The sequence below is a fragment of the Fundulus heteroclitus genome, chromosome 3, assembly GCF_011125445.2.
Source record: "Fundulus heteroclitus isolate FHET01 chromosome 3, MU-UCD_Fhet_4.1, whole genome shotgun sequence".
NCBI classification, from domain to species: Eukaryota; Metazoa; Chordata; class Actinopteri; order Cyprinodontiformes; family Fundulidae; genus Fundulus; species Fundulus heteroclitus.
In genome coordinates, this window is record NC_046363.1 from 34123915 (window position 1) to 34184862 (window position 60948).

At 40.0% G+C, this 60948-nt stretch overlaps 2 protein-coding genes and 1 long non-coding RNA gene across 5 annotated transcripts; 1 reads left to right on the forward strand and 2 right to left on the reverse strand.

The window, feature by feature from the left end:
• Window positions 1-21899: 21899 nt before the first annotated feature.
• Window positions 21900-37952, reverse strand: stk40 (serine/threonine kinase 40). Its single transcript, XM_012878744.3, has 11 exons — window positions 37707-37952; window positions 33648-33774; window positions 33054-33139; window positions 32576-32719; window positions 30876-31100; window positions 30560-30612; window positions 26559-26674; window positions 24302-24446; window positions 23842-23961; window positions 23562-23646; window positions 21900-23212 (listed from the first exon to the last, which is right to left on the reverse strand). Exons 2-11 carry the CDS (start codon window positions 33763-33765, stop codon window positions 22994-22996), a joined length of 1311 nt encoding a protein of 436 aa, XP_012734198.1. The 5' UTR covers window positions 33766-33774; window positions 37707-37952; the 3' UTR covers window positions 21900-22993.
• On the forward strand, window positions 36878-41854 carry LOC118562649. 2 transcript variants are annotated; one of them, XR_004930720.1, is made up of 3 exons: window positions 36878-37007; window positions 41058-41368; window positions 41465-41854. It is a non-coding gene; the product is annotated as an uncharacterized LOC118562649 (long non-coding RNA). The 2 variants fall into 2 exon arrangements; XR_004930719.1 differs by lacking the exon at window positions 36878-37007 and having other exon boundaries at window positions 41036-41368.
• A 718-nt stretch (window positions 41855-42572) lies between these two features.
• oscp1b (organic solute carrier partner 1b) lies at window positions 42573-59812 on the reverse strand. Of its 2 annotated transcripts, XM_036135262.1 has the most exons (11): window positions 59602-59812; window positions 59192-59233; window positions 54992-55146; window positions 53348-53515; window positions 51937-52017; window positions 51729-51832; window positions 51293-51421; window positions 50550-50619; window positions 50207-50346; window positions 50061-50124; window positions 42573-44697 (listed from the first exon to the last, which is right to left on the reverse strand). In XM_036135262.1, exons 1-11 carry the CDS (start codon window positions 59711-59713, stop codon window positions 44578-44580), a joined length of 1185 nt encoding a protein of 394 aa, XP_035991155.1. In that variant the 5' UTR covers window positions 59714-59812; the 3' UTR covers window positions 42573-44577. The 2 variants fall into 2 exon arrangements, with proteins under 2 accessions (XP_035991155.1, XP_012734199.2); XM_012878745.3 differs by lacking the exon at window positions 59192-59233.
• Window positions 59813-60948: the final 1136 nt, after the last annotated feature.

Below are 60948 nucleotides of genomic sequence, written 5' to 3' on the forward strand. Positions count from 1 at the left end.
AGCAAAAGCTCAGTCAGAGAAAGTCCCTGATGAACCCAGTGGCACAGACTCTGGGCCTTGATAAGATGGCGCCCAGCCAGAGGAGGTCAAGGAGAAGGTCAAATATCTAAGAGTAAGCCTAGTCCATAACTGGGTAACATTTTAAAGGCCAAATATCGTCACGTTCTACAGCCAGAAAATGTAAAATTATTGTGAGTATGAGATGTAAATAAATCACAATTGCTTCATTGTCTTTTAAAGCACACTTTTATGACACAAAAAAAGCTTTTTTGTTTCCCACCCTCAACACCAGATATGCGTTTCCATCCATGTATGATGATGTATGGGGACATAGCGGCACCATCTGGAACTCAGGCACTCTCTGGCTATAAACAGGAAAAAGTGGATTGTTTTCTTGATAAATAAGACATCTCTAATGGATGCGTGGCCTCAAAAAAGGAGAAGGTTTAGGTATAAATATCTAAGCAGGAAACCTGGGTGAGCTCTTTGGAAGTAAACTGGTAAAGAGAACCCATCGAAATCAGTCTCTCATTCAAAACACTTTTTTTTTGCCCCAGAATTTTTAACAATTTGCAGGAAAAACGATCCTGAAGTAAAAGGAAGAATGTCAAGGATGGTAAGTTGTTTTTTTTTCACAATAATTGCAGATGAATTACTCAAAAAAGTAAACCTGATCTGCTCCTGCTGGTATGAAGTAGCTGCTGTGCTTGCTTTATGCCGCAGGCCGGCTCTGCAAGAAGGAGATCTGTCAACAAGTCAGACAGATAATACAACATTTTAGTAACAGATTACGTTTCTGGAGATTCTGTGGACATTTCTGATGAGTGGGTGATCAGGTTTATGTTAGATATTTTGGGATTTTTAAATCCTTTAAACCTGAAGCTACATCTTTTCCTCTTAAAGTGACAAAATTCACAAGTTGAGGGTCCTCATGCCAGCGTCAACAATCAGAACTGCTAAGATTTCTGCAGCCCAAAGGTCTCTCTCACTACTGTTTAAGTCAGCACAGAGTAGATGTTCAGGACAGTAGAGACCATGCATGTTGCTGTACGAAGCTTCTGGTAATTTTTTTCTGCGCCCCCCATGTTCATCAAGCCCCTACCAGCCTATTCAAAAGGGGGGGGGAGGGAGAGTCATCAGCTTGCCCTCCGTGGGGCAATTCCTCACCAGCTGCTTCGAAATTGCCGCTTCCTGAGGAGCATGGAGTTTACCATCTGTAGTCACCACAGAAAGAGTTTCCACACAGTAATGTGGGCAACCTTTTTCAACCTGTGAAAGCGCTACCATATGCTGCAAAGCTCACCTCCCATGGGCCCAACTGCAATGGCACACAGAGCTGGAAACCAATCTGGACGAGCAGCTGAAGCTTCAAAGTACCTGCTGCTGCTTGCCAGAGATCCAAACGGTACACATCTAGGCATCCTTCAAGGAGAAGGTTGTCCTGATCTTTCCTCTTTCACAGACAGGCGAGATTCAGAAGTGTCTTTCTGCCTGATTTTCAGCTGCTGGATTGTCATGATAGAGAGCAAAGGCACAGAAATGGTGGTATGATTCCTAATATGTAACAGAACACTCATTTTGGTTTTTATCGTGAATTGCAAGTCTGAACTGGTTGTCACAAGTCCACTCAGTTTTATTTTATTTTTTTTACAATACAGCCCTCCAGTGCCCTTTAACATGAATGTTTAATTCTATGCCTTTTAAAACAATATTTAATTAAAGTGATTTTTTTCCAGTCATTTGCTCAATGCACTCAATCACCCTTGTTAATGAAAGGAAAACAAAGTCACAACATGTTCTAAAATAGTTAATTAATGCACAAAGCGATCAAATTAAAATCCAGCACAAAAAGGCCATAAGGTCAGCGTGTTCCCAGAGCTGAAACAACTCCTTCATGTCTAAATTCAGTTGACACAGGAAGAGATATTATCAGAGCAATATTCAAGCCCCTTTAAGTGTTCTTTATCCATGTTGTTTCAGCACTTCGCATAGAACACTCTGCATCTCCCTCGTAGAAACTTTTGAATGTGTTTTTCAAATGTGTTCAATTTCTCTGGGGAAGTGATACCCTGTCAGGACTTTTCAGCCTTTAAAAGAACCATGCAAACAGAGGAAACTGTTTTTTTTTTTTTTTTTTTTTTTACAGAGGCATAAAAAAGCAGGTCCTTAATATGTTTGACTAAACAGAAATGGATTACACATAAAGTACATATGTGCACAAACCCATTCTGTTCTGTGGAAATATTGCATACAGTAACTTGCAAAGGCAATCATACCCTCTAGACTCAAGCTCTACAACTCCAAGCTTTTCCACATTTCGTCCCATTGCAACCAGAACTTTCTACTGGAGTTTATATGAAAGACCAGCACAAAGTAATGCGTTTGCAGCAATTTCAGATGCATCTCTTGCCGTATGTCTCTACCAAAATTGCAAATTTAAAGACTGAAACTGATACGATTCCTCTTAAGCTCGTACCTCCATCTACAGCAGCTACTTTGCAGATGGTTTTAGCGCCAGCTGTCCTCCTTTTCAGTGGGCAAAGCTGTACATCTTTGTGAGCACCATCCTCTGTCTTGACCAAATTTAATCAAAGCCATGCGTTTGAGAGGGCGCAGTGACATTTTGCATTAGTGTTGCTCGTAGTTTTCTTGGAAAAAGAGGGGAAGGAAAGTTGAGAGTAATAAATTCAGGAGACGACTTTACTCCCCTAGAGGCTCCTTTTGGGAGCAGAGCTCTTACCAATGTTTCACCCTGCTGTGAAGTAAAAACATATATCGATTGCACGTTACACTTATTATGTTGGTTACTAGACTTAAAAATACTTCTGTTAGTTTATACGTCACCGAATGGCTTAGCACCAAAATACTTTAAAGACCTGTTGTCACCCTCCAGACCACTCAGATCTTCTGGTTCTGGTCTACTCTGCACACCCAGAACCAGAACCAAACATGGAGAAGCAGCATTTGGTTACCATGCTCCACAAATCTGGAGCAAACTTTCAGAAAACTGCAAATCAGCAAAAACACTGAGTTCCTTTAAATCAAGACTGAAAACCCACCTGTTTAGTGTTGCTTTCAGCCATAATAAGAGAAACACTGACCAACATATCTGACATGAACAATTTAATGTTTGTTACTGGTCTCACAACCTGTGACTGTTTCAATGTGTTTATGATGTTTTTATGTTTTCATGATGTAAAGAAATGTGTTATACAAATAAACTTGACTTGCCTTTACTTACTAACCTGAGCAGCCAGCCAGTGAATATTCCTGGTTCTGTTTAAATGAAATCACATAGAATTACACACACTGGGCCTTTAGGCTCATCAGTGCATATCAAGCCTCCTCCCTCTGCTTCGCTCTTGGGAAACGTATTTGTACCAAAAATATCTGGCCGTCTCGATACGCACTTGCACCGAACAAATACAGCATTGTTTTGTACCTGAACATGTGCAGAATGTTTATGTGTGGTATTAAGTGTGCAATACAACATTGTGCAGCGTAACTTTAAAATGGTATCTTGCCCAAGGAGACAACGGTCAGTTGGAGCAGGCGATTGATCCGGCCGGACAAACTCCTGCTACCTTTACAGAAACATAAAGCTACATATAATAACACCACAGACATGGTTGTTTAAAAATCAAAACAACTCCAAAAGGATTCAAACATATTTTATTTTTAAAATATGGGTACAATCATATTTTTTAAAATGTTTAAATTTCAACATTGATCCATTTTCAAGTGGCTATGTTTTTGTAAAATGTATCCCTCCAGGCACTGGCTATGCCTGCTTAGACTATTTTTTTATGCATTGATAAAAATGCAAGCACATTGTTGGTCAGTTCTATACTTTACACATTTTTAGGCTTTAGAACATACAATCTAATTAATTTCAGGAATTGAAAATAACTATCTGTTAACTGCTGATGGAAATATGTATTTTTCTTGATTAAAGCACACCAAACATATGCTAAACTGACTTTAAAACGCAAATACATGCCAAACCGTGATTTTTTGTGTACCATTACATTCCTAGTTACAGTTCTTCCTTTAACTCTTTCCAGTCTTGAATGCAAATGTACAATGCCTTTGCAATTGTATCCATACCCCTCAAACTTATTCACATTTTGTCACATCATAACAACAAACATCCATCAGTTATTTTTGATGTGACAGATTAAGATGTCTTTAGCAACATTTCCCATCAAGAGACAGAAATGTATGGCCATTCTTCTATGAAAAAAAGCTCAAGCTAAGCCAAACTATAGAGAAACACTGTGAGCAGCAATGTTCAAGTCTTGCCACAGATGTTCAAATGGATTAAGGTCTATACTTTGACTGGGTTATTCTGACAAATCATATAATCTTGATCCAAACCATTCTATTGCAGCTCTACCTGCATAGTTACGGTTGTTGTCCTGATGGAGGGTGTACCGAAACCCCAATCTTAAGTCTTATGCAGCTTCTTGTGCAACTTAATTTATACTATTGGCTCTCACCAGACTACACCAAACAAAGCATCCCACAGCATGATGCTGTCACCACAATCTTTCTGAGTATTATTGGTGTGTTTAGGGTAATGTGTAGAGTTAGTTCTCCTCTAAACAAAGGTTTTTGCATATAGGCCAAAACATTCACGTTGGCCTCATATGACCCAAACACCTTCTTACACATGTTTGGTGTGTGACCTAAATGGCTTGTGGAAAAATGCAAAAAGGAGTTATGTACTGGATCAATAAAGGCCCTGTTTAATAGCTACAGCTTCTCCAAAGTTACCATCATTCCTTGGAAAGCTTCTCTGAATGAGGCTCTACCTTGACCAGCCTGTCGGTATGGTTGGATAGACATCGCTTTGTTGGTTTGCAGTAGTGGCATGTTCTTTCCATTTCTGCATGCAATGCTCAGTTCTTGTTGATCTATTTTAGATCCTTCCCCTGCTTTAAACCTCTCCACCACCTTATCCCTGACTGGCCTGCTGTGTTTATTTTATCTTCATGGTGCCGTTGAATCGCTAATGTTCTCTAACAAACCTCTAAGGCCTTCACAAAAAAACTGGATTATATGGTGATTAAATTACACATGTGGACTCTATTTAATAGTTGACTTCTAAAAGCAATTGGTTTTACTGGATTTAATACAGGGGTATCAGAGAAAAGTAGTCTGAATACATCATTTTTTACCTGTGAGTAAAATAAAAACCTTAAGTAATTTGTTTATCTATTACAAAGAATCCCAATAAACTGCATTAAATTTTGTGGTTGGAATTTTATTTAGGTCTAAAAAGTATAAAGGACATGGAATGTTTTGCAAAACCCTGGAGATCAGAGACAGAGCACTGTCAGCACATATATCGTAAGCTATTTGAAGTTTTAATGGACATTTAAAACCATGTCCATGTTTATCTCTCACCAGCCATACTTTTAGAAAAACAGCAGCTATATGAGCAAAAAATAATGACCCCACAATAACTCCATCCAGTTAGCCAAAATTATACACCTGGAATTAAAGTGTGCTGACGACAAACCCGATGAGAGTTAGCTTGTGTCTCTCATGTCCTACTGGAAGTGCTTACACAGAAATCCACAAGAGCAACGCTGGCCCGCAGCCATCATGGAACAGATCCCAACCCAAACCCCATAAAGAATTTACATCTGGTACAGGATGAGGCCGGGATTTGGCTCAGACATGTCCTCCTCTATGGGTGCCTGGCACCACTCTGGGAAACTTGGTTTGGTTTTAGTCAGTGGCACCCCACCCATGCCTCATTGGGGCTGAAGACACGACCGCAAGAATTACACCCTACATGAATGTTTGTCACCCAGTGTCTGCTGTAAGAACCACCGTGAACCAACTTTACCCCAACAGAGCCAGAATAGACCTGGGGAGCCAGTCAAGCATTCATCTGGGAAGCCTGTAATGATACCTTTGAGCAATATTTGGCTTTTTGTGGTGACAGTGATGCCTCAGACTGAAACAGAACGAGTAGGTCGAACAAGAATGTATCCTTCTGATGTAGGTGGATTGTTGTTCTGTTTTCTAGCCTTCTGTTTTTTTTTTTTTTTTAAGAATCAGAATCTTGTTAAGGTAAGGCAAGTTTATTTGTACGGCACATTTCAGTAACAAGAAAATTCAAAGTGCTGTACATGAACAGAACATAAGAAAATAAAACATACAAAACAAAATATATTGTATTGGAATAGTAGCAGTGTGTCAAGGTTGGCTGGACTACAAACTTAATGCGATGAAGTTTAAGTGAACTTGAATTGAACATTAACATTTAAAGGCAACTCTAGACAAAGGTTTTTAACCTTGATTTAAAGGAACTCGGGGTTCTGCACTTCTGCAGTCCTGCGGGAGTTTGGTCCAGATAAGTGGAGCATGAAAACTAAATGTTGCTTCTCCATGTTTGGTTCTGGTTCTGGGGATGTGGAGTAGACTTGAGCCAGAGGTCCTGGTTAGTCTGGATGGTTAATACACTGACAGCAAGTCTTTTGGTGCTAAACCATTCAGTGATTTATAGACTAACTGAAGTATTTTAAAGTCTATTTTCTGAGATACAATTCAATTCAATTCAATTTTATTTATATAGCGCCAAATCATGAACATGTCATCTCAAGGCACTTTACAAAGTCAAGTTCAATCATATTATACAGATTGGGTCAGATTATACAGATTGGTCAAAAATGTCCTATTTAAGGAAACCAGTTGATTGCATCAAAGTCCCGACAAGCAGCAGTCACTCCTGGGGAACCGTAGAGCCACAGGGAGAGTCATCTGCATTGTACATGGCTTTGCTGCAATCCCTCATACTGAGCAAGCATGAAGCGACAGTGGGAAGAAAAACCACCCATTAACGGGAAGGAAAAACCTCCGGCAGAACCGGGCTCAGTATGAACGGTCATCTGCCTCGACCGACTGGGGTTACAGAAGACAGAACAGAGACACAACAAGACAGACAAACAAGCACAGAAGCACACATTGATCTAGTAATCTGTTCTACATTAGATGGTAGTAGCGGGTGAGCCGTCTTCTCTGGATGATGTCACAGTTAACAGAACGCCAGACCAGGTGTACCTACTATGAAGAAAAAGAGAGAGAGCAAAAAGTTAAAAACTGAAATGACGACAGTCATTTCAATGTAATACAATGCAAAACTGGAGAACAGTAGACTGAAGAACAGTAGAAATCAGTAGAGTGAGAAAATTAGACCCTGATGTCCTCCAGCAGCCTAGGCCTATCACAGCACAACTATAGAGATAGCTCAGGGTATGAGCCACTCTAACTATAAGCTTTGTCAAAAAGGAAAGTTTTAACATTAGTCTTAAAAATAGATAGGGTGTCTGCCTCACGGACCAAAACTGGGAGTTGGTTCCACAGGAGAGGAGCCTGATAGCTAAAGGATCTGCCTCCCATTCTACTTTTAGAGACTCTAGGAACCACCAGCAGACCTGCAGTCTGAGAGCGAAGTGCTCTATTAGGAACATACGGGGTAATCAGAGCTCTGATATATGATGGAGCTTGATTATTAAGGGCTTTATACGTTAGAAGGAGAATTTTAAATTCTATTCTTGATACAGGGAGCCAGTGTAAGGACTTTAGAATTGGGGTGATGTGCTCTACTTTCTAAGTCTTAGTGAGGACGCGAGCAACAGTGGAGGCCAACCCTGATGATTCTGTTTGCAGATTTAATGCATTGTAATTTGGATCTTTCCTGTTTAATGGATGAGCCGAACCACACAGTGATGGATGTTCACAAAATGGACTGAAGAAGACATGCAGCTCCTGCAGAAGGCTGTACTTCTTGAGTTCCCACATTGAAATAAAGTCTCTTTTGGGCCTTCTTCTGAACGGTCTCTTAATACAGAGGTATCAGAGTACAGTAGGCTGAATACATTTTTTTTTTTTACTTGTCAAAATAATGAAAACCTTAAGTAATTTGTTGATCTATTACAAATAATCTCAATAAACTGTATTAAAGTTTGTGGTTGGAATTTTATTTAGTACTAAATAGTATAAGGGACGTGGATAGTTTTGCTGGATAGTGTCTATGCCCATCTCAGGTCCTGAGAAAGGGGGGTTTCTGTGAACCTGAGGTGATCCATAGTAAACACCGTGTTGTTGAGGATGGTGAGGGGAGGCAGTGTGGAGGTTTTTCCCCAGAAGGACGCAATCATTTCCACTGTTTTGAGCGAATTCAGGTCCAAATGGTTTTGATCACAACAGGATTCCTGTCTGTATGTAGGCTTGTCACCATCCTGAATCAGACCAACAACAGTGGTGTCATCTCCAAACTTCAGGAGTTTGATGGGTCCGCAGAGAAGCAGTCATTTGTGTACAGACGGAAGAGGAGTGGGGGGAGAACACTCCCCTGGAGGCCGCCGGTGCTGATGGTTCTTGTGTGGGAGAAGACGCTCCCCAGTCTCACCTGAGGTTGCCTGACTGTCAGGAAGCTGGAGATCCACTGACAGTCTGAGGTTGACACTGTGAGCCGGGGGAGATTCTGGTGGAGGATGTCTGGGTTGATGTTGCTGAAGTCCCTGGGTGATTGAGGCATTTTGTGAGGAATTTTTAGATATAAGTCCATTGCTTTGTCACATTAGCTCCAAAAGCCTCATTTGGTTTTTCCACATCTTAAAATAAATTATGACATTTTCTGTCACACTGGAGTAATTTGATATCAGTATTAAACAACCTAAGTACAGACTGGCTTTGCCGCTGACCTTGCAAACTAATACAGTGCCTTACAAGATTCCTAATACCCACTGAAAAAGTTTACAGTTTGTCACCACCAAAAATGTGAATGTTCTTCTGTAGGTTTTCACATAATTGTAGCCATGACTATTTGTTTAGGGTTGTTGGCTTCCTGGAAGGTGAACATGTATCTACACCTCAGTCTCAAGTGTTTTGTGCCCCCTAACATGTTTTCTGCCGGGACTGCCTTATATTCAGCCTTATATTCATTTCTACATTATTCGCTAAACTTTACACAGCTACCATCCATTTTTTCATGACTTGGACATTTAAACGAAGAATGGCATCCCAACGTTTTTCGGTTTAAACGTTTTGGGATTGCTTAAGATTGATGTATTGATTTTAACCCAGCAACAACCATTTTGGCTTAGAGCCACAGTCATAAGTGTGTTAAGTAGTTTTCAGAAGGATACACGTTTCTCTCTTCACTTCATGCTTTCAATTGATTTCTCCTTTAACTTTAGCTTTCTATTTTCTGCTCCATTAACTTCAGTTATTTCATCTTTCAGTTATTTAATCTTTCAGAAGACATGGTCTCCTGGACACGTTTCAGCTGAAACAAAGTGGGAGACAAATGTACCCTCCATGTCTGAACTCATCCCCGTCATCCCGTACTTTGATGTGAGTCTCGGTGATAAACTTCCAGAGATTAAACCAGGCTCTGAAGCTTGACTCTTTGATTGAAGAAAATATTTACAACACGCACAAAGAGAAAGAGACATGTATTAACCACCCACGCCACAGCTCCCTTTTGAAAGGGCAGGGGGAGGAAATCCAGGGGCTGTTTGTCACCACAAGATACGAGTGGGAGTGAGTGGGAGGAAGAGGGGGAGGATATGAAAGGCAGAATTTCTTTAGTATTTAGGTAAATCTGGTGTCTTTACAGGAATAACTCTGAACATACAGCCTTGTGGTTTCTTAAGACAGGGCTGTAAGGCAGAGCTTCCTGTAAATGATTTAGCTGGCAGACACCCACAGAACTCATCCCTTGCGTAGTATATGTAATCAGGAAAGTTTAATTTTGGAAACTTCTCTGTACTGGGGTCAAAAGCTGCCTTGTTTCAGGAAATGGTTCACAAGAGAACCATCAGCTGATTTGCTTGAAGCTAAAAGTCTTGAATCTTGTTTTTTTTTTTTTTATTTTTTTTTTTTAGGAGTAGGAGCTCTTGGGGGTAAGTATGCAGAAATATCAGATCCAGAAACAGTAAAGCTTTTATTCCACACAAGGAGTGTACGTTTGTGTATAAACTTAAGTTTTGCAAAAAAAAACACATGCAAAAAACATTTAATATCTCACTGTGTAACATGTCTGGTTCTCAGAAGGGTCATGTCACGAAACCAAGCATCAAAGTCGTGGAGAGAAAAAATTAGGCCTGTGGATCTAATATTGACAGAGATCCTGCAGATGTTCAGTACCGGTTGGACTAAAAAGGAACAGCTGCAAATGTTCTAAGCATGCTTAGCAGCTCTTTTCCAAAACACACACTCCCTCTATCCCCAGTTGGTCACTTTGGGATTGTTTAATGCTTCGGTCACACTTTTGCTGCATGTGATGTTCAGCTGTTGGAATATTAAATTATCACATGGAGTTCAATGTATGCAACAAAAGCTGATTTGAACAGAAAACATTTGACAAAACCCAGCATTTCAGGTGCACAGACAGAAATAATATTTAAAAAGCTTCTTGTGCAACTTAATTTAAATAGTTGCCTCAACATGGTTTTATTTTATGGTAACTCAATTCACTACAATGCATAATTCAGTTCAGTGTATGTAGCTACACATAGTATGAAGGTAATTTTGAATCAAAACTATTTGTGCATTGTAAGTGTGCATTTGAAGTTGCAAAGAGAGTTACATTATAAGTTTTGTAATTGTATAATTTAAAAAAAATTCACAAGTACATTTTTTTACACCTGTTCAAATTTTACAGTTTTGCTCAAAATGGTCCAGAACGTATGTTGCAAAATTATTTGTGCATTGTAACTTTGGATCTTTGTAATTATAGAGTTTTTTCTATCTTTCACAATTACAAAAAAAGTTACACCTCTTCATATTCTAAAGTACAAGTACACAAACTGTGTTCTCCATGTTGCCCATCAAAAAATCTCTTACATTCTCAGTTTTGCTCCAAATGGTCCAGAACTATTTTTGCAAAACTATTTGTGCATTGTAACTTGTTGGTGTTTTGTAATTGTAAATTGTTTTATCTGTCACAATTACAACAAAAGTACAAATACACAAAATGTGTTCTGTGAGTTGCACATCAAAAATGCACAAATAGTGCCTTATAGGTAACCATTGAAGTTTTTGCACGGTTTGTCACATTACAACCATACACTTACAGGTTTTTATTGGGATTCTTTTGTGATGGACTGACAGAATGTGGTGCATAATTGTGAAGTGAAAGAATAATTATGCAGGGTTTTCTAAAATGTTAGATAACAAAAGTCTGAAAAGTTAGGTGTGTCATTCTATGTGGTGTGTAATTCTATCCTTTACTGATATATCTCTAAAAGATTCAGTGCAAACAACCGCCTTCAGAAGTCACCTATTTAGTAAAAAGAGTTAACCAGTGTATACATTAATCTCAGTGTAAATTCAGTTTTCTGCAAATGCTTTAGAGAGTTGTCAGAGAACATCAGCAAACAAATAGACACGAAGACCAAGGAACACAACAGCCATGTCAAAGATAAAGTTTAGGAGAAATGTAAAGTATAATACCTTAGATTGAACTTAATTGTATTGAACTGGTATTTGCATATGAAGTAGACCTGTTTGGTAAGACATTCCTGGCGAAGTCAAACTATATAAACCAAGAGACAATAATTTAATTATTGTCTAGCAATCTTCAAAATGACAACTTACAAATGTGAAGTTCTCAGTTCATAGTGAACATATCAGCAAAAACTGTAAACTATGAATCGGGGACTGACCCACAAAATGTTAATAAGATAACCCCCCTTTTAGTAATTAAAACAACTGCACAGAGTGACTTGTATGGAAACTATTTGACCTTTCACAGCATGCTTCTCTTCACCAGTGTGCTTACAGCACCGAGGCACTGAATTAATTAGCAGACAAGTTCCAGCTGCTGATTTAAGCAACAATAAATTCATTTTAAGTAAAGAACAGGCTCTAAACCTCCACCTCATTTTTGCCTTCTGTAAATCCAATCTCAACAGTGTCAATAAAAACTCTAAAACTGTGGAGTAAATAGTGCAATGAACTTTTATAGTTGGGTTAAGGATCTGGATGGATCTGAGGCGTTGCACATGGGCTGCTGCGTCTGTTCAGTTTTACGGGCTGTTTAAGGGTCTCATTCAAGGACTGAAAATGTCTATTTTAGGGCAAAATGTAGACAATCAAGAACATTTAGTTGGCCATTTTGAAGAAAGAAAGCAGAAAACTCTCCATAGAAACTACATTAGCTGCTTGCCAGGCACACACACAGGCACACACACACACACAGTGTTCAAGAGTTTAAATGATGCCAGGTAAAGATGGTTCCAGTAGGAAACAGTCGGGCGTCACACACACTCATATTCAAAACGCACACACGCCTCCTTGTTTACCTTGAGGTGGGTTCATCTCACAGTGGGTCGGGGGGGGGGGGGGGGAGACAAGGGCTTCTATTGACGGTGTAGCTCCCCGTTCCCCGTGGGGCCAGATGTTCGGGGTTAGCGGGCGGTTTGAAAATGACACGCTCACTGTTGCGCCATGTTGGATTTCCCACTTGGCTCCAGATGGATGAGCTTAGCGGCTGAAGGCTGGGAGAAGGAGAGAAGGGAATTCAGTAGGATTTCAGTTTGTCTACAACCTGTAATGAAATAGCACGATTGGAAAAAAAACTCTACATTTCTACACTATTCGCTGGCCTGGCGTGTCTCACAGCCATCTTACTGAGATATATAGCAAGAGCTGTATTTCTCAACACCAAATAAAGCCATGTGCCGGCAAGAAAAGCACCGGTCTTCTGGGCCTTTCTGCAGCACGTCAAACATGAACACGCTAAAGACTGGGAAAGAATGCATTCATGTCTCACAATGTCATCTGGAACAGGATACAAAGCAGAAGTGCCATGTTCAGAGAGTAGGGCCGGATGACAGAGAGAAACCGGGAGGCTGTGAACAATCTTCTAGCTTCTAGCAGTCGCCCAGTCCTGGGTTCGTTTTTGATGATGAAAAACTATACCTAAAAATCACACACTGATCGCTGTATGCTTACAATAAGTATGTTTTAAACTTGGCAATGTAGAATAATTTGTTTTTTTTACTGTATATCAGAGGTTTTCCGAACTTTTCGGGTCATTGGCTGAAAATGTCAAAAAGTCAAAAGCACTCTAGGGCTAAAAATTAATAAAAAAAAATATTTAACCGAACAATTGTGATGTTTTTTAACCTGCTTTACAAAATATGGTCATATTTCGACTATCTGTACTTAGCCAAATTTAATAAATAAATTCCAATCAGATATCAATGTTCCAAAGTCCACAATTAAGTAAAAGCTTTTGGAGAACTATAATCCTATATACTATGAAATTAAAGAGAATGTGTAGCTATAAAAATACAAATGTTTTTTGTTGACATATATATATATATATATATATATATATATATATATATATATATATATATATATATTATTGAATTATAATATTCAATTGTAAGAGTTTAAATTGTCTGTAAGAATTTTGCCCTAATTAAAAATAAAAAGTTTCCATCTGCACCAGCCTCCTGCGCTTGTTGGCCAAATCTTTTTTTTAAATGCAGCTGTGTAATGCAAAATCAGCACAGGGGCTGCACATGGCTCCCGGGCTGCACTTTGGACACACCAGCTGTAGATGGACGCTAATGTTGTCTGACAGGTAACAGGAAACAAATAAATGCAAAGAAAAAAGGAAATAGACTCTCCTGAACAAAACAGGAACTAAGACTTAGAAACCCCAGCAACAACCATGTACTTTGATGGATCAGAAACTTAAGTACCTGACACAAACACAAAGTCCAACATGTCATGACGAGGGCAGCTGAGAAAACAATTCATGAAATTCATGAAAAGTGAGAACGTGTTTCCAAAAAAAGGCCTCTAGCCTGAATTTGCTTTGATTAAAAGTTTGATTTTTATTTATCCAGTAAGGAAGGCAAAGTCAGAAGAAACATTGCCTGAGATCAGTAGCTCCAAAACAAACAGGCACCCTACCCAGGAACGTCTGGCCATGGGCCCAGGCAGCTTGTACTTCACCATAGAGATGAATGGCTGCTTGTGATAAATATTTAATTTGAAATGCAGAAATTCTGGAAGCGTTCAGCTTGAATTAATCGCTGGTCTGGTTCTGACCATCAGTGTCCCTCAGATGTCATTGCATGGGTCAATGCGCTGCAGTTTGGTTTATTAACATAGTCTCAATTCACAACAAATTTTGTTTTAATGCGACTGTTTTATGTTAAAATGTCACTTAAATCCAACCATACGGACAGATTCAAGGTCAAATACATTGGCTGGCACAACAGGACAAAGAGCCTGCTATATATTGATATATTGATTGGCGTGTGATTATTGAAGCTTTACTTTTCTCTACATAATCCGCTGTGAGCATTTAGCTACGCTACAGTACAGAACCTGTGCAAACGTTCCTCCAAGGACACCGTCTGTCATGCTGCTCTGTAAGTCCATAGAGTCTACGTGTTTCCAGCCTCTAAAAAGTTACACATTGTGCATGAAGGGAAGTTAAGATAAAACTATACAGTGAAAGTGAAGCTGCTGTCAAACACTCCCTCCTTCATTTGACTCAGACATCAGAAAAATAAATTATCACAGTTGAAGCGAAGAGGTTAAGCTAAGCAACACCATTTATGGATTCAATGTGATCTGCAGACTCTTTGTACGGTCAGACAAAATACAAAAGGGAAAAAAAACACTGTATAAAGGCATTTTTTTTTACATAATAATACTTTATACTTCCAAGGGGTCTGGCTGTTTACTCCCTCCGCTAGCTATCTGTTGTTGTTCACTAATTTTTTTCCTGCATAGAGGATCTTTGTAGAAAACAGGTTATTGTCGTCTTTTTTGTGTTCTCAATAAGCAGCTACACCTCCATTCAACATATTTACTTTAAAAGTGTTCGAGGGACATGTATTGGATCCTCGACTCCTGTTTTTAACAGAGGTACTGCTACAAACAGTTTTCAGTTTCCAAAAAGATTTTGTTTTTTCCATTTACTATAATTTTGAAAAACAATAAAAAATCTGACTATGATGATTTATCATAGTTTTCATATTTAGGCAGCAGAACCTATGGAGCTTATGGGACCTTTAGTACATCACAAATCCATTTGGTTCCATAATTTAATTTTCTAAGGTTTGTTTCAAAGCAGGGAAGCTACAGTGATTCAAGCCCTGACACATGGACTCTAAGAGGTCTGTCGTCTCATCCCTGCATGCCATATCATCATCGCCCGTCAAGCTGACACTTCACAGCGGGCCAAAACAGTCCTCTGGCGTTCCGGTCCTTGACAGCCTGTCACCATGTCAGACAATGGTCCATGGCAGGGAAATGACAAGCTTTGATGTCAAAAATTAGCACAGACACTTAAAACTTACAGATGAAAACATCGTATGTTAAAACGCCTAGAGCGCCTTTCCCAGGTTAGCTATGTTCGCTGGAATAAAAACAAAGATGAGGTATGTTACCCAGTCCAGATCCACCAAACTGAAGAGATATTTACTACATATTTGACGACAATACCATACCCAAGTGTGCTAACCATCAATACTTTTAACGTGGTTTCAGTTCAGCCTATTCGCTTTTACATTGTTGTCTAGTTCTTGATGTTGGTTTTCTTAGAGAAACAAAACTGCAGATTTTGTTTCTTTTTGCAATGACACTGACACTTCCCTAGAAATTATTTTGTTGGTTTTTTTTTTAAAAAACTGGGGTTATCTGGAGAGGTTATCAGCGGCCAGTATGTTAATAAAATGCATTGACCCATCAGAGTCAAACCGCACTAGGGGATTTCACAGGGTTTTCCAGTTATTCTTTCTTCTCTCTAAAACTCCCTGAGATCACTTCCTGTAGTATCCAACCAAAGACATGAGTTGCAAGTGTCGTTTGGGCAGCAACTCGGTTTGTTTAGCCATTTAGGCATGGTGAAATTTACTTTAAGTACATCAAAATGGGGAAGAGATTTGAGCGACTTCGAGCTTTGTTGTTGGGTCCAGACAACCTGTTTGATCCACAGGGATCTCAGCTCACAATCATCTCTCTGATTTAGATAGAGAAAATATCCAGAAAGCGGCAGTTGTGCGGATGAACACACGTTGATCGTGTCAGAGTAGAAAAGCCCCCCCCTGCCGCCTGTCCATCCTACCAAGATGGCCCACTGACCCCGGAACCTTGAGGGAGTGGTTCAACTTCAATGACTGAGGACTATGGCCTCAGACTTAAAAGAGCAAACTCCCATCGCAGCATTTTCACGTTCACTGGAAGACAACTCCAGTCACTGAAGGCCATGACTTGAAGACAACAACCCAACCACATCATGTGCAAAAAGCAAAGCGCAGGAAAACAGCTTTTATCTCTGTTAGACTGAGCTCAGCTTTTAATCCTCGGGCGTAAGACGTGCGCGTTGCCACACCAAAGCTTCTTACTGCCAGCACCAGCTTTTAGCTTAATTAAAGTTTCTCCTTGTGATGTCGTTTGGGCTGTTTTGTGGTCTTTTATATCTTTATCTTGTTAAAGGCTCTTTTACTAGGACAGATTAGGTCTGATTCATAGCTTTAAACAGAGTAAACACGGGAATAGGAAAATGTGGAAGCGTCCAGTGGTTTCTGTTTTTCGGGTTACTATTTTGGCATAAATTCATTTTCAGATCCCCTGTTTTATCGCTGGCTTGGAGACTGGGGAGAGATGTAGAATAATTAGAGAACTTTTGCAGATGTTCTCCCTCTGCTCCTCCTGTGGGGGCCTCAGTCTGTATTAGGGGCCCCTCTGGTAGTTCTGATGACTCGCCAACAAAAATGAACTTAGCTGAGAGTGTCCTATGCAAACTGCAATGCTGCTAATCTCATCTGCTCCCCTCCAGACTCTTGGGGGTACTGACTGGAAAAAAAAAAAAAAAAAAAAATGCTTGGTTAGTGATCTGCCTCAACAAGTTAGATGCTGTTTTGCATTTAGGATCATGTTCCTCAGCGGTTTGACCTTTTTGTTTTTTGGAAAACGGCTTCCCCCTAGCTTCCCTCTCAAGTGCTGCATGTCATGCAGCTTTTTGCCAACGTTGAAAACGCTGTTGGGTTTAATAGTAATAGCAGTGAGATCCTACAAAGACAGTAAAAATAGTACAGAAATGCATTATCAGCATTTTATTACATGTGGCCTCCCCGCTGTGGTCGTCTCAGACGTCGATACCTTAAATGTAACATAAATTTTGGTCTAGAGTGTCTCGCCAGGAGACGCCATAAACCCTCAGCTGGAAACACATTCACACTCAACAGCCATAAAGCACCCACTGAAAAATTGAGGCAGCTGTGTGCTGCTTGAATCTCTCATTTCCAATCCGCACTTTAAGAACCGCTACCGGTGAATTACTTACAGCAAGCTGTGACAATGCTGCCATATAGGGTACGCACAGCTGGAAATAAGGGATTTCTGTTTATCCATGTCCAACTGAATAAGTCGCGCTCTGTCCTTGTGAAACTGAATATGTAATGCTCTCTGAGGTAATTACGCCAGAACATTGCAAATGTCTGACGTCGTCCTAAATGAACACTTGTCTTAGACAGCAGTGAAGTCGGGAAGGACTCAAAAGGCCAGCTGGTTGTGATTTATGGGCCCAAAGTCTCTTAAGAACGTTGACCTCGAAAGTCTCTGGACTTCCCCCCCTTCAGTCCCCAAGTGCGACGTGGTTGGCTGGGTGACCGAGTCAAAGCAGGATAGGGTGGGAAGACTCAGGGCTGTGAGAACATCAGAAATTGACTTAAACTTCTGAAACCCAGGTCCAAGAAAAAAGAAACTGTACACTTTACAAACGTTACTGTTTATCACCAGCTGATGGCAAACTAGTATTAATGTTAGGCTATTTGACTACTTGCAAGAGACATTTCAAAATGTATATTTAATGTCTTCCAGTTACTCTACTTAAGTATAAATGTGTCACACTTTTATTTTGGTATTTAAAGTGTGCCGTAAATCAAGAAATCCACAACAAAAGTACTTAAATCTAAAATGTACCTGCAGTATTATAATTGATACACAAACTTCCATTGCATGATTTCACATTGTTATATTTTTTCATTGTATAAATATATTCTGTTGTATAAATCTATTAAATACATTTTAATTCTTTGTGACCAATGAAATGACTGTGACTGACAAACTCTTCTTGGAAGGTGTGCCATCTTGAACCTAGACTGCAGGACTTATATAAAAGTGCAAAGTCTCAAAGTTGTGTATCAAACTAATCGTTTGTATGTTTTCAAGTACATATATACCTAAAAACAGCTAATTTGCTTTTTTTTTTTTAACTCACCCAAAACTTTGATTATAATACCTGATCCTGGTATCAATGGCTGAAGGACTGAGTGACAGATTCAAAAACAGTGCACTCTGAAGAAGAAAAAAAAAGATACCCAACTTATATTACTAGGCTTTCTCATTGAAGCTTGTTTTACCTGTTCTAAATTCCTACAGAAAAAAAATATCATGCATATAAAACTCTTTGGCTGTTGCAAATGTATAGTGTGCCCGTTGCCTCTCCCTGCAGGGAAGGATCAGTAGAAAACCCCCAAAGGGAACTATTGAGATGTTAAGAGTCAGCAGAGGGTTTCCTGTTTAAGCAGCTCTGTTTCATTCTGACCCATAGCTGGACTCGCAGAAGAGGGAAGCTGTAGATATGCACAAAGGATCATTCATCCTGTGCTCCATGCACATTTTGAACCTACCAAATGCACCCGTTGATGTTTTTCACTAAAAGCAGCTCATTTTTAAGTTGTATAGACTCCATCTGGTGGAAATCTATGGAACAAAAACTACAATATCACACCGTCTTTAAATAGAGTCAATAGTTAAAGAAAACAAAACTCACACTGCTACCTTCAGTCATGTTTTCAAGCTAACTGCGCCACCTAGTGGTAGTGAATCAAACTTCAATGACAGGACAAAGTTGAACGTTTCCATATCAAAGTTTATTGCTGACATGCATGTAGAGATCTGATGAAGTAGAAAAATATGTTTTTTTTTATACAAATGTGTTTATCTGTACAATTAATCAGTTTTCTGTTTTTAGATGCCCATATCCAACCAAGCAGCTCACCACGCATCGTGACTCCATGTCTCACATCCCGCACTGAATTTACCGTTGGATCGGTCAGTAAATTTCTATATTACGTACTGACAGTTTAAACAAATACATTTGTACTACTCGCCCAGCTGGGGGAAGATAATCTGACTAAGTTTTTGCTAGATTTACTTTGACTGTTCTGAGTTATATTAAAGTATGTTGTTATACAGAGTCTTTCCAGATCAGGGTACGATCTAACACTCACTGGGGAGAGTAATTAACAATTCCTGATCTGCATTTGTTTCTCAAGGTGGATTGCTTCAGTTCAGACTATTCTTACAGGTGGCCCCCGAAATCTTAGCATTCAGTGGTGGCAATGGAGTTTTTGAAGAACACCCTTTTCGGATGAACAACCTAGACTACTACAATACTGCTGTATACCCACAGAATTCACATTGAGATGGGAGAAAGCCAGGGGCTCCCTGTACATTTCGTTTTAGCCTCTGGATGTGATGTTAGACGGCCAACATGGCCCAAAGAACGCGCCGATCGCCGTGTGCTGAAGCAGAGCTGGTAAGTCACTGGGTGGAGCATTTGTACATAAAAAGGATGACCGTCACGGTCACCATGGTATTATTTACATACTGACCAGAGTGCAGCTTGGCGTGGGGATTTAAGGGTTAATGGCAATAAAAATTTTACACTACAAAAACCCCCTCCCGTAAATCAAGATGTGAAAATCCATTTATTATCATCATCATCACCATCATAATTTCTTTAAAAAATAGAACTATGCAAAAGTCAGTCTTAGTATTAGTGTAGCTTAAGGTGACCACAAGAAAACAATTGAGTAATCCATAGAGGAAAAGATCCTTAGAGGGAAGGAAATGCTACTCTTTCACAAATGTGTCTGGGGGGTGGGGGGGGGGGGGGGGGGGATTGCTGAAGTGGAACCACTGTTTAAAGCTGAGAGATCAAACAACTGTGGGGCCTCGTTTCAAGGAAAGTTTTTGACTGTCTACAATCATTGTCTGTGGTACAAGCACCAGTGGTTGGGTTTTTTGGGGGGGGGGGGGGGGGTTTAACACAAGTGAATAAATAAATCAACATGAAACTACAAGGAAAAATAGAGCAGTTAAAGGTGTTTGGAGAAACAAAATCTATGTTCATGCAGTCTGAATATAAATAGGGACAAAAGTATCGAAAGCCATAAAGCAGGTACCAATATGCAAAGGCAAGATGCACAGAACAGATGCCTAACAGTCACTGGTTAGTAGCATTGCCATGGTTTACAAAATAGCTCCGTAAAAAAAAAAAAAAAAAAAACAGAAGAATGTATCAAGCCAACCCAGAAACTGCACTTGTAAAAACTGTGAGTTTGTATTTTCATTTACCTACAGAATATTACAGTAATATTTATTTATCCGCCTCTGGCTGGGCTCAGGGGAGCCCACAGGGTGAGATAAGACGAGCATGTACAAGGTGGGTTTTGGGAGACGGAGAACAGACACAGCGCCTTGCGGAGGTATTAGAAGCCCAGAACGTTTACACATTTCGCCAGGTATCATATCGAGATTATATCAATTTACTAAAAAGGGATTATGTGCGATGGACCAACACAAACCGGTGCATAACTGAAGAAGGAGAAAATCGACACATCGGTCAGAAATCTCTCAAAAGAGCGGCATGTAGTTTTTTTTAGCTCCTTGCACTTTGATACGTCCAAATAAACTTGTCTTTAGAAGACACCTAATTTGAAAAGAGAGTCAACCTGGGTTCAATTTGATCTCAGTGCAAATACGGCGCATTACATTGTTTGAAGATGAAGGAGCACACGTCACCATGAAGACCATTGAGCACTGCAGATAGGCCAAGCATAAAGTTCTAGCAACGTTTAAAGCAGCGTACGCAGTGTAGAAGTACAAACTGTGAAAGATTGGCTGGCAATATTAATGAAAGAAAGCCAAACCAATTCTCTTTGTAGTTTTCTACAAGCAATGTGGGGGACACAGCAAACTGGGGAGAGGAGGTGCTCTGATCAAAGGGGACTAAAATGGAGCTTTATGGCATCTTTACACTATTTCCTACAGAGAGACATGGTGGAGGCAGCATCATACGGCAGGAGTTCCCCCCTTTTTTTTCAACTGATATAGCTTTTAGTCTGTAGACGTGGTAAGTTTCTCTAATAGCTTCAATATGCGGATTTATACGATATCAATCAGGGAGCTGAATGCAAATCCTTGCCACACTTTTCAGATTTTAACATAATGAAAAATAAAACCACATATCCTTTCCCTTTAACGTCATAATTTTGCACCGCTTTGTGTTGGTCCATCAAATAAAATCCAAATAAGTACATTGAAGTCTGTTGCAGTTATGTAAAAAAACCCAAAACAACAACAACAAAAAAGACGTTAAATGGGCATCAATACGTCTGAAAGGCAATGTATTTGGTCTTTTTCCAACCTTAAAGCGTTCACGTCATTCTCAAAAAACAAAAAAAACAAAAACATTCAGTCAAGCCCCACCGCAGCAGAGCCTGCTCTGTGTTTCACAGTGTCTGCCGCAGAGGAAGGCCAGATTAACACAACACAAAGATGACTGGGAGGGTAGCTTAAAGGGTCAGAGTTTCAGCTTCATACACGCTTGTTTTGTCTGGCCCCAACCCGCATCCACACAGCATGCACACTTCAGGACACTGCAGGTTCATCAACGGGAAGAAATGACGGTCCACATTCACACTGAGAAAAAAACAAACCAAAAAAAAAAAAAAAAAAAAAACACTTGTCCCATGGTTGGTATGGATAAGAAGACATGGGGAAGCTACCTGGAAGTCATACAATTCTAAATGAGTCTGAAAGTACCGGTTTCCTTGGCTAAGAAGAAATTTAAGACAGGATTTGTTTTGGCAATGGAAACGTGACCGTGCCCGAGCGTCGTCGTAGCGGCACTAAGGAAGAGTAACCATCGTCAGTATAACTTGGCCTCATTTAGTTCTTGGCATGTGGACTCCCAGGTACCTCACGATAGCTGCCGAGGTGCTAAAAAGAGATCTCCACAGGGATGAGCGAGAAGCAGGAGAGACAACGCAGAGCGCAGATTTTCAACGTGAGCTTTGATATTTCAAATCTTTCTTCAATGAAACTACTGAGATAAAAATGCTACTTATTCAGCTAAATCATACAAAGCTTATTCAGATTTTTAGAACCCGCCTAAACGGTTTCAAAGCAGTTTCACTCCAACTGAAAAACGTTAATGCTTTATGTCACTGGTGGGTCGAGACTCGGTTGTTTGCGATCCCCTCGTCTCGGAGCTGTGAGCGCGGCTTGGAAACAGACAGACAGAGACAGAGAGGTAGATTGATTTGAAGTCGGCGGTACGGATAGGACGACACAGGAAACAAAGACAAGAGCGAGAGACGGGGGAAGGTGGCATGGAGGTATATGTGAATGACATCTGTGATTAGGTGATCGGACTAACCACTGTGGGGGAGAGGGCGGCTGCTACATGATTCTGGACCTGTATTGCTCAGGGAAGCCAGAATGGATGGGGAAGTTTTAGAGGCGCGAGGAAGAGAAGCATGGGGTTAATAGTTTCTTCAACACTGCAGGCAGAACCTCATCAGCACTGTGACGGACCACGCTGACGGGTTTGTTGCACAGTGACTGTGGGCCACGAGTAGGCAAAGAACCTTTGAGTCGGGAGTTTTGTCCAGGCTTTTCCGTGTTTCAGAGAGGATCCAGACTGGGGAGGTGAAGCTCTGAGGTGGGAATCTTTTCGGGGTACCTGGCGTTGCGTCGGCTCCACTTAGCTTACTAAAACCCAAACGTGCGTCTGTCCGCTTTGCCAGCTCAGACAGGTCCCTCCTGTGTGCCAGTTCAGTTTTGGGTGCTTTTTCGCCCAGGTCCTCTCTGGTCTCCGTGGGTGCGTTTAGTTTCCAGGGAGGCTGGAGAGGGCGCTTGAGGGTTATTTCCGGAGAAATCGTTGGGCCAGGGCAGTGGCGTCGAATGGACTGACGGGTTGGGCGTCGTGACCCAGACGCCTGACAGGCGGGATGTTGCCAAATTGCCGCTTGGTGAGAAAGCTCTTGGCTTCGTGAATAGTGTTCTTCTCTTCAGCCAGCAGCAGCTGCTGGCGCATGTAGTTCTCAAATTCATACTGTGAAGACTCTTCGATCGCCTTGGCCTGGATCAGAAGAAAAAATAAATAAAAAATCATCTTGATGTGCTGCGGTAAAATAAGTCTAAAGATGCAAAATTAACATTTGTGTATTTTTCTTTAAGACAAGCAGCTGCCATTAAGCAAGGAGTAAAGCACTGGAATTCACTCCCCTTTAACTTTTTTTTTTACACTTGTCACACCACAACCAAAAAGTTACACATAGAGTCACACAAAATATAACAAAGTTTGTGGTTGTTAAGTGTAAAAAAAAATAAATAAAAAATACGTCAGGGGGGCTGAATACTTTTGCAACTCAGTGTGCTTTTAAGCACAGGTCAGGACAAAGCAAACTGCTTTTCTTTTTAAATCTTACCTCCTGCAGATGTTCTTGGTTATTGACCTGATCGTCAATATCCGGAACCACCTGTAGGGGGCCACTCATCGATGAAACAGACTGCCTGTTATCAAGTAAACCCAAAAAAAACAACATGATCACCAAACAGTGAAAACAACATGATCACCAAACAGTGACAAGAGTTTCCAGTTATGAAAGTGAGAGTATTTTATGGTTACGGGCCATGGTGCATACTAAGGTCCGACACATCATGAGTTAGTTTTTCATTCTTCAGACGACCAACAGGTGGAGCATTTACCATGAAGCAATAATGGCACTGAGTGACTCCAGCACTTCTCCTGCAGCCAGCCTCTGCTGAGGGTCCAGCACCAGCAGCTTTCGAATGAGGCACACCGTGTTCTCAGACACACGACCGTCTCTGCGAGGAGGTGGGAAGAGCAAGCGGAAGGTTATTTTAGCAAAAAATGTGAAATATTTGCAACGTACCAGCAAAAATCATTTATAAAACGCTTAAGTGCTGCACAGAAGGCAAACATTAATTCTCAGCAATGCAAAAACTCAGAATCAGCATGCAAAAACTTCCAAAACGACGCTAGAAATACACAAATCATAATTTTATATGTATGGGAACTGCTCTGACGTCCATTTAACAGTTTATCCTTGACATCTTTGTGTTGTTTTTTAAAGCTGTGAACGAATAGATACAGAATTAATTGGCTGCTGTGTTGCCGGAGCGCTGCTTCGGGATTAACACTCACTCTGGAATAGAGTACTCTGCAGCCTTGATTTTGCGGAAGAGTTCTTGAGGTATGCTGTCATAGAAAGGGAACTGGCCATACAGCATGGTGAACAGGACGACACCGAGGGCCCACATGTCGCTGGGCTTACCGCGGTACGGGCGACCTGGAAGCACAAGGTAGAGGGCCGTCACAGTTTTTGTAACAACAGACAGACGTGTATACACAAAAACGCTCCGTCAGCACGCACGACGCTGATGGTGATATTATTCCACTGCAGCGACAGATGATTTCCTGTTTAAAAAAAAAATAACTAAACAAAAACATTTAATGAATTCAAGCCCCATCAAGTCGTTCGGTTTTAATCATTAACAGAACTGGCAAACACAAACTAAATGACTCAGCGTTTATGGCGCTTCATTGAAATGTGCAACTTTTTAAAAAAAAAACAGCTGCGCATGTAGGACGAATGAACCGGAGCATCAGAGGCTGCGCTTTACCATAGGCTGTGTTGCTCCAGCCAGAGAGGCGGCAGCAACAGCAGTCGGCAATTATATTCAAGCTTGTGTCACCCGTACACAGGAGGGGGGGATGGGAGTAGTTTCCCTCTGGTGAGTCATCGGCAGATGAGTCACTGGAGCTGTTTAATTGTGCGCCTGTCACGTTATGCTGATAGGCGCGCGGCGGCTTCATCTGCAGCTTTCAACCGCCGGGCACGCTGGGAGACGCAAAGATTTGAAAAATCGTTCTACGTCCAGGACAACATCCAGGATGCTGATCGGAAAGTAACACATGCAAACCGACGCGACTCTTGTTTTTCCCGCAGGAGAGCGTGTGGCCGAGCGCCGATGTTGCAGTTAATGAGAAGTGGGAAGCAGAGCTGGGCTTTTCCGGATGTTTTTTTTTTTTTTCGCTGTACGAAGACAGCTTACGTGGGAAAATTCAGCATTACCATGAACACAGAGAAAGCAAACAAAAAACAAACACTGGCTATTGCAGCTCCCTGATTGCAACACAACTTCCTTGTAGTTGCTTAATAATCAGAAAAATCAAACAGCCTTTTAATATTACTCAATTCTATGACAGAAATCCCAGGATTGTGTCTAGAATCACAACAGTAAAGTTTAACTACAACGTTTGCTGGAAAATGATCACAAATAGGTAAACACATTACAATCATACTTTGATTCACTTCTAACGGTAGTGAATAAATGGCGTAACAGATCGTCACACTTTACAGCCGAATAAGCAACATGTCAATTTCAAACTTCCAACCTCATGTTCTGTTTTTATGACTTAGAGTAAATAGCTTATTTGGGATTTATTATCAGTTGTACTTTTGGTGCTCAAGTGATAAAACAGAGCTGAAGCTGGGCTATCTGACATCAGGACAAACATTGATCAGCTAAAATCTATTGGCTACTAAGAACAGCATGAACTGTATTACCCTAGATTAAGTACAGTTTCTAACAAATCACAGTCTGATAAGTAATATCTTTATTTCTCACACAGAAACAGGAATATTAGTGATGATTTGTCAAGTTCAGGAACATTAGGTCCAGTTTAAAAAGGCAGAAATAAAAAGGATCTTGAGGCCAGAAAAGGATGAGCTTTTAATATCAGTTTGTTTTAATCTTTTAGCAATTTTGCAATTAGCATTTAATAGCAATTCAGTTGTTCTATCTGTAGATAATGGGGGGAAAAAAGATCTTAAGTCTGGAATCTCTGAAACTTTTGCAATAGTTTTCATTTATCCACACTTAACCGAACTTGCACTGCAAAAACAGAACTAGAAATAAGTAAAATGTTCTTAAAACTTGTGCATTTTTCCTTGATTTGAGCAGGAAAATAAGACTATTTGCCAATGGAATAAGATTTTTGCACTTAAAATAGGAACAACTCACCTCCATCATCTTATTTCAAGTGCAGGATGTCTAATTATCTTATTTTAAGGGTCAAAATACTCATTCCATTGGCAGATAATCTTATTTACCTACTCAAATCAGGCATAAATACACTAACTTTAAGAACATTTTACTTACTTTTAGATCCATTTTTGCAGTGTGGAAATTATTCACATCCAAATTAGAAACTTTTCTTGCTTTTTTTAGGAACCCTAAAACACGTTGAGTCACAGGACAAACAGGTCGGACCTCTGGGTAACTTAGCAGAAGGTATCCACGGCCTCTTTCAGCGACCAAGCAGCTTTTAGCTCTTTACGGGACTAGACGCTAACTTAATTTAGGAAGAATGTGCTGGGGACATATTTTTCACTCACCACTTAAAACATCGGGGCTAATGTATGCTGGGCTGCCTCTCTGGTCTTTCAGCAGGTCATCCTCGCTCACCAGGTGCTTTCCCAGGCAGAAGTTAGTGATGGTGATGCGGTGCGTCCTGGTAAAAAGAAAAAATAAAGTTCAACAACCGTTTTAAAAATGTTTAGCTAACTGAAGCTCAGGATATTTCTAGCTTTGCTGACTCATCGTAAGAACAGTGAAGAAACAAAGGCTACAATCCACACTGTGAATTAACTTTTTAATTTACTTAGAACAACAGCGCAAACTTTCCACGTTTCCATAAATTAGGATTCTTTATGGTTTTCATAAGCTTTAATGCAGTGTGTAAAGTAGATCCACTGTTTCCAAAGTCAGCGCCCACCTTCCCACACTTTAATAAACGATCCAGGCAATATAGTGACTTTATTATGGTGAGACCGATCGCTATTATGAAATTGGCGTCTGCTGAAATGTGTCACTAGGAAATGGATCAAAGTAAATTTAGTTTGCTTATGATAGAGTGAAACCTGACTGTCCTGAAGCTCAGGCCTTTTCTGCGGAGGAGAAAAAAAAAAAATAATAAGTTGCACTTTGACAAACATATGAGTCAACCTGTGGCTTATGTTGATTGCTGCAATGACTAAGCCTGCACAGTGATGTGTTGGAAACTGATTTTATATAAGCTGCACAAGATTTGAAATGTATATGCAAACATGCAACATGACACGCGCCCACAATCATTCCCATGCTGAAGTGGCACGCACCAAAATGCTCTAAAATGACACGCGCGCACAAAAAAAAAAAAAAAAAAGCTGCCGCCGTCTACAGCCTGGGTACTCTCCGTATCATGCTTTTCACCCACATCCGCTTTCTAAAAAGCCTGAGGTCAACAGCTTCCCCTTTTCTCTCTCACTTTCACGCCCTGGTCCGTGGCACATATTCGCCGCCCCAGTTAAAGCGTCTGGAGCCGATTGCTGATGAACACGCATTTTTCCGCCAAACACTCCCAATATCAGCGTCCCTGTGGACGATTGACTCTGCGTGGCGTTCCAGGAGACTCAGCCCCTTCAGAATGTCTCTGGAGTCAAAGCTTCCGACAGCAAATTGGCTTTGTCAATTACCCGAGGAGAAAGCGATGCTTCAAGGACTCGACATGAAAGCCTCCTTTATGGACGAGTCTCTTCTTTTGTCTGGGAGCATCACGACCCGGGCTTCTATTCTTGCACCGGAGATTGGATAAATGAGATTGCGTGTTCGCCTTGTGAGGCGAGGGTCCCCCAGGGACAGTGGATAAACCACGCAGTCTCCGCTTCCTGGTCACATGACTCCCAGTCAGGAAACCAGAGCCCTAAACAGCCCTGATGACTTCTCCTTTCCGCCCCGCAATAAAAATACATGTGATGAGAAGTGAGGTTAATCGCAGGGCAGGTCCTACAGCAAACGTCAGTTCTCAGAACTGGCAAGGACATTCTGTTAGAAGGGTTTTAACAATACTCTGGCTTTAGCTGAGTAATATTCAGGCATCATAGGTAATATATTACTTTCATGAATCATTCCACCGTAAATGATTTAACTTAAATTGTATTAACAAAACTAATTATCGAACCATATTATAGAACCAAACAACCAATGGTTACATCTTATATATAGGAAGTCATTAAAACTCAAAAATACACAACCAGTGGCTGTGCAGATTGATTTATCACATCCTGCTTTCACAACAGCTGGCTCTGGGAGAGGAAGTTGCATCATTTCTTGCACAAACTGCTGATCTTTTTGATGCATTTGGTGCATTTCCCAGAACATTGACAAACAACAGGGGAGGAGAGAGGGGTTTGATTCAGAATGACTCTAGGTGGTTAATGTTTTCCCACACTCAGCCCATTCACACACACACCTCTGCAAGGAAAGTCAAGCATATTGGTGAGATATATATATAGAGAGAGAGAAGAAGAAAACAGAGAAAAGGGGTGGCTGTGTAAAAAAAAAAAAGCAAATTATAAAGAAAAGAAATTATGACAGTGTGTGCACATGTGAGTGTGTGTGTGTGTGTCTTGCACTGCGTTGTGAGTCAGCTCTGAGCTATTGAGCCTTTGGCATGTCTCTCTTTTGTCTCCAGCCGGGACGGAGTGTTCCTCGCATTTACTCAGCTCCCCACCACCTTCATCTCCAGGCCTAAACACTGTTTCGTCACAATACCGCTCTCACTAATGCTGCTGCTGCAGGTAGGGGTTGTGACTAAAAAAATATGACACATGGAAAAAAAAACTTCATAAGTGTTACCATGATTGCTCCGCCTTGCTGGAGATGTGAGGTTACTGTATTTTGGGAGAGAAGGCGGCCCTATAATCCATGCACAATAGCTTACACCAATTTGTGTACAGATGATGCTTCTTTGAAACCAAACTCCACTCTATATATGTTATAGCAAAATTAATAAAAATACTTATGATCAACAATTAATGGCACATCTGACAAAATGAGTCCTGTTGGATGAATCTAAGCGTAGTAGTTGACAAGAAATGGATGGTTTGAACCTTGATCGACCGGTTGGAAACTCAGTTTCAACCTCTGTTTGTTCAGAGTACGTCTCCTACTAAGTGCTAGCAGCTGGCACAGACTGTACTCATCGGTGTAGATGTTGTAACTGAGTAAAGAACACCAAAGTTAGCTATGTTCGCAGCATCAGCATGGTGTTAAAATGAAGCTGGGGGGGGGGGGGGAAGCTAAAAAGAAACCATCTTTGATATGTCTGCAGTCCATTCGGGCGTAGAGAGAGCAAACACATCAGCAGCAGAATATCCTGGAATATTCACACTAAAATATCCGTTTTTACAATGCTAGCCACACTACTCGGCAGTATAAGTTGTTAGCGCACTTTTAAAACGTCAACCCAGTTATTTTAAAACTTTAGAACTTTACCGCAGCATGTAGTTGCCTCTGCTCTTAATAATTACTCCAAGTATGAAGGCTACAAAAAACATCATTTTTAGATCTTTATATATTGCAGTTCCTAAAGAACTTTGGAATCAGCTAAAATTGAAAAAACAACTTATTATTAATAAATGACAGCAGAAGTCTGACACCTGCACAAGGAATTTAAACAGAGCAGTTAGGAAACCTCAACTAAAGCTAGTCCTCTGGTATCCTGCATGCGGAGGAACTGATGCACCAACACAACAGAAAAGCTTAGTTGCAGAGGCCTCTTGTGTAGGCTACAGTGTAGGTTGAGAATGCATTCTACAAAGAGGGAAAAATCAAGCTAAAGTGAGCGTAGGAACAAAGTGAGTGCGTGTCAGCTTTAGTCATTCACTTGTACCCAAGCAACTGCCTCAATACTTTGGGTAAATCTGCAAGATCATTCACTTCTTGTTAAAGTCAAGTCAAGAGAAATTAATGCAAATTCTAATTTTATTTCAAAACTATTTTAAGCATTTATCAACAGCAGCAACCTTTCAACAGAAAACCTTACAGTAAGGAAGAGTTCTCACCATCTGAATCCCCTTTCATATCCCCTACACATGAGTTGGCTGGAGAGTTTACAGATGAGTAGTTTTCCATCCTGCATGTCTCAAAGCAGCACTTTGACCTGAGGTGCACTCAACAGGGTCTTCTGTGCATTACTACATTTCTCATACGCCCCCAAACCCAAACACTTTCCCACCCAGATCAAAGCACAGTCAAGTTCTCTGTTTTCTTTTAGCACCAGAGTCCATTTTCAAAACGATGACAATCGGGAATTAATAATTCATCTTTACTCAACACACTGACATAGCCCTAGATTTGCGTACAAGCGACCAAGCCTTTAGCTTCCTCCTCTTAGTCGAAGAATGTGGCCTCTGTTTGGGTTTAAAGTTAATGCACGCTGGATCCAGGCTGCTGGGACTACTCAGCCATCATGCACATTACTGCCAGGCTAAAGCGCCAGAGCTGGCACAATGGGCGGCGTTATTCGCCACCAACTGACCGACAATGCGGGATGAGTGACTGAGCGTCGACTTACCGTTTGTTCAGCACCATGTTTCCCAGCTTGAGGTCTCTGTGCACAATGTTTTTCTGCAGGCAGGAAAGTGGGAAGGGAAAACAAACAAAAAAAGAAGTTTGGTCACATTGTGCTCAATGAATCATTGGCATAACAAAAATCTGTTTCTAGGAGTGGCAGCAAGCCTCTGAAATGAGTAATCAGAAAAATGTGCAACTAACAAACAACAACAAAGAACGCTGTAGTGAAAGAAACAAAAAGAAGCTTTCTCCATTGATGGAAGAAGGGTAGCAGATTTTGTTGCATGTGTATGCTTTGCAATGGTGCAACAACAAACCTTATGAAGGGCCTCCACCACACGAACAACATCGTAGAAAATGACGATAGCTTCGCGCTCGCTCAGTCGCTTCTCCTTTATAACGTAATGCTGGAGGTTTATTAGATCTGCGGTCTTGTCGCTGAAGTCGTGAGCGCAAAGGCAGTCCAGCACGAGGCAGATCCGCTTCTTCATCTTACGGACTTTGTTGGCCTCCATGTCCTCCACTATTTCGTAGGCGCGATCCTGAATCCAGAAATAAGTGTGGGGAGAAAGTGTTGAGAGGGTGTTCACTTCTTAATCTGACAGAACAGTTGGAATCTGAGATCCATTTTGTCTGTGTTCAATCGATATAACATGTGATTGAATAAAGTATCCAATCAGATGATAAATGTATCTACAGTTACATGGGAAAAAAAATCCTCAGACGATATGAAGGTATCGATGTCCCTGAAATCGGCCAGTGACCAGAAACTGACTGACGTTGGCTAACAAATAAAGTAAAGTTTTATCATTTTAAGCTTTCGACCTCTATGTGTCGTGGAACGTGCAAAAACCTAAACATTGGCAGCAAGTTAAGGTAAGAGTCTAAATTCTCCAGCAAATGACCATGGAAATAATGTCTCTAATGCTAGACACACTATTCACAAACTTAAGATGATACAGCCAGTTTACAGGATCAACTCCAGGTTTATATTTCAGTTTGTTTAAAAAAAAAAAAAAAAAAAAACGAGTAAAACCTGTCGTACAGGGACTCCTTTCTCACACAATGACCTAATAGCACCTCTGTCCCTATTTTAAATAAATAATCGCCCTTCGCAGGAAGGCTAGGCAAAAGATATTTTTGACCCGGTTCATATATTGTCATGTTGAAAAATCATAAGCAGCTAAATTCTTTATCATTAGCAGGCGAGTCTCAAGACAAAGGCCACCATTCAACAGCTGACTACAGCTGATATGAATAAGGCGCCTGCACAGTCAGAGGGGCTAAAAATGGCTTAAAAAAAAAAAAAAAAAAAAGATCAGAAAAGGTCATTTCTATTCTTGAAAGTCAAGCTTACATAGACTAACCGCTTGTTTCCTATTGATTTCTGTATCGGGTTAACAGCTTTTTTTTTAGATGCAGTCAGCGTCTCTGAAAGAATGAACCACGGACCGGTTCACAGACAGTCGAGATGAACCATAATAACCTAATCAATATTACAGACCTAAATGAATCAGCGTGCACGGCTTAATGCTGCTATTCTAAGAGCACTAACAAAGTGAAGCAGGATGTGAATGGAAGACAAAGAGAGCTGATGCAACAATGAAGTTAAAGGAGAAGGCAAATGGGACAGCAGGTGAGGAAGAGGGACAGAGAACAGATCCAGATAAACATATCAGATAAACATAGCCTTTAATGGAATTTCTACTGGCCTACTGAAACAACCTTGATAAGGGAAGGTACAGGCAGCTGACTTGGCTGATGACAAACCTGCTGCAGCTAATGTGAACTGGTAAGATCAAACTGTTACTTGCTCTGGTGTTGTTAGATATATTTATAACTGGAGCTTGAGAAACAGAAGCTCTGCCAGAGAGACGACGCTATATTTAGAAAGCTGTCACACGCAATTCTCATAAAAACAGCGACAACTTCTTCATGTATTTAATTTAAAACGTATTGCAAATCTGCTAAAAGAGATGCATGTTAGGTGAAAACGACACGCGGGTCTAAAACGTACCTGGAAGAGGCCGTGATGGTGGACCACTCCATCCTGGTTGTGCAGCAGGGAAAGGAGAGAGTACTCTGTATGCAACAGCATCTTCCCCTGCCTCTCCTCCTGGGTCTCCCCGGCAGAGTCCACTCGCTCCTCCAGCGTCAGGATCTGACAAACAGAGCAAGCATTAAGCACAAGAAAAAGATAGACTCAAGCAGGAACAATCTAGTGGTTCTAAATGGACATCAACGGCGCAATATTTGCTTTGGAGACCCCTTGAGTGCTTAAAACCTAGTGGCCAATCTCATTCAACACACCCAGCCTGGATCACATCTACTTGTTTTTGTCAGACTTCAACAAGGGGGGCGCAATAAACCGTGCACCACGAGAAGGTCAGAAGTTCAGATGTCTACGGAGACGGCCTAAAAGCTGTCATGTTGAACTGAAATTTTAAATACAAGCAATCAGAGGAGACGTAGGCACTGATTATAAACAGACTTACTTTGAGCTGGTAGAAGTCATCGGTGCCATCTTTCCTGGCCAAACACTGGACTATGCTCGGTACTGGTGAGTTGCCCAGACGAGGTCCTGCGAGGACGAGAAAAAGAACAGCTGCATGACCAAAAGGCAGTCGACACTGTTTGCTCTCAGCAAAACTCATCAGGGGCCGTGTGTACATGTACCCATTAACACCCCCGGTGCAATGTTTTGTTTGGCAAAGGTTTTGGTAAACAGTGAGGAAGCTGTGCTGCAGAATAACAAAAAAAGATTCAGAGTATAGCAAAGGGTTATATAATCCCGGAGGAAGAAAGGAAGGAAAAAAAAAAAAAAAAAAGCTGCTCCAGCATAGACCTGAGCCTTTCTGGCCAATGTCATGAGGATCAGCAAAATTCTTCAAATTCTTGTCTCAGGCGTGCGTAAGTCCACAGCGTACTCACACAGGCACCCCACAGCTTGGAAACACAAACGCTTTGCCCTGAATTTCAACAGGTTATGTGTGGTGGCAATATGCACCGCATACATTTATAAAACTCTATAATGTCCTTTAAAAAAAGGGTTTCTGTGAAACACGTTGAACGGCGGGCAGCTTCCATACCGAGGATGAAGGGGCCGGCTCTCTTGGCGTTACTGCCAGAGATCCCAGGACACTGCAGCTTGCTGGCCCGGCCCGATGTCTCTCCAGCCCCCCTCTCTGACGAGCGCCGTTTGGACATGCTGGAGCTCTGCGGGCGACAAATCTGATTAGTTCATGGGATAAAGATAGCCAAGTAAAAAGGGAGAGTACACAGATGTGACCAGAGCAACAACGACGAATAACTAAAGGATTGTGAAAAAGAAAACACAAATAAGCGTTTTTAAAAAAAAAAAAAAAGGCATCAACAATTCTAAGATAATTATACTTGGCTCTTTAGGAGAAGTTCAGCCAATGAAATGGGAGGACGCTGGTTGGTGAACCGAGGTTAAAGGAGCTAAAGTTCAGGGCAGCTCCACCCAGCCCGTCTTACACCCCCCCCCCCCCTTTTACGTTTACACACATCAGTGTGAATGTGAGGCCATTACAGCTCCATTTAGAATAATGGCTGTCGGCGTCAAGGCCAGCACCTCACATCAGGCAACGTGGCTGTGTCACAAGCTGCAGGTTAAAATACAAGGCACTTGCATGCAAATGCATGGCTCTTGCACAGGATTATTATTATTTTTTTTTTTCATTTGACTCACTAATCCTAAACTTTCATCCCTGCAGCAGGAGACGCGGGTTAAGAGAAATCCCCACGCTCCTTAATCTGCACGTTCCATCACGGCATCTGTGCAAAGAGCTCGTCCAGCCTTCAAAAACGTGAACGCGTGTCTTAACACGACCAAAACGTGAAAAATACCGAGCAGTTGCTCAACGACAAGGAAGCGAGGCTCAGACCGGCGACAGGGTGACACATCGGCATCATACAAACTACTTTAACCGACGCGGCCGCCTCTCATCCGAGCCCACAGAAGTCAGAGAGCGAGAGGTATGCCGTGTTTACTGATACCCGGCGCCCATGTGATGAAACGCCATCTGTTTCCCGTAATGGGGAAGTGGAGTCCTGAACCGAGAGGGATGATTCATCCTGCTGTCGTCCCGAGATTTTCATTGAACCGAAATGCTTCGATGTTCAGAAAACAATCCTCACTTCCCAAAACGTCAAAAGTTTTGCACCGTGCGTTCCCACGGGGCACAGAAGGAGAAAGTAGCATATACGCTGTCCTCTGTGATGACTGAAAGATGAGGAAACAATGTGAAATAAAAAAAAAAGAAAAGAAATTCTGTTCAAACTACCACATGTCACAATGAATGCGTTAAAGGGGAAGGTAGGTTAAGAAAAAAAAAGTGCAACATTTTGAAAAGGTATTGTCTAACTGTGGAATCCCAGGTTTCCCTTTTTTTTTTTTTTTTTTTTTTTAAATCTATTAAGACACATTTATGTTGCAGGACCAGTCGTGTACCATTCGCCAGTTGGCAAGCCGGGCCACGGAGGAGGTAGACAGTTGGCTCTTCAGAAAGGGCTAGTATAAATTCTCACTTCCATGAGGCCTTTTGAGATCCCAGACAGCAGACAGTGTCATCATCGCGTCTCTCTCCCATCTGTCTCCGTTTCTGCTAGTCATCACCCACTGAGTCTGATGAGTTGGAGGTTTTCTGACAACGTTTATGCCGCACCGCAGCTCAGAGTGACACCGAGTCACGCCGGGAATAGTAAGATAACGTCTTGCTCCAGAAGACGCGAAGAAGCAGTTCAACAGGTAAAACGCTCCACGAGGTTCCTTGACGAGGGATTGCATTATTCGTGAAGGAGGCGACTAGAAACACGGTGGACAGGCAATCGAACCAGAGATGCATCAACAACCAGACAGAGACCGGAATCAGAAGGTTTCCTGTTCAGCAATTTAAATACAGAAGAATCGACTTTTCCTCCAGCTCTGAATGCATCTAAAAAGACACTGTGCAGTTTGAGAGACATGCCTTGATGCATGAATGGGGACAGTCTTTTAGTCAAATTTTTCTCCCTCATGCGTTAAGGTCCTCAGATATCACTATTGGAAACAAACAAAATCAACTATTTAAATAGGAGATGCACCAGTCTGCTAGAGATAAGTAGATTATTCCTTGATCGCCTCTGACTGCTGATCAAATCCTTCTTTATTTCCACTCTTCCACCAATTTTAAATCTGTAAACAGAAAGGCCAAGGGTACGTACTTTGACGCAATTCCTTTTAGGTTGAACAAAAATAAAGGTTGGGGGGTCACATGCTTTGACGCATAACTGTAAATTATTTCCTCACTATCTATTCCATCCACTACTTATCTCCCGATCACAGAACCTGCAGCACATTTTGTCTCTTATGCGCCACAGCCCTTGGGTCAGACATGAAAGAAAACCACAAATCTGTGTTGGTTATAGAAAAGACTCTCTGTTTACCGCAAAGGGGCCCAGTTTGACATTTGGAGACGGAAAAATTAATGAATAATAATCTGCTTATCCACATGATCTGTTAACATAAGCTAAAACTGCTCATTGTTTTCCCCTTGATGGACTCTGATCTGTGATGAACAGATCAAATCCACGTACGTTGAAAGCATCGAAACTAAGAGCGAGCAATATTTTAGTTTCATAAAAACACATCAACCGAGGTGATATACTTTGAATGTAAACATCAAAGTATATCAACTTAAGGACACATGCTTAAATGCATAAATAGGGATCATCTTGTAATTTCTTCATCGTTTATATTCAAAACGGCTAAGCCGCACATTTCCTCTCTCATGCAGTTCCTGGACATGCATGTCAATCATTATCTCGGATAAAAACACCCAACTGAGGTGACATTAACACACGAGACACAGAACAGAGGCTCCTTAGTCCTCCAGCTAAGAACCTGCTGCAGGGTTGCGGGGCCAAACCCAGACACATCTTTAAAAGAAAAAAAAAAAAAAAAAAAAAAAAACAAAAAGGTCGAAGCAACCCACTCCTGCAGGCTGACCTAAATGACATCAGCGTGATGACAGCACGCCCAGCTATCCTTTTTCTGACACCGCTGCAACTTTCTGCATACGGCCAGTGGTCTGGCAAACGGGACCGGCTGTGACTGTACCAGAGGGGAGCACAAGCACAGATCCAGCCTCTGAATCATATCACAGGAGAAGAGGGAGAGAGAGAGAGAGACGTGCCTGCCAGTGCCCACGAGAAATGTGGGCTTCTTTAAATAGTATCAGAACAAAAACAACCACGTAGGTGTCTCACGACTCACCTACACAGACTCAGTGGCATGTGTGTCTGGACACTGCAGGGAAAAAGCTGCACAAAAAAAAAGAAAAGAAAACACTATCTTTGCACACTTGATAAAAAAAAAAAAACATGCTTCAAATCAATCAGCAAGTAAACAACCCAGAGAAACGTGCAGTTTTGGATGGACGTGGAAGGTCAGCTCACACACTTTTACTTCAGCTGGTAATGCATTCATCGTTGCCATAACAATGCCCTTGACCACACGGGCACGCGAAAGGTCACGCCACAAAGATAATTTAACAGTAAAAAAAAAAAACGATTGCACAAAGGCGGCTGCCGTGCACTGCTTGGTGCCATTTTGGGTCCACCGGTTCTGGACACTCTGTTCTGGCGGCGTGCTGCGTAAGACCTAACGAGTAAAGCGCCGACGCTGCGCCTCGCCAAGTTGGACACGAGCTGATCGCAGAAAAAAAAAAACAAGAAAAAAAGAAAAACTTGGAACGGCAAAGTGTTAGCGGCAGACATTAGGCCGACTCAAGACTCCAAACAAACACGCCGTGTCACGTTTGTGTAAACCGGGACAAACTATTTAGCAACCGCGACGCTAACTGCCGTCCCGTTGCTAAATTACGCTACAGCAGCTCTGGGGCTCGCGAGCCACACAAAGGGACACACAACACAACACAACGGCGGGGTGCAGACCGCACGCAAGCCGCTGCTAGCGCGAGCGCGTTCGGTCTAAAACGCACCAGGGAGGTTTAAACATGGCCACGGCGGAGCTAACGCGCAGCCGAAGTCTCGTCGGGGCAGCTGGGAGGCCATTTAAACAAAAGTACGTTGAACGTTACAGCTGGCTCGCGGTGAGAGAAAGACGGAGTCCCAGCCTCGCTTACCTCAAAGCCAAAACCGCCGGCTAAGATCTGCGTTGTCCCCTTAAAATATCAACATTTCTCAGGCGAGCGCTGTGCTGCGTGCGCGGAGCTTCTCTCTGGGACGGGAGAAGCCTCGGAGGTTTGAGTTTCGCGTTGTTTAGCCTCTATTACTGAAATGAGCAATTAAGGAAAAGCCTCCGCTTCTCGCTGATCGCATCTTTCCACAGCGACAGCACCACCTGACAACGGAAATGACGCACAAGGACGTTTGATTGACGGCGACGTCTGACCAATGACAGCAGTCGTTTCTCTGTGAATGGCCGTGCCCTGATGATGAAATTCTCTGCATGATAAAAAAAAAAAAAAAAAACGTTGCTAAATGAAACCATGACATCATGGGACTTCTCATTAAAACTATTTGCCAGACGTTTCTGTGAAAATCAATTACACAGTATTTCAATGCATATATATATATATATATATATATATATATATATATATATATATATATATATATATATATATATATATATATATATATGCATTGTCCCATTTTAGATAAATAAACTCTAATTTATTTCAGACATTTCTTTTGGCATTTATTGAACGTCATGTCGTGGTCAGCTTTTGTATTTTATTATGCTAATTTATTGCAAATTTCTTTTAAATAATTTGTTATTTCAATCCTTGTTCACATGTTCTGTGTCTATTCAGTAGTCTGTTAATCTGCTAAATGCAGAATATTGCATTGATCTTCAAAAAAAACTGACGACAAAACACATGAAAGCGGTTTGAGATGTGGACAAGGGTAGACTGAAGTGGCTAAAACTTTGCTAAGCTCTTCAGAGGTCATTTAAGCCATATCTTTAGAAAATGGTATGGTCTGGTCAAAACATAAAGAATGATCCTAATTGCTTACATAAAAGGCAACTGGACTTCTTTTGGTTCTTGAAGATATTTCACCTTTCATCAAAAGGCTTCTTCAGTTCTACAGATTGATTTTTTTCAAGATAAATGTTTTTGTGTTTTATAATGATATGGACCAATTCTTTCTGAAATAAAGTTGAATTAATATGTTCTACTAAGACGATTTTGAATCTCAGCAGGGTTTCCTGTATACCGGCTTTTAGTTTCGCCAGAAATGATCGCCAGGCAGACTGGTTTATGACTCCCAGTAGGTGACATAGTAGACAAACTCTGGCTCAAACATGTACTGTTCCATCTCTTGCAACACAAAAGCCACTTGAATGCTGCAAGATGTATGTGGAAATATGTCAGAAGTTGCTTTTTTACCATAACATCTGGTCATGCCAGCAACCCAAATACACACCAAGCAGAAATAGAAGATTTCTCTTGAAAGCACTTTTTAAATTGTCGTATCCTACAGAATACTGCAGCAACCTGTTTTATTATTTTATATCTTATCACCCAGATGTGTGTCTATTGTCGGTGTGGATAATTTATTTAAGTTTTAATACTGTAAAAGTGATTGCAAATGTTCCAATTAAGTACAACAATTAGTTTGCAACCTTTATATAAAAGTACTGTGGAAATTTTATAGATTTGATGATTGTAGAGATATTTGAGGCTCCATTCTGCTAAAAATAGCTATTTTCTTTTTCAAGCAACTGAAATGAAATGTAAACATGTAAGAATACATGCAGGCTCAAAAAGAGTCCTAGAATTCCACCCATCACCAAAAATACAAATGAACATTTAAAGGAAGTTTGTTCTGTTGATATGCTTTGAGAAATGCATGTTTTTCCTATTCTAACACTATAGTCTACAGAAAGAAACCCCTAAAAATATAATGTAAGCCTGCAGGCACTTTTTATCTTGCTAATTCTACATGTCTGTCTCCAGTCAGGTGAGTCTCCGGAAAGTTTCGTAAGAGCTGGACCAGTGGCGGGGCAACTTACCATGTTGGGGTGACACACTAACGCACGGAGCCACAATAGAATTTCAAGTATTGGTGAAACTTGAAATTTAGGTCAGATAACTAAAAAGAAAAGTTTTATTGTCTTTAGAACATTCTGCTATCTAAATTCATGATGCCAAATGTAAATTGTTGTAATGAATCTATTTGGCCAAACACTTCAGTTTTAATTTAATCAAAAAACAGGACATGCCTCCCAAGATGAAGGACGTTCCTCCCCCCCCCCCCCCCCCCCTTCCTATGCTGCTTTTGGAATAGCCTCTACCTTACTGAATGGCCTCTAAGCCAATGTCAGTGAAGGACTCTCTTACTATCTTCAGCCAGCATCCTTGCAAGGTCTTTTGAATTTGTTTTGGGATTGATATCCACATGTTCATCTCTTTGACAGAGAACCTGCCTCCTTTTCAGAATGGGATGATGGCTGCATATTCCTACAAATCTCTATGGCTGCGTATAATGGTTTAAACAAATTAATGTGGCACCTTCACCTGGAAATAGTATCCAAAGATGAACAAAGATGGATGAGACAATCCAAAATCTTACTTGATTTGTTTCTGGGTTTTCTTACAAGGTCAGACAAGGATGTAGTGTTTTTGAATTGACTTATTAAAAGTTTACTAAGCCATGACATCATCATCCGGACTTTTAAAGCATTTTAATGAAGACATAGGTAGTAATCTTCACCGCTGCCCTTCCTGCACCCTAATCCTCCCTGCCACCTTCTTAGTGGAACAAATGTCTCAAGATACAATTTCATTTTAATGACACACCAACAGTAAAATTCTTCATTTGGGATAACTATATGAGTCAGTCCAACAAAATTATTGGGTTTAGTCACTTATTTATCAAATATATATGTAATATTTTTACAATACTGACAATGTCAGCTTAGTGTCATTCATGTATTGAAAATCCAGGCTTCCAACACAAGAATTCACACCTAGGTGCTCAGAAAAGTAAGCTGGAGGCTCCTTGACTCTGCAAGCATGCATTAGAGTGCCTGACATTTTGCAGAGCCCACCTAGCCTCCCAATTTAGACTCACTGATTAATCTGATATTCCACCCACAGGTAGCAGTTTCCAACCAGTGGGCAGATGTGACAGACACCGAGAGAGCAAGTTAAATGGCAGTGCCACATTTGAGTTGCACCAGTCTTCCTGTCTTGACTCAGCACAGCATCTAACCCCGGCCACATGAAACACGTCAGACTGCGGCTTTACAGTGTCCTGCCCACACCCCTTAAAGAGGAAACTGAATCAAAACTAAAAAGCACACTCTCGGAGAGCAACTGCTCCATTTTTAATAGATTGACCCAGAGTGCTTATGCGTTGAAATGGTTTTCCTTAAAATGTTTAAAGCAACGGCGAGTACAGTTCAATTGTGCAAGCCTCGCAAGGATGACTTACTAAAGCTTTGGTTTCTGTTTGCTTTGTAGGTAGGCCGTGTCCTCGGGGCCCTGAGTGTTTCATGTCTCTTACAAAGGGATATCATCGGGAAAACCTCACCAGAAACCTCCTCCCCTCGAGATCAATTCAGAGAAATGTCTCAGCATGTTTGTCGCCCTGGAATGCACTGTGTTCATGTGTGTGAGGGTGGCTGACTGGGGGAGTGCAGACAGTCTCACTCTGACTCGTCTGCAGGCGAACAGAAAACACACAATAAAACCATCTGTGTTCGTTAGCGCTGTTACGATGGCAACTATCGGGATATGTTTGCTTTAAAGCTAGAGCGACACTGTGGACTAAGGTAAGGGCTTTTGTCTTCATGGATCTGATTTGATGTATTAAAATAACAAACCAGTGCACAGAAATATTAAACAGGCATTTGTTTTCTTTATTGCAGATGGCAGATCATGCTGTGGAAAATTTAACAAAATAAAAGTGGGCTAAAGAAGATCGGTCATCAAATGTGGCCCCGATCCTACAAACGGTCCATGGCGGTACACTGTAGAAGTCTTTGGTTGTGACTTAAAAAAAAAAGAAAAAAAGAGATGCTTAACCTTAAAACAGTTACAACAGCACCCTCTTCTGTTAGATTTTATGTCCTACAAGCCTCAACAGGGTGAAATTATTGTAGGTTAATTTTAATAAACTGTATTCTCACAAAGCTAATCTATTTCAGCAATTTAATTCAATACTGTTGTTAGACTCATTATACACATATTTTTTTTCAGTGCTTATTTCTGTAATTGATGATTATGACTCACAAACAAGGACCCCCCCCAAAAAAAATAAGTTTGCCAGAGACGTCAAACATGAGATAAGACCAATAAATTATGGTTTACACAGATATGTTATCCTCCTGCAGAAGCATGTCTCTGTGTTGTAGAGTATATGTACTTAGTGATATGGTTAGGGTTTCTTTTGGATTATTTGCTGCATCATACAGTGTTGCACTACAGCAAAGACAATCAGCCTGTGGCACAGCTGAGATGTTAAGACAGCCCAGGTTGCTCTGATAGCGGCCTTCACTTCGTCTGTATTGTCGGGTCATGGTATTTTTGTGTGACCAAGTACAGGGATCACACAGCAAAGCTTGTCAGCAGACAGCTACATTAACTTTGGACATGCTAAAACACAGTGGACCAAGACCAAAAGATGACTCTGGAAGCTTCCCACTGGACCTCAAAGAACCAGGTTTATGTGTCTTTCTGCTCTTCTTCTAGATTCTGTGACCTTGCTGTTGGAACAAGAAGCTTAATTTACTTTGTTCATCATTTTTATCTGGAGAAAAAAAAAGTTTAACCTGTCGAACTCTTGTCCTTTTTCTCCTTAGACCAGGGAACATGCTTCTGACTTTTACACTCATTCAGAAGTGGATGAGAATGTGACATAATTTTGTCATAATCATCAACATGTCCAGCAATAAACTCATGACATTTGAAAACACGTGTTCAAAGAAGCAACACAATGTAGGAGTTTGACTAATAGAATTAAAACATTGAAATAAATTACAATTTCCATTAGATTTTAATTTATTAAGATGCATCTGCATTATAGGTATCTGCCAATTACCATGCTGGTGATGTCTTTGTAAATGTACTTAAAATACTAAATTGCACATTCAGTAACCTATGAAACCCACCCTTCCAAGACACATAAATATTGAATTTAATAAATATATTTCCATAAAAATATGTACATATTAGACCGTTTCTCATATTGCATTGCTGTGTATTAAAACACGATACTCAGCAGCACGCCATTGCATTACATCTAAACATAAATTTACTTCACTCTGTAGAGGAACAGTTTTGAAATATTTAAACTATTGAAACTACCTTACAGTAGTAGCTGTACAGCAGCTTTAAAGGAGAAAAAATGTATTAACAAAATACATAATCAAGGGAGCAATTATTACTATTATTGCTCTTTCTTAATCAAAATAGGATAGAGCACTTTGGATTCCTCTGATTCCTGCAACCTGTCACTATTGACTTGTGGAACAGAAGCGACAAAGCACATCTTTTCACCCTCTATAAAGTTACAGTGCTGATCAGATGTTTACATACACTCATCGTGGACATGAATGCCATTGCAGTTTGGGATATTTAACCTGAATTTACCTGAATTATTAATTTTTTAGGGTGGACTGATTAAGTGAAAACCATTTAAATTGTTTTTGCTGTATAATGTCCCATAGAAGCCACAAGCTTTTTGTAACCATAACCAAGCTTCTGGCACTATTCTGGCTAAATGTTTGACCACTATTCTTAACAGAAGTGATAGAAGCTCATTTAAATTAGTTTACTCTTGTGAGTCAAAGATCACTTTTCAAAATATTCCACACATTCATTAGGGTCGAGGTTGGAGCCATTCCAGAAGCTCAGTGTAGACCACTTTGTGTGTTTGGCTATAAACCATCTGACCCAAACTGTCATCTCAGATGGAGAGAAACTGGTCAGGATGTTTAAACCAACTTTCAATCCACCAAATCCAAAACCCATCATAAACCTGACCCTATATGAAAACGTTTGGAATGTGTTTCAAAGTTGACTTCATCCCAGGATACCAAGCAACCTTGATGAGCTTTGACGTTTCTGATAAATGCAGTTGTCAAATATTCAACCAGGACCCCCACTGATGACCACAGAAAGGTTGGGGTCAAGATGCAAATAGCTAAAGGGGATCCAAATATTAGTGGGGCAGCATGTCTAATGAAAATGTCACAAGAAATTCACAGTTGTGCACAAAATTCTTGTTGAAAAAGAGAATGCAGTAGTGTGTCGTATCATCAGTCCACTCTCAAAAAAAGAAGTTAAAAGAGCAGAATTATTACGACATTTATACCCATGACGAGTTTATGTACATTCTAGACTAGCATTTGGTACAGGAAAACCATATTCAGTGGAAATAAAATCTAATACATTTGGAGCCACACGGCCCAAAAAACAGCCACAATGTGATGTAGTCATCACAGACATGTATTGTCTTGTCAGCACTTTGTATCATCTTGTTACTGAAAAGTGCTATATAAATAAACTTGCCTTGCCTATGTAATTATAACTGTTAGAGACATTCTCAATCAAATGAAAACCTATTGTGTGAAGTAAAAGGAATGTGTACTTTATTTAGAGCTGGCGGAAAACAAATGCTATTACCACATCCACGTGTTCAACATATTCATACAAACCTAGTGTATTTCCTGTTAAAAATAGCAAAGTCTACTTGGTTTACAGAAAACTTACTGTTGCACCTTGGTGTCACTTTCCTCATGGTACATTCTTTGTTGTTATTTGCAAAAAAAAAAAAAACAAAAAAAAAACATCTGTTTATGACCAACGGCAGTCCCTGCTCACATACGCATCTTAAAAGCACCACCAGAGCAGAACGAAGCCTTGTGGCCGAGTGTGAGCTTGCTGCTGGATACGTGCAGGTTATAACCGCAGTGCAGGCAGATCTTTAGTAGTGTAGACAGTTCTCATTGCACTGGGGATTTCTGTCGGGGCTATTACGTCACAAACCGTCCATCATGGCCAAAAGGTCGTCTCCTTTGCTGCTGGCACTTGGCGACTGCTCTCCAGACTCTGTGAACTCTCCCATGATCTTGGCCAGTTCCGCATTGGCCTGCTGATCCTGAAAGACACAGTGATATTTCGGTCAGTATGTTGGAGTGCTAATCACAGGGAATCTTAATGCAGTAAGTCCTGTCAGACAAGCAAAGTTTCACATCCATGATCATCCACTTTAGTCCAGTCGTGCAGGTTGCTCATTAGGGGTAGAAGAGAGCCTTCGGTGTCTGGCAAAGGTATTCACACCCCTAAAACTTTTTCAGATTGCGCTGCACTGTTGCCCTGTGATAGACTGGCGACCTGTCCAGGGTGTACACCACCTGTTGCCTAGTGAATGCTGGAGAAAGGCACCAGCTCACCACGACAATGTATAGATAAGTGGATATGGAAAACAGATGGATGAATGCTGCATTTACAACCAGCGTATTTTATTAGTATCTTGTGTGACAGTCCAACAAAAAGTAGAGCAATTTTTTAAATATAAAACGGCACAGAATTTTCCTTTTTTAAAAACAAACAAAAACAAAGCAAAATTCTGAAAAGGGCTCAAGTGTTTATGTTCAGCCTTTTAGAACTAAATCACCTTTTGTAGAACCACCTTTGGCTGTAACAAGAGTTGCAAATCTTCTGGAGTACGTCTCTACCTGCTTTGCACGCGTAGAAACTGCCCATCCTCTAAATCTTCTTTGAAAAATTGCTCAATATCAGTAGAATTGCACTGAAAAGTGCCTTGTCACATATTTTCAATTGGATTTAGTAAGTCCAAATTTTGACTGGGCTACTAACACATGACAAAGCTTTGATCTAAAACTTTCTACTGCAGCTCTGGGTTATGTTTAGGTTAACGACACAAAGGGCCGGTAAAAATATAAAACAATAAATGTCCGCCCTCGTCTCAAGTCTTCTGTGGAAATTGTGGCCTCTCCAGAGTACAAGCGCACTCCTTTAACCACTAATCCACCCCTCCTCTAAGTCCAGAATAATGAAGTGCACATCTGATATTAGTCCTTTAAATAGATTCTTCCTCCTGACCTGTGAGCTTCAGCTTCTCTGAATTATGTCCCACTTGTTGGTCTGTCAGTAAAAGTGGATGGCTATGTTGTGGGAGATGTGCAATTGTGCCATACTATTTCTCAGTTCCAAGATGGCAGCACGTCTGAGTTCACGAGAGAATGTGTCTTGTTTAGTTGAGTAATAACTTAAGATTTATTTACTTGAATTGCAGTTTTTATTGCGGGATTTAATTATCCCCGACAATGCCTAACTGAAGCTTAACTGTATGAAGAACTAAATCTCTTGCATGTACAGGCGTCCTTTGCACTTTTAGAGTTCAGTTACATTGTTGTCTGCCCACTTCCTACGTTTGGGTTGACTTGGATTTAAGTTAGCAGATTAATTTGATTTGTTTGACACAAAGAAATTCTTTGGAGTTTTATCATGTGTGCAGCTGGAGCACTGGATTTATCGCTGCCTGTGGGATCACGGACAGACTTGCAGCTGCATACCAGATTTGCTGCGGGGGATTGATGGGCCTGAGTCTTTCTTGACTAAGGAAAGTTGTTCCTCTTTCCTGTTTCTCTATACTGCCTTGTCGGATTGTTATGATAATTTTAGGAACACATTTGTTTTTGATTTGAGCTTATTTTATTCAAAGCTCGATATCTGTTGGACTTTTTTTTATATGTTTACAAGTGACATGCTTGAGAAAGCTGCCAGTAAAAGCTGGAAGAATGCTCTGGACTCGACTAGTAAAGAGCTGAATTAAACTGATTCGAATCCCTCTCCATAATCTGCCATATACTGTGAAGATGAAGTCTATGATGCTGTTGCAGCTTGCTGTATTACATTCCAGAGCCTGGAGCCGGACACATTGGAAGACACTCATGACAATGTCCATCTGCAGAGTAATTTCACCCTTCTTTAGCAGAATGACCGTGACTTGTGGCATTTACTATGGTTTACTTTCACACACTACTACTATTACATACTATTCTCTGGTTCTTCACAAACTGCATGAACCTAAAGAGTTTAGTTAGTATGCTGATGCTTCAGGATCAGTTTTCAGTTTCTACAATCCATGCATCAAAAGAAAAATATACTTCACTGTATTTAATAAGTGGCAATCTTAAATCAAACCCTGGACCTAATATAAATTCCACCTTTGCTACACCTGTTGATGTTAAAACAAGAAATGGCCCCACATTTATTCATTTAAATGATAGGAGATAACTAATAAAACTAAATACACCTATGCAAATTATCTGTAAAGTTATCTGGATCATTGCAACAGCAAACAGGCTTAAATCAGAGGCAACCGGACTTTCACTCAGTTCTTTCTACAAAGGTTCCAACACCTAAGTTTCAGATAAACTCAGGAGATTTTTTTCAAAACATGACATACCAGAAAATTTCAATCCTAATAACACTCTCAGACAAAAACTGGTTCATCCCAAAGGCAGAACACCCAAACCACAGCGGAGCGGCGTTGTGTCTGTGGTCCAATGCAGCGAGGACTCCTCAGACTCCTACATTGGAGAAACTAAACAGCTACATAAACACATGGCACAGCACAGGAGAGCCAGCAGCTCGGGGCAATATTCAGCAGACAACTTGCCCCTCAAGAACAAAGGGCACTGTTTTGACTACAATGATGTGCAGATTTTGGACTTGGAGAACAGAGGGTTTGAAAGAGGGGTGAAAAGAGAAAAGCCATCACTAAACAGAGGGGAGGATTACGTTTCCAACTCCCCAGTGTTTACAGCTCGGTCCTTCAACTCATTCCAAAGAGAATACATCAGCAGTCTCATCATGATTCAGGTGACCAAGTGCTCCACTCATACAAAGCAATAGCTTCTAACGACCGAGGGTGGTGACGGCTGGGTCAGTGATTTGCATTGCATCTAGGAGGATGTGCCTCTATGTCCTTAAAAACAGCAGTGCAACAACTACAGGTTGCTCAAGTGTGAGCCACCAGAATTGACAAATAGACTCCTGGATGGATGGTGAAACGTTTCCTGAAAGAACTGAGCAAAAGTCCGGTTGCCTCCAAAAAAATAAATATGGTTCATATTTGGGCCTCATCTACTGATACGGATGTCACTGTCTATGTGAATCATGGCACTCTACATCTATATAGAACAACAATATTCCCATCAAAGGTTACAATACTTTTAGAATGGATAGACCAAAAATGGGTGGTGGTGGTGTGATCTATGTAAAAACTAGTCAAAACTGATTCTGTTCAAAGCTGTGACGGAAGAGCCTGACTTTCTAGCAGTGGATGAGCAAATCCCAGAAACATATTACAGTAGTTGGCTGTAACAACTCCTTCAGCCACCAGTGAGTCTTCATCTTTTATACAGCTAATTCTTGGACTGAATGCTAATAAAAGGTATATTTCTGGGTTGTCTGAATGATATGAACTGGAACTTGCTGCAACCAGTTTCAGATGAATTTAAAGCTTGGTTTGAGGCATTAAATTTGCTTTAGTTAGTTAGTACTCCTACTAGACCTACCATCAAAGTCCCAGAAAAAGTCATCACTGACCTCATATTAATGAATGTTCCTCATAAACATACTTAAGCTTCGATGTTTGCTAATGATATCAGTAATCGCTGTGTCATCACTACAATGAGAAACATTGCAAATTCAAATTTTATATTAAATTCCATATTATTATAAAACGTGACATGAAACATATTTCTGAAGAAGTTTTCATGCATGATCTGTATCATTTCAAGTGGGACAAAATCTATGTAATTCCTGACATTGAACATGCTTGGAACTTCTTTCATGATAACGTTTCTAAAATAATAAACACGTTCCATTCAGAAAATTAGGGTAAGAGGTAGAAATAATGCTTGGTTTACTTCTAAACTCTCCTACATGCTTCATGGGCATAATTTAGCATGGGCAAAAGCACGGAAAACGTCTTTCAACTCTCATTGGCTCAGCTTTAGGCTACTTTGTAACAGTTAAGCCCAGTATTTGTTTGTCCTAAACTTCAATTAACATCAATAATCCTTGGAAAACCATCAAATCTTTAAATGGTGAGATACACCACACAGTTCCTAAGTTCCATTATGAATGATTCTGATGTGGACAGGTCTGAGATGGTGGATTGCTTTAATACATTTCAGTTTTGAATCTCTTTGTACTATATATATATATCACATTCTCCTCTGCCATACCTGATCAGTCAACTGTAGTACAAGTGTTATTTCTCACCTTTAATAGTTTCTAAAGTACATAATGAAATTGAAGGTTTAGAGGGAAAATAAGGTAAAAAAAAAATAAAAAATCAGCAGATCAGCTGATGGTGGGGATCCAACAGATTTGAATCTCTACAGGTCTATTTCTTATTTGTCTGTTGGCCAAGATACTGGAGTCCTTAGTCAGTGAACAACTGAAAGACTTCTTAACCTCAAATTGTTTTTTCTTCAACTTACAGTCTAGGTTTAGTGCAATACACAGCACTACTACAACAACTTTAAAAGTATTACATTATTTTATTGTTTTTGTAGATTAAAAGCAACACTGCGGCTTTTTTTTTTTTATTGATTTATCAAACGCCTTTGATACAGTTGATCATGAAATAATGCAGAAAATGCTTTTTGACGTTGGACTTTCTCTGTAATTAGTTGCATGGTTTACAAAACGACTTGTCCGGGAGGTCACAGTGCATGCAGGTGGAAAGGATTTCTTCCACTTCTATTCAAGCGTGTTCCACAAGGTTCTAGCCAAGGTTCCCTACTTTTTATAATATTATATAAAAAATTTTAAGATTATATCTAAACTATAAACAGATTAGATAAAAATGTGCCACATCTTAACTTTCATTTTTATGCTGATGATACTGTCAACACAGTAAAAAGTGCTTTTGAAAAGTTACAAGCAGCTTATATTTGAACATCACACTCTTCAGATTCTTAGTAAACCATACCTCTGCCCTTCTCTCATGCTAGACACTTTGTCTTGGTTCATTAAATAAAATCTATATAAATATATTGAAGCTTGTGGTTGTAATAAGAAAATTTTAAGAATAGAATTGGAGGGTACTGAATGAGACTTCATGACTCATAAGATACATGGGGGGGAAAAAGCATCTAAATCAAAATATACTAAAAACAAAACAAGCATCAAGCTTAAGACAGAATATTTAATAATTACTGTTGAAGCTACAACGAATAACTTTTAATGAACATTATCAGTACTTGTCTGAAATAATATAAACTGTTAATTTAGTGCCTACTATCACCAAAGTGCCCTGTGTTGATCAAGTTTGTAGTTCTGGCAGTCTAGTTTCCTGCACTGTCACTCAGGCAATACATGCTTTGTTGTTCTATCATTAAATGTGCTCCAGAATTCAGATTATTGGACCCGATCCTTTCTACAGAACTAATTTGTGTGGACCGATGAGTTATTTACCTTCGTTGCTTGGATGTTTACGATTCCATACGAAAGGTCATCGGGTCTTGATATCAATGCTTCCCTGTCAGAAAGATGACTTTCAGGGTTAGTTTTGATAAAAACGGTTCAAATTAATTCTGTGAAACACATATCAGGACACTCACTCTTCTTCTTCATCCGTGGCAAACAGATTTACCCGAAAACCAGTGTCTGTGCTTCCTGGTTTCTGAACTTCTAGACCTCCCATTAACCTGGCCAGCAGATTCAGTTCCTCTTTGGCCAGAGGGTTTGGGACAGTATTGACCTGTTGAAATGCAATTGTTCTCTCACTTTGGTAAACCTTTGGTTCAGCTTGTTCTTTCTAGGCTGCTGTTTCGGATGCTGATAAAGTATAGAAAATGAAAACTTCCAACCTCATGAGTGATGTAATGTGGTTGTTGCATAGATGCAACATTTGCCACAAAGTGCTAAAAAGTATTTTAATGTTCACAAAAAACAATGCTTTACCTTTGTGTGCTGAGCAGAACTTTTAGATGTGCCAGACATGTGTGTTTCAACAGGGCGACTTACACTGTACCTAAAAAAAATCAACAAAATCACAATATGAACTCAATAGTCCATGTTAGTATATAGCAGAGCATCCAAGTGTGTGAAACATCTGGCAAATATTTTAAATAATAGTATGCTAGGCAGTGGGACAACTAAATAATACAGTAAAAGGATATGTTATATGTACTTTTATAGAGCTGGGAATTTAGGCTTTAAGGTTAGCATTATTCTTGTCATGGTAAACTTTCTCTACTTCACAAAAATATAAATTTGTATTTGATATGCAATTGATTTACCAAATTTCACTTTGAAAAAAAGTACCAAAAGGTATTTTGGTGGGAATTTATTTACTATATCAAAACAAAGAATTCCAATAAGTTTTGGTTTATAAACACATCGACCAACAGAACGATGTACATTTTGGTATTTATGGGAATCATATTTTAATTCCTTGACTTTCTGCTGAATGCAAAACTACCTCTACCAAAGAACCAACAGCCAATTTTTGTTCCTCGTTTATATGTTATGGACCTTAAAATAAAGAGTTGCACTCAGTGGAAAGTAAAATCAGTTTCAGTTTGGAGAAGCAACTGATTGGAGCAACTCTAAATTTTAGGAAGCTGTCTTTGCCTGGAAGACCAACATGTTTTTTCTTATGACTTTTATAATTAACTTACTACTGAAAAGAAAATGCCCCTTACATGTTTGTCCCAAGCTTCGTGACTCTATCTCCAAAAATCTCAAAAGATCCTTCCCGTTGTGCAGAACTATAGTTTCCTCCATTATTAAACTGTAATCTGGTCAACTCTTCACCAGCACAGCTAAAAATCCTGAAAATAAGAAAGAAGACACATCAATAAGAAAGCCTTTAGTTTTTTTTTTTAATGCAGCTTTTTTTGACAAAATAAATGTAGTTTTCCTAAAACGTATAGCTTCATATTTTAGAATGAGAAAATCTAAAAGTTGTTAAAGTATGAAACATAAATAAGTTGCAAATGCAGTCCTTCAGAAATTGGACCCAAATCAATCATGGACATTATGCAGATATGGGGAATCAACGTCACATAACAGTGTTTGGTTAATAGAACTATATTAAACCCAAAGGAACTGAGGGATAATACAGATGTACTTTAGTACCTTATCAAACCAGGGATCTGGGTTCCACGAGGCACAGGACCACTAGTGGGAAGCACAAAGCGGCCATTTGAGTTCTGCACTTTGTCCTTCAGGAAAATGGACACCTGACGGGAAATACAGCATCAGAACATGTGGTAAAAATACCTAAAAAATTAGAATGTAAAAGTGTCTTAATTAGGATTGAGAAAACATGAAATAAAATAATTACCCTGATGTGCATGTCTTGGAAGAAAATCAGAAGAGTTTGCCTAATCAGTTGGAATTCTCCATTAGACAATGGTGTATAAATCTGAAAATAGGAAAAAAACAAGAATAATAACTTCTGACAAATGATAAAGAAATCAAAAATACATAGTTAAAACCAGATATTGGTTTCAGGTTAATGGACCTGTTTCAGGTCCATTAACATAATAATTATTTTAATTTGCGAAATGCCTAAAAAGTGACATTTAATTTTTTTTATTCACTAGTTTTCATACATTTCCCTAATATTTGGTAGAATAGTTGTTAAAACTGTATGATTGTAGGTAAATGTTGTAGGTATTGTTCCAAAACATTTTTGCTAGAATTTTGGCCCATTCCTCGGCCCGAACTGGTGAGAATCAGGTTCGTAGGCCATCTTTTCAGCCTTGCACACAAACTTTAAATAGGATTGAGTTTAGGGCCTTAAGGCATTTTGTAACTAATGCGGTTACTTCCTAAGATATGTCTTGAGATGTGGCTTTAATATTTTCATATAATAGTTTTTTTTCCATCTATTTTGTGAGGCGCACCAGTCCATTCTGCAGTAAAATCTCAACATAACATTATGCTAGCTATGATGGCTAACCCATACTTCAAAGCTTTGTCGTCGTTCTCAGGCTGGAGAGCATCCCTCTTTTTCCACCAATGCTCATTATGACTAAACACTTTAATCTCAGTTTCATCAGACCACAAGAAAAGAGTCTAACAATTAAGGGCTTTCTTCCCAAATCCAAATTCAAACAGTAATCTGGACTTTTATGTTGGTTTTGGAGAACTAGCTTCATCCTCTCTGACAGACCTTCCAGCTCTTCTCCATAGAGGACTAATTTCCTCACAGACAAAATTAGTCAGACAGTGACATGAAAATGATTACATATCTTTTTATACAGTGTATTTGCATCTGGTTTTAACTTAAGATGTTATTTTTCTGTTTAGATAAATATATAAACATTTGTTTCAAAAATATAAAAATACCTACACAACATATACAATTAATAAAATACTGATAAAAAGGTTCCTTCTGGTATTGACATTTAAAATACCTATATGGAAAGCCTCTATTGTTACTTGGCATATTGTTAGTAATTGTGTCTTATTTCTAATACTATACTATAAAATATATTTAAAAATTCAGAGATCATAGACTGTGATCCTTCAAACCTATTCAGTTTTTTAATAACCTGCTTTAGGGGAAGCAGTAACCTAATACATCACCAGATCTTTGAAATTACCTTCAGTTCATTTTGAGTGCTGAACTCAAGGTAAATGAGGTAAATCTGCTGACCTACATTTTTTCAGTAGCATATCCAGCAGTTTGTTCTTTGCTAAATGTTTTCATTAATGAATAAGCTGTGGCACACTCCCCTCTTCTGTACCTCTATTAGTTGCTGGTAAGTCTCATCAACCTGGCTCAGAATGCTGGGGGTATCTTTCACAAAGTCTTTGATTGCATCCATGTGGTTGAAGGAGACTAGGAGGATGTCCTTAGGTCGGAGACAGAGAAGCACTTGGTATTTGAAAGCCATTGTCATCAGGTCATAGAGCTGCAGAGAATGACACATGGGCCAGCATCACAATCTCCTCAAAAATAAAATGCAATCTGTTGCTCCACAATAAACACCAGGGGGAGCCACATGTTATTGGTGCAATGCAGTACAATAGGCAAAGAATGTCAATAAATTAGTAATATACAAGCGTACATGTCAGACTGGAGTGCAGATGCATATACAGTGCCTTAGACAAGTATTCATAATCAATGTAATCTACTGCAACTGTACAGGAAGGGGAATTAAACTGATAAAGTTTTAAAATGTTTTACCAACACAAATGTTAAGAATAACCCTAACCCTCCGTCCAGCTGCTCTGTCCCTGCTGAAGAAACACATCCCCACAGCATGATGCTGCCACCACCAAATGTGCAGTTTTAGCTCATTAAAACACAGCATTTGCATGTAGACTGAAACCTTTAATTTTGGTCTCATGTGACCAGAGTGCGTTCTTCAATATGTTTCATGCGTCTCTGACAAACTTTGCACAAACGTAGGTGAAAAAAAAAAAAGGGGAACTGTTTTGCCCTCCTCATTATTCTTGGATTTGACCATCAATGTCACTACCGGTAGCATGACGCGATACCCGGACCCTACAAAGGTGGCGCAGGTAGTTGTATCGCACATCGGTACGTGCCATTGACAGAAGGTGTAGCGTGTCTCACATTTAGGTCCATCTGATGCCACCAGGGGGGCATCTCAGACTGTCCAGAACCTTAGTGATGCCCTGGTCAGGATCTGGGAGGTGAGACCCCAGGACACCGTCTGTCATCTCAAAAGGAGCCTCGATGTTGTCATAGATGCATTCCAACACATGGAGCCATCCTACTGACATTTCAGCAAATTGCACCAGGCTACTGCCACACTTTTATTTTCGGTGACTTCGGACTAAGCCCTCTATGGGTTGATCATATATCATATTATAAATTTTTTTCTGATTCTACACTGGTAAAAAGTTTGGAAAATAAAATCTTGAAGTGTTTTTAAGTGTCAACAAAAAAAGCCTTTGAGCTTTGTGGTGATAAATAATGAAATAGTCTAAAGGGTATCAATGCTTTTGCATGCCACTGTGTTCATTAATGGGCTCTAACAAACATCTAAGACCTTTACAGAACAGCTGTTCATAAACAGAGACTTTTAAGGCCATTAACTGCACTAAATTGTATTTAGGAGTAAGAGTAAAGGGGCCTGAATACAAATGCAAACCAGACCTTTAGGATTTTTCCAGCAAACAAGCTTGAACCTCAAGTATCATTTTACATCCGAATGACAATTAGGGTCTACTTAGTGTTGGTTTATCGCATTAAGTCACAATAACATACATTAAAGTCTGTTGTTGAGAAAACATCAAAAAGTTCAAGGTGCCCGAGCACTAGGCCCCGTACGTGATTATTATATGTTTAATTAATGGGACTCATTTCAAGGTCGGCTGTGTGAGAATAAATACAACAAAACAAAGCAGGCAAGCATTACCTTGTCCATGCTGGCCTGATTGAGTCTCATTATGGACGCGTGGGCCAGCCTGTCAAACACGGTCCGCAGGGCCTTCTTGGAATAAAGCTCCTGCGGCTTAAAAAGCTCCTCCAGGAACTTTTTGTTGAACATGGTGGTGATGATATCGTTCATAACTGATCAGGAAAAGAAATACAGCGGAAAGTTCAAATAGTATAACCAGAACTGAGATAGCGTTTGACAGTGGAAGCTGAGAGGCGGGCAGATTTGCACTCTATACTAAAGGTTTGGCAATATGATTTTTATCTAAAACTTAATCCCAAAGGACCTAAAAGAAAAAAAAAAAAAGCAGCAGCATGATGGGATGTTAGCAGTTACCCAGCTGGCAGGCCTTAAGATGGCGATCTTTTTTCAAAAAAGCGGCATTGGCGTTATTTAGTTCTGAAAAAAAGAAAAGCTCTAAAGAAAGCCAAAGAGTCACACGGCATCTTCAGTTCATTAAGGTTTGTCATTACCTCTAATATACGTTGGCGTACAGCAGAATTAATGAGCACAAAGGACCCAAATTATGTGACTATGAAAGAAAAAAGCCCAAGTCATCAGATCCTCCACCTCTCTTTTAGACAACTGGTATCAGGTATTTGTGTTGCAATGTTGTGCTTGGTTTTTGCTCTTTTTCTTACAAGACCAACGCAGGGCCTGATGTTGAGCTTTATATATTTATGAGCTGAGTCATCCACTGCTAAAAAGATTCACAGCGGTCTTAAATTCAAGACTTCAATTTGTTTGAAAATAAGCATGCAACTCCACACAGAAAGATAGTCAGCTTCAGTGTCTTCTCAAAGGCCCCTTGCTGATGTCTTTGCGTACTGGCATTGCGTTAACACACCAGCGGATAGCCAAAATACACATACGTGTCAATAAAGGCGGTATGATGATCAATTAATGAGATGCTTCTGATAAATGAGCTGCTACTTTCCCTCTAAGGTCATATGAAAACCACTAGGCTGTATTTAGATTTTCCGATGAATGCATCTTCTTATGATCAGCGAGTGAACAACTGGTACGTGACTGCAATCTGCACCGTGACGTAGACAACTTAATAACACAGCTCTGTAACTAACAATGACATAGCAGCACAACTGAACTGGAAAAATAATCCAAATCTAATAAAAAAAATATATATAAATATTCTAAATGTACATAAGCGTATATTAAGCAACATTTAGTCCAGTCTAGTCATGGGAAGGTATAAAGTTATATAAGTTATGGTTTTAAAAAGTTAAAATTTCAAAATAATTTAATTTGCCTGTCACACTGTTGGAGCGGACTGCGATTCTTTTAATGACGTGACGCAGAAGGTGCTGGAATAACCAACATTCTCTCTGACTGTATGGAGCATTAACCTGACGCCGCCAGATAGATTTGCTCCGCATAATATCCATCTGGAAACCTTCCGTTGAAGTAATTTTGGGAAGGGGCGAAAATACTGGTTAGCTGATTGGCCTATGTTGGTGATAGACGGGCCAAATAAACCAATCAGATCAACGAAGCATATGACGTACTCGTCAACACGAGCGACGATGAAAACACAACCACAAGCAAAGCTACTCTTGCTGCTGCAGGTAAAGGCTCGTTAGCTCAGCAAAGACATACTCTGTAATTCTGATAAAACTTGCTTGATAGCCACGCTAACGCTAGTTTCATCGGCTGAAGCCGCCATGTTCTTTAGACTGTCGTGCTTCTCGTTGCGTCACACGTCAACCCGCCTCAAAGCCAACGCTGATTGGACGTTCGTTTGGTGAACGGCTCCAAATTTTCTTTAACGGAAAGTAGCCAGACTGATCTGCGAGTGAAACCTTGAAAGCTCGCGAGATCAGGATGGTCTCACGAGGCTAATGGAGCATTGCAGTGATGCAGGACGTGCAATTATTATTGTTTTTTTCTGACTACAAGTAAAAATTGGTCGCACACATTTCCCTCGTTTATAAGAAAGACAGATTTGTCTGTTTTGAAACGTGTCTGGTCATGAAAAGCAGAGACATTTATGGGGTGAAGACTAAAGGGAGGAAGATGCATCCATCACTCTCTAATTGCAGTAATGCTCTTTGGAAACATTTGATAAGCTGACTGCCTGAGGAGAGTCTGACTAATTAACCCGCTGATATTAGCTAAGATATTAGCACAAAGAGCTGAAAAAGGTATAATATTCCACGCATTAAGCACTTATGGTAAAAAATAATTAAAATGGTGGATGTTTATATCTATACATTAACTTAAATCTATTATCAAAACATTTAAAATGTTAAATGAAAGTGTATTTTTTATAACTTTAGTGATCAATCAACTGTGGTATGAATAATTGTTGCTTTTCTGTTAGATTATTTATCCAATTGTGTTTTACATTTTGAGTAAATATTGTGGCACTGTGGTATTTCTAATTAAGGTTACCATAATAATCTGATATCAGCCCATGTTGATTACAAAGGAAGACTTTAGAACAGGACTACAACATAGGCCAAAAGCCAAAGGAAAACTTTTTTTGGTGTAAATAAATACATATCACATGTAAAAAGTCACATAGCATTTCATATAATTAAAAGCCAACATTGGACCTTATGAACGCTTATAAATTTCAGTAACAGGATAAAACACATATTGTACAGTAGCTACACAGTGCAGGCTCCTATAACATTAGCTTTGTAATAAGCACGCAAGCTTACGTGACTGACAGAAAAGTAATATTCTGAAAAATGTCTTGTCAATACGTCTCATTCACAGGTGCATTTCAATAAATTAGAATAGCATTAAAATGTTAATTTATTGCTGTAATTTAATTAAGAGACTCATCTTTAGACTCTATACACAGTGTGAAATATTTCAAGCGTTTATGTTTTGTTAGTTTTAATGATCATGACACATTTGTTGAAAACATAAAAATCAGTTGCTCTGAAAATTAGAATATCAGACAGGAACAATAATTAAAAAAAAATATTTTTAATACAGACATTTTAGCCAACTAAAAAGTAAAGCAGTTTATGAATTTACTGGATTGGAGCTCTGTTTGTGTGAATTACTGAATGAATGCAGCCTCTGCTGAGGTGTTAAGGAAGCCTTGAAATATAAGGGCCAGCAAAATAAAATGCTGCTCATTCTCCCACCGCATTTTGTTGTGTTGGGATTCTATTGGGTGTGTGTATAATCTATCCAGCCGTTGTATCATAGAGAGAGATTAAGATCAGACCATATTCAAAATTAGGGCTGGATGATAATTCATCAACAATATATATCGATCGATAGACGTGTATCGATGATAGAAAAAAATGGGTCGATAAAAAGTTTGATAGAACAGCTTTCCTTCCTTTTGCATTCTAGCCTATCATGTAGGTTAATATTACAGTCGTTACATCCTCCCAACCAATCACAAAAGCAAACCCAAGAACCAAGCTCCGCCCCCTTCAAAGAGTTCAGAGAGCAGGCGTTCTTTTTCATTTATAAATACTTGCAGTTTTGGTAAAAGTTGGTTGAAAAAAGGGTTAGGTTTGAATTTAGTGTTTGTGTGTCTTTATCTAATAATAGGTCGCTAAGCAACAGCATAAAATATCAAGGGCTGCAGTTAAATACATGTTTAGAATTTGTTGATAATTATCCATATCGATCAATATGATTTATATTTCATCGATATGCTTTTATTTCTATATCGTCCAGCCCCATTCAAAATGTATTTATTGGCATCACTAACACTATTCATTTATCTATTCAATTTAAAGCTTCACACACCAGAGTCATGTCATTATAGCATGTCACTCCACCTGTTTTATATTTATTGTCCACTTGATGACACAAAATTCCTGCTCTTTTTTTTCAGAACTGTTTTTTTTTTTGGGTTTTTTTTGTATATTTTTGTTATTAATTATGTATTCAGCAATCCCTCAGTGAGCAATGGCCTCAGTCCGGCCACCCCAGTGAAAGTTTGCTGACTCTGCCACTGGAGATAAGCACTGTATAAATCACTCTACATGTAATAAATATATGATCAGTCCTTTTTTTCACCACTGAAATAAATGTACTTTTTGGAAAGATTCTCATTTATCGAGATGCGCCTGTAATTGCCTGTTCATCAAATTCTGTCGTTCAAACAGCGCATATAACCCAGCTAGGCCAAAGCAGAGCAGGAAATAAAAAGCAACTAATGCACAAGTGCATGAATACACTGAATACCTCTCTTTCTGTCCTCCTCTATCCAGGCTGCTACAGTGGAAACTTTACGAATCAAGAGAAAATGCATCAATAAACTTACGTTATGAAAATCAACTCTAATGAAGTATAATTTTGCTGACGTAATGCAACAGTTGTGATTCATCACCCAACAGAGAACAGTGAATTCTGACCCGTCTAAACGTAACCCAATTATGCTCTAAGGGGGGCAAACTAATCCAACTAATTGATCCTATAACATTAACTCATCGCTGTCTGTTAATTCAATGCTTTCTGCACCACCTTGATTTAGAAACACACTGACCATTTAATGGACACACTAGTAGTGGCCTTCTCTTGCTGTATCGTTCACGTTACACTGCAGCTGTGACAGTTATGTGTTGTTAGCTGAATAGCTGCTAAGCTCGTTATACCTTTCTTAGCTTTGTCTGCGGGTATATTCTGCGCTCGAAGCCGCTGGTCCAGAATGTACAGCATTTCTCCGCCGAGGTTGATAAAGAGCAGCGGCAGGGTCCTCGTAGACATGTTGGAATTTGACGAGTTGAACCTTCCCAGCAATCGAAACGCTAACTAGTTGCTGCTCGTGAATGTGTCTGTCTGTTTGGTAAAGCCGCTTCTGGTTGCCAGGCCACGAACGAAACAGCCAATCACAGGGCAGTGAAGTAAAGGCGCATGTGCAAGACAGCGCAAGACCCCCACTGAACGCAGCCCGCATCGACCGCCGTCGCCTATGGGCGATGACGAGTTTTGGGGCCGCCATCTTGGGGCGGTCGGCAGCTCTGCTCAGTGTAATGTGTACTGAATGCTTATTGGATTTTCAGTTTTTTTTGTTGCAAACCCTATCCACGTTTTACCAGAATAATAAGCTACACTCATTTTCGAGTCCAGCAGAATGAGCTTCTATCTTTTCATCTAAATCATACAAAATTATAAATAAACATCTGTTGGAAAACAGTGTTTGATGACTATCAGGTTAAAGTAAACATAACTCATTGAAGACTTTGAATATTTTTGCGATTTAAAAAATAACACACACAAAAAAAGCACAAGACTGTTTCCTTTATTTTGTTCCTTTATGCTGTTCTAAGGTTGACTGCCCCAAGATGTTGGCCATAATTTATGCTCCACGACAGTCAATGCGGGGTCTACTCTTTATATGTGTCTAAGGTTACAACAATAATTGTGTGCCTTTCTGGTACTGTTGTATGCTCAATGGAAAGCTCAGCGCAACTACTGCTTATGAAATAACATTTTGCAAAAATTCACATTGGACTTAGGAGAATGCTACAAATACAATGTTAACTAATTTACTCTCATACTTTTTTATAACAAAAAATTTAAATTGAGTATGTTCCAAAAAATTATAAATATTACATTACAACCAAGAACTTCTATTTTTTTCATATCTGATATTGCCTACTATCCAAGTTCTGCACACTGTTTAACTGTGCTGTAGGGTTTTTAACAAGTCAAGCCTGCACCAGTCTCAAGCCTTTCTTTCAGGATTACCAGATGTGCATACTGTATAATGTTGCATTCCATTTGCAGCTGGAACTCGGAAATACCGGCTTTTGCTTGGACAAAACTGTAACGGCCGCTATAAATTGAATGTTGAATCCAATATGGCAGCTCCTCACAACAGCAACAGTGCACTGTGATAAAACATGCTTATTGTACAACACAGTTGTAAGAGTATATCTAAAACCAATGTTACATGTAGAGGCTGCAACTCTGAACCAAACAAATTAAAAGTGGTGTTT

Bases quoted from the DNA above. Each gene is read 5' to 3' on its own strand.
- stk40 (XM_012878744.3), bottom strand. From the start codon at position 33,765: ATGTCCAAACGGCGCTCGTCAGAGAGGGGGGCTGGAGAGACATCGGGC. The intron at 23,647-23,841 runs GTAAATGCTCCA...ACTTGATAACAG, and splicing joins AGTGCCATTATTGCTTCATG to GCAGTCTGTTTCATCGATGA. The intron at 23,213-23,561 runs GTAAGATTTAAA...CTTCTGATCCAG, and splicing joins ACCAAGAACATCTGCAGGAG to GCCAAGGCGATCGAAGAGTC.
- oscp1b (XM_036135262.1), bottom strand. From the start codon at position 59,713: ATGTCTACGAGGACCCTGCCGCTGCTCTTTATCAACCTCGGCGGAGAA. The intron at 55,147-59,191 runs GTATTCAGTGTA...TTTCCTGATCAG, and splicing joins AGAGGAGGACAGAAAGAGAG to TTATGAACGATATCATCACC. The intron at 52,018-53,347 runs GTACAGAAGAGG...TCCTATTTTCAG, and splicing joins CTTACCAGCAACTAATAGAG to ATTTATACACCATTGTCTAA.